Source organism: Lethenteron reissneri, chromosome 36, assembly GCF_015708825.2.
Source record: "Lethenteron reissneri isolate LAM-NWPU_2019-01 chromosome 36, ASM1570882v1, whole genome shotgun sequence".
NCBI lineage: Eukaryota > Metazoa > Chordata > Hyperoartia > Petromyzontiformes > Petromyzontidae > Lethenteron > Lethenteron reissneri.
The window spans coordinates 10,738,869-10,801,068 of NC_083814.1; the positions used below are offsets into that span (position 1 = coordinate 10,738,869).

The 62,200-nt window shown below is 47.1% G+C and overlaps 1 protein-coding gene and 1 pseudogene across 1 annotated transcript; both read right to left on the reverse strand.

Annotated features, from left to right (window-relative positions):
- Nucleotides 1–5,280: 5,280 nt before the first annotated feature.
- Nucleotides 5,281–27,345, reverse strand: LOC133351127 (mannan-binding lectin serine protease 1-like; annotated as a pseudogene).
- Nucleotides 27,346–30,423: 3,078 nt separating this feature from the next.
- On the reverse strand, nt 30,424–47,391 carry LOC133351126 (mannan-binding lectin serine protease 1-like). The gene is given in 14 exon segments (XM_061566094.1): nt 30,424–33,920; nt 33,922–34,212; nt 34,214–34,473; nt 35,591–35,665; nt 36,212–36,337; nt 37,156–37,216; nt 37,218–37,244; nt 38,064–38,182; nt 39,897–40,044; nt 41,288–41,487; nt 42,889–43,023; nt 44,975–45,146; nt 46,459–46,708; nt 47,144–47,391. Coding segments are annotated over 14 exon segments (2,172 nt in total). The 5' UTR covers nt 47,164–47,391; the 3' UTR covers nt 30,424–33,632.
- Nucleotides 47,392–62,200: the final 14,809 nt, after the last annotated feature.

Consider the following 62,200-nt stretch of genomic DNA (forward strand, 5'->3'; position numbering starts at 1 on the left):
CAGTCGACGTGGGGAGGACCGGTTCAGATAATCGTCACTGGTGTTGGTGGCGGTGAGCGGGAATCGAACTCGGGTAGCCGGGTTCGTGGCGCAGGGCGCTAACCGTTGCACTACCTCCGATTAGCATGGTTGGCTATGTACGGTGCGAAAGAAGTTCAACATACATAAGCCCCGAAACCGTCCCCACCCCTTCCTTTATTCACAATTCTGACAACCGCCTGTTGATGCTGGTTGTACCCTATTGCTCGATGTGTGTGGAGCACTCTCCAACGTTGCTGAAGCAGTCATAGATTGGCAAGTTCGTTCATCACGTGACAACTTTATTAATTGGCTGCGTCGGGTGGAGGAAGGTGTGAACACACATTACTGGACATCTGTGAAAAATAGCTGCATAGCTCATCGGATCCCTCCTGTATAAATAAAGATTCTGATTTTAATTGAGCGATGCGACCTAAAAATAAATTATGAATCATATCTTTTTTGTGTCTCTTGTTCACCTTTCTTCATCAAGCGTTCACCTCTGAAAATGTGCCAAATACACATCTTCTGCATTTTCTGGATTGTTTTCTGTGCTTAATTCCATCCGGCACAGCACAGAGCACTGTTCCGAGAATTATTGTGCCACGCCGTATCAAAGCTCGCAAAAATTTGTTCTCACGAAATATAACAAAAAAATTGCCTTCGTCGGATCACAGGAATATTGGGTACAATAATATATTTGTATCGGTGTAACTTGTATTCTAGTGGTAGTGCTTTACGCCGGGAATACCTACTCCAAGTCAGCGTGGCAGCAGCATTCCCAACAATACAAGTCAAGAGCGAGACATCAAGCCCACGATTGCTCGAACCAGATTTCTCACCGCCTGAACATCGGGACCGCTGGTCATTCCCTGTTTATGTCCTGCCAGTTTTTTTTTTACATTTATTTTACGTCTGCATGTTTTTTTGTCGTTCAAAAATGGGACTAACAATATCTCGAAGTCATCAAGGTGGAGGTCAAAACAGCCGCAAGAAGTCACGCGGAAAAGTGCTCAACTGTACATAATAGATACTCGTTAGCGAGATAAACAGGAGAGAGAAGAAAGAGATCTGGAGACAAGAGATATAGGTCATATGTAGAGATGTTATGAAGTTTCGATGCCATGTAACATGATAATTCTGTACACGTGAAATACGATAACAAGTGGTTCGCGAGCACACGGTATTGTGACCCGTTAGCAAACGTTTTGTAAGGACCCTGTATTTTAGAATATGATTATGCATTTCATAAACGAATGGGGGCACATGTTCGGTGTGAGAATCAAGATGTAAATACGGCCGAAGCTGCTGATGTTACCCAACGGTTGATAATGTCACCCAATGGCTGCTGATGCCACCGAACAGCTGATGATGCCACCCAACGGCTGCTGATGCCACCCAACAGCTGATGATGCCACCCAACAGCTGATGATGCCACCCAACAGCTGCTGATGCCACCCAACAGCTGATGATGCCACCCAACAGCTGATGATGCTACCCAACAGCTGATGATGCTACCCAACAGCTGATGATGCCACCCAACAGCTGATGATGCCACCCAACGGCTGCTAATGCCACCCAACGGCTCACCAACGCTTTCAACCTTCTGCCAGATCGTGAAGCTGCTCCACAGTAGACACGGTAGACACGCGATCTCCACGATCTGCCCTCAGATTATCTCACGAACTGGTCTTAAGGTCGCCGCTTGAGTCCATCGGCGATCTCTGGGCCCTCTGGGCCTTCAGGGTGTCCGGGTTCGGTTGGGATCTTGAACTTCTTCCGTCTTATGACATTTCTCTTTAAAAAAATATTTTCTATTGAAACTCTAAACAACTTCTCAAACGTTTTATTTTTGTTATTTTACCGGGTAAAACCCCCTGAGCTATATTGCTCTTTTTCAGAAGCGATCTGAACACAAATGATAGCTCAACGACATGGCTTATCATATGTAGATGTATAGCAGCCAAATACTCCAAACGCATGTTTCTGAATTTGGAGGGGAAAACCGGAGGACCCGGAGAAAAAATCCACACGGCCACGGGGAGAGAGACACGCAAACTCTAAATATACAACAGGCATCAAGGTTGGGATCGAAAGCACGACCTCCTGCATACCAGGCGAGGGAGTTAACATCTCGCCACCGTGGCGCCCCATTCTTAACCAACCCACCCAAACTCATTGAGATGTTATGAATGGCGCTTTATAATCTGTAATTATCATTATTATTGGCCGTCCCGCTGTTCTCAGATCCGGCAAAACCTGTTTGGCATTAAACATGTCTGAAAATATATATTGTATACGTCCCAATCGGAATCTTTAATTATCCTGGAGAAATCCGATGAGCATTGAATCTGTTTCGCAAATATTCAGGAGGGGCGGGTCAGAAAGATACAATAAGCAATGGAAAAAAAACAACAACCAATACTTAGATTCTCACGACCAATATTACGATTCATAACCGATTGTTTTAATTGAGTTAGGTCGTGTCAAAAGAAACGATAACCAATCAACTCGCATTCAACTGCGATTATCAATTCAGACCACGTGTGTCGACGTGCCGATGACGTCACGGCACAACCTGATGATGCTGGGTGTAATCTCGAGCGAAACGTCGGTCTCCGTTTCAACATTGCGAGATTATACTCCAACAACACAGGTGGTGGTTGCTGTTGAAGGAGAAATAATAATGTTGGCACGTCTGATTCACGTGCCACTTTTATTGAGTTGGCTGTGTCGGGGTGGAGGAGGGTTTAACGACACACAATCTACACCAACTAAACCAAACTTTGCCCCTTCGAGGTCAGGACATCCGAGACATTTATAAAATCTTGAAATATCGACTAAAACGTATCCGTTTAAAATGGCTCTTTTTCTTTAGTTATTTTCACAGTATTTTTCACTTCTTTCCTTGGTTGATGTTCGACGATTTCCGCCTTTTGGTGCATAGCGCCCTGATAACGATCGTCAAAGCTGCCAATCCACACCGGTTATCTACCCCATATTCTTGTACATGGAAATTGAGTTTTCAGGTCCATATAGCATACAGCCGTTTCAATACGGGCAATAACAAAACCGTCTATTTGTTTGTGTTTCTCCCTCGTGATGGGACGTTGTAGGATGAACGCGTTGAGATTTATCAGGACAATAAAGGCCTGAATTGGTCTGTAATAAGGCAGGCACTGGTAAGGGGTTGACAGGTATGGATTGTTTAAGGGCGCTTTATACATTTTAACTATTATTAAAAACACTTACCTGCCGTTTTCGCCTCCAGACTTCTGACCTTCATGACGTCTCGCCATGTGTCCAGATAAATCCCGGAGGCGTCTTATGCCATTTGCGTCGACTTGCTACAGCCCTCAACGCTGAGTGTCGCGAGAGAAGGCCTCACACGTGAATTTCTACGACCGTTGCATCGGTTCAAATGTCATGACGCACAGACGTTTTCCAGTGCCGGATTATCCTAGTAGCAAAAGTAGCTACATATGCTACGGCCCTCGCAAGCTATCAATTCCGGTTCAGTGATTCTGCACTTGCTCTATTACTACAGTACTATACTGCCTTAAACATTTATGAACGACTGGGTGTTTAGCGATGTGTCGTATTATCTGGCTGTATAGCAAATGAAAAAAAAATTACATTACTGTGCAAGTTAAACATTTGTTTTTTTTTTATTTTACGTGTGTGTGCGTGTGTGTTTTTAGGGCCCCTTTATAACATATGCTACAGGTACCGCACTAGCTCAATCCGGCACTGCGTTTCCACCGTAACAATTTTGTTGCCTTCACATCCGTTGCTTTTTTTTGTACACGAAGCGAAAAGTTCGGTCGTTTGCTGTTGTTGCGTTTGCTTCAAACTCTTTGGTCACGCAACGCAAAAGCATCGTTGAATGTAGACGCTTACCAACATTGCACGCAGGCACGGGGGGCGGTGGGTAGGGGATGTATATGCTGCTGTGCTTTAATTAAATCCTTTATATTAAGTTCACTTGCTTGCTTGCGCGCTTACGACCGTGCCAATCTTTCGGTCGTTTTTAACCCACTTCCCGTGATCCAATCGAGCTGACATTTTGCACACAGACTCGTTGTGCGTGACAATTTATTTTCGTGAAATTTTTTTCCCAAAATTTTACACTTTTTAGGAATTTTTTTTCAATATTTAATTACCAATTGCTTAATGCTGGCAGACAATCATCTGACCCATAGGTGGCAGCCATCTCAAGCCAGAGGACGAGAGGACTCTAGCCGCCACGCATATAAAGGATTTATAGTGAAAAACTTTGTTTTTACGGGTTAAATTTTTTTTTTAATCACATCGAGTCACAATCCCCCCCGTCACAGATGTTCTTCACTCGTGCCATGAATTTTCGAGTCACCCGCGTTTCGTGCGTACAACATCACAGTACGGAATCACGTCGGTGCTATATAATAATAATAAAACAAAAGATGAACGAGATGAGAAATTGCGGGATTAGACATTGGTCATGGCGTATCCAAATCAATCTGATAACATAACTACTGCGTGGAGCTTCGACAGTGACGACTCTTCAGGCACTGGTGAGAATACATGCTTGTTTCCTGGCCTTTAATATCGCTCACCGGGCATACAGAGCCCTCTAGAGGACACGGCCAACAGTGTTCCCACGCACCTTGCATTAAATACTCGGGCTACAGCAAAACACCAGTTGGTACCACCCGAGTTGGCGACACCTTTATCGTAAACAAAGTTGTTTAAAACATTTGTATCGACTTCTGGATTATCAACGTCTTTACATGCCCTGCCAGTCATAGGGTGGGGGGGGGGGGGTAACTCTAAATCCACGAACAGGGTCAACGTGTTAACTCGACATGCTGGTCGGTCCATGTTGGTGAAGGAAGGCCCCAGTACCATTGTAGCTATTCCACGCACGCCACGGGGTTCGTAGAACAGTGCACGAACTGCTGCGCCACCGCTCCACCGCTCGGTCCCCAGTGATGTGAACCGGACCGGCGTGGTGAAGTAAGGTCGAAAAACCCCCCTTGAATTTCGATTTAAAGCTTTCGTGACTGCAGGGATTCATATTCTTGGTTCTTTCGGTAAAGTCACGTAGAAGGGAAAAAAATATAATATAATGAAATTCTCACGACGTTTCGGCCACAACGCAAGCAGCCGTCCTCAGGTTTTCTTCACAGCCGTCCTCAGGTTTTCTTCACATGAGGACGGCTGTTTGCGTTGTGGCCGAAACGTCGTGAGAATTTCATAGTTTTATTTTTATTATTTCCCTTCTACGTGACTTTACCGAAAGAACCAAGAATACGAACCCCCCTTGACTTGACGTGGCACGTGGAGACCATCCAGCAGTGGGTTGACACATGGCTGTAGATAATGTATGTAATTTGTAGAATTGGGTTGGGACCATTAATGCAACAATTGTGTGCGCCATTTGGGCTTTTCGACTCTTCCACTTGAGGTGACACCAATAAGTTGGAAGCATCTTGGTGTCTCCTTGATGAGGCTGGTTGTAATTACCGGCGAAACGTCGTACTCGAATTGTTAACGTGGGTTTACTTTCTAACACGCCGGTGTGCTGAACTCGTAAATCATTTGCACGTTTTGTTTACGTGACAAACCTTACTAATTAGCCGTGTCGGGTGGAGTGGCGGGTTTAACGACGCGTTTATATTTACGTGATCTAGCCCAATACACCTCTTGTGAAGTGGAAGCATGTTTTGCCAATAATGATTTGTCGTAAATTTTCCCCAAACTTGATTTCATCTGGTGCTATCGGCATCGTGTCACGAGATAAAGTATCAAGTTGGAACTCTCGTAGAGCAGTGGACCGCCCAGTTGCGTGGGGAACGACCCGTGGAAGTGCGTTTCACGTAACTACTTCTGAGATCCCTTCAAGTACGTATGTTGAACTTCTTTTGCACCATACGTAGCCAAACGTGCTAATCGGAGGTGCGGGGAAGGGGAAATAAACTAAACAAAAAAAAGTAGTTCTAAAAAAATGAGTTTTCAATCTATATTTTTTAAAGTGACTTTCTATCCACATTCACTGCTATGGAGAGGTATTTATTGAATGACAAGCAAATCAATATTTGTTTAATTCCGAGAGCTTGTATGATTTGAAACACCAACTTTCACAAGGGTTGTCTTTGTGTACACAGCCATTGGTGATTAAGACGTGACACTCAACTCACTGCACTTGAGAATTCAGTTTAATCACAGGTGGCTGCCTGGGTTTGAACCCACGACCTTAGAAGTGCCAGGTCAGTGCATTGACCCCAGAGTCACGCGGTCACCCCCAACCAAGAATTCACACTTTGCGTTAACACGTTGACCCTGTTCGCGCATTTAATATTAATCTTGAATCACCAGAGGCCAACACGAAAGGATTTCAAGGTTTTTAAATCCTTTATATTAAGTTCACTTGCTTGCTTGCTTGCGTGCTTGCTTGCTTGCTTACGACCGTGCAAATCTTTCGGTCGTTTTTTAACCCACTTTCCGTGATCCAATCGAGCTGACATTTTGCACACAGACTCGTTGTGCGTGACAATTTATTTTCGTGAGAATTTTTTTTCCAAAATTTTCCACTTCTTAGGGAAAAAAAAAATCACATTTAATTTAAAATATCAATGTGATAAAAATGAAACTCTTACTCAAGAAAATCAGAAATTAATAATAAAATAAAACCGATGCCACGCATATAAAGGATTTATAGTGAAAAACTTTGTTTTCACGGGTTAATTTTTTTTCTCTCTCTCTCTTTGCTGCTTCTCAATCCTGGGGTGAACGTGACGGGTGTTGATGAATTGGTTAATCTTCTTGGTTCTTTCGGTAAAGTCACGTAGAAGGGAAGTAATAAACTAAAATAATAAAACATAATAAAACGATTCTCACTGAGAATTGTTTTATTATGTTTTATTTTTATTACTTCCCTTCTACGTGACTTTACCGAAAGAACCAAGAAGATGAATCCCTGCAGTCACGAAAGCTTTAAATCGGAATTGGTTAATGGTGTCACCATCGACGACATGATCAGCCGGTGGTGTTATTTGCCTGAGCCTCGACTATTTGTTAACTCAGCCTAAAACAAACAGCAGCATGCGGTGAAGTGGCACCGTCAGCATTGGGCGATTCAAAGTTGGAAAGGCTTTCGTGGTGTGATTCACACCCCGGCGCCATTTTGTATTGTGCCAGCCTTAATGTTGTCGGACATTAACGATAGTATTCACCTCGGCGGTATATGAAGGTTAAAAGCGCATCTTATAGTTTCATTAAAAAAGTCAGTTTGTTTAAGGGGGTGCTCAAACTAAAATCAATTTCGCCTGTAATTTATCCAGGCTGTAGTTGTACATTCAATCATGTATTGTTGGCCATCTCAGAGTGCATCCAGTCAAGGTACTTGTCCACACGGGTGTAGACGCCGTACTGGTCGGCTTTGGCACACGAAATACCCCAGGACACGAGACCCATCAAGTACCACAACTTACCCTCGACAACAATTGTGAACGGACCTCCACTGTCCCCCTGGCATGCATCTTTACCACCTTGGGGGTAACCAGCGCAGAACATATTCCCTGTGACTATTGTATTATGTGAGTAAAATTGAACCGACTTGTCATGGTTAGTCTCCATGCAGGTATTGTCTTCCACAATGGGTAGTTCAACATACTTTAAACCTTGTGATGTGGTACTACCAATTTGAGCCTTTGTGTGACCCCATCCTGAAACAAACCCCACGTTATGCGGCACCAGTTTGGGAACCACTCCGCCTTCTGTGACCTTTGGGAGACAAATTGGCCTCACAGTGTCTGTCATGCTCACAGGATCGCCAGCCAGCCGGAGCAATGCAATGTCATTGTCGAAAAAGGTTTCATTGGGCTTGTAGCCAGGGTGTATAATTCTCTTGTCCACTGTACGCGTTTCAGTTGAACCCCTGATGTTGGGTAGTTTTTGGTTTAGAGCCCCTAAAGTGATAAATATTTCATGTGGAAGGAAGTCTTCCACGACATGAGCTGCTGTTATAATCCACCTGGTCATTAAGCAGGGAGCCACCACCCTGCAGTCCGCCACGATGTGAAAACTTCCTGATCAGAGCCTGCCAGGGTAAGTTGCCGGATCGTGCAGGGTAGCCGCCCACAATACGCGCCACTTGTTCTATCGGGTGCTTGGGCTCACCGCACACTGCACACAGGAACACGTGAGCAGGGCAATTATATGCCCGTTTTTTTAAAATATGTATGCACTTAACCACCCACGTCTGCATGTGTCCATGCTGCTTAAGTTCAGCCAAAGTCATTTTAGCAATTTTATTAACACTCGATCTGCTTGGATTCCCACAAATAGAAAATAAGTGACGGACAACAAAGGTGAAATAAGTGGCACATTAAGACGGCTGGATGGCTGACGTCTGTGCTTTGATTCACACGTGTAAGAATGGATGATATTTGATACATTTCCTTTTTGAACCCATGTTGATATCATTGAAACCAGGATGAATTTGCCATACGGCTATTATCTGCAAACTATTCGTGGACAATAGGAGGCCGTCGGAGAAAGTAGGAAGGAAACCACCCATGGCTAATCACCCATGGCTAATCACCCATGGCTAATCACCCATGGCTAATCACCCATGGCTACTCACCCATGGCTAATCACCCATGGCTAATCACTCATGGCTAATCACCCATGGCTAATCACCCATGGCTACTCACCCATGGCTAATCACCCATGGCTAATCACCCATGGCTAATCGACAGAGAGTAAGCGGAGTTTGTGTGGAACCTATGGCAGCCATGGAGGAGCAACCAGGGGGTGGCGTCGCAGACAGGAGGAGTTCTTATACTGGTAGGAACCACCTGGTTCCACCAGGTCACAGGGGATTATTGTGTCCGTCCGTCGTGCATCCAAAAATGGGAGGGGTGGGGCTGGGTGGAGAGGAGAGGGTGGGAGGGGCTGGGTGGGGAGGGTGGGGAGGGGCTGGGTGAGGAGGGGAGGGTGGGGAGGGGCTGGGTGGGGAGAGTGAGGCTGGGTGGGGGGTGGGAGGGGTGGGGCTGGGTGGGGAGGGGAGGGGCTGGTCACCCCGTGGTGCCCTTATAAAACTCAACGTTTAACCTACTCACACCGGCTTGTGCCCGCCCTCACAGTCGGGCATATTTGCGGAATACACCACGCCGCCGTTGACCCTGGCCATTGATCGAGCAACCAACGTTCCTACCAGTTCCCTCCCCAGGAATGTGTTTAAGGAAGCAGGTTCACATATCGAACTGTTGAAACCGAGGACACAGTGAGGCGCATAGAAAGACAAAGGTCACCCATATAGCCTCGACCGACTGTTGGGGCAAGTGCTGTTAGTGAGCACCTATGAAGGCCGGCACGGCACACGAGGGGGTGGGTAGCCAGCACCACACCCGACCATCTTTGCCTCTTCAGTGGCGATGTTTACATGCCGCACCAGGTTACTAATTTGAGGCTGAGTCAACCTAGGGGGAGGCCCAGGCCCGGTTCAAATAATCGTCACTGGTGTTGGCCGTGAGCAGGAACCAAACTCAGGTCGCCAGGTTCGTAGCCCTCGGGCCCCCTCTCCCCCCACACACGTACCTGGTTCACAGGATTGGGATCTTCTCCCTGTCGACAGGGTTCGCCCAGTGTCCACTCTCATTGCAGGTGAAGACACCTGGAGAAACACGAAGAACGAGCGGGACAACAGCCAAGCAAACCAAAACTTTAATACTGGTAGGAACCTCCTGGCTACACCAGCCCACAGGGGATTATCGTGTCCGTCCGTCGTATAGGGAGGGGCTGGGTGGGGAGGGAGGGGCTGGATGGGGAGAGGAGGGTGGGGAGGGGCTGGGTGAAGAGGGTGGGGAGGGTGGGGAGGGGAGGGTGGGGAGGGGCTGGGTGGGGAGGGGCTGGGTGGGGAGGGTGGGGTGGGGAAGGTGGAGCTGGGTGGGGGGTGGGAGGGGTGGGGCTGGGTGGGGAGGGGCTGGTCACCCCGTGGTGCCCTTATAAAACTCAACGTTTAACCTACTCACGCCGGCTTGTGCCCGCCCTCACAGTCGGGCATATTTGCGGGACACATTCGGTTTTCATGGTTTTGGTGAACAAGTTTTCCCAGCCATCGGAGCCCCCTTGGGACTAAGTGATGCAGGAATTATTGGGGGATACGATCTCTGCCAGCAGCCTTGCATTTCTTCATTGCAGCCAGACCCTCCCTCACTTCCTCTGTGCTTATGGCGGTGGTGTCTTGTGAAGAAATCGAGGCCAATGTCTGGTGATGTAATTGGCGATGGAGCTCTCGTTTTGGAGACTATAGAGTTACGTAGCACCGAGGCCTCCTAGTAGGCCCCAGGCATGGCGGCTGGAGTGTGTGAAGTCCAGGGCCTTCAACGGGCTCAATTCACAGCTGGCATCCGGCTCATTTTAAAAACTCCTTTCGACCCTGTGGGCTGCCCCACTGGTTGTCCTGTCGAGGCAGTCTCTTTTTCCAGCAGGGAGTGGATTCTTTCCAGAAGTCTCAGGGGGATGCTCTTATTTGCGGCTGCAGTAAGGAGGCCAACACAACGGTGATAGCAAACCGGTGTGGCGGGAATTTGATTCGCCACTCTCTTCTAGAACCTCCTCATAGTAGTCCCAGTCAGCTCACTCGCTAGGAGCACAACATCGTGCGTTAAAAAATCGATTCTGTTGCGCATTTGTGCTCAGATCCCTTCCACCACTGCAGGGAGGGAAATAAAAAAAACCTCGAGAGAGAGAGCTCAAGACAGCCCCTCTCGAAGGAATTCTGTTCTACCTCGTCACATTCGATAGACGTCCTGGAGGAGGTTGGAGTGGCCACAATTCACCCTTCCTTTGTCAAATGCCCGCTGATGTGAAACTGCTCATATACGAGGCACACGTCTGATTAGCCTCGGCACCCCCAATAAGCACGGTTGGTTACGTACGGTGGCGAACGAAGTTCAACATACGTAAATGTATTCATCTGTTTTTATTTTATTGAATGTGCACAACCTGCCATGGCATACGTAATTAATGAACACGGGCATTAACGAGGAGGACTGAAAGTGTGCAAAGGATGGAAAAGCTACAAGTTAAAATCGTGGGAATAATACTCTTAGTTTTTTTTCGGTAAAGTCACGTAGGTAAAAAATGAAATTAAAATTAATAAAAATGAAATAATAAAAAATCACGACGTTTCGGAGGCAACACAAGTCTCCGTCATCAGGTGGGACCGTCACAGCCAGATTTTCTGTATCAAGTGACGCAGGGATTCCAAGATGCAAGTTCTTAAATACAAGTTAAGGGGGAGGAGAGGGGGGAAGGAGCTTATCAGAATGTGGTAGCCAATAAATGGAACGTATCGGGAGGGGGGGGAGGGCTAAAAGAGAGCACGAGGTGCACGTAGGCGTGGACGTGCTTGTGCGCAAGTCCCTGTTGGTGCGCATGATAACGTATTGGGAATAAGTACGGAGATGTGTGCAGGCTTGGAATTTCTCAAAGACATAGACAGAGGAGCAGCGTGGATTGTGGAATGTGCGCAGGTTGACTGCATCACATTGGATCTTAATTTGAAGCTTTCGTGACTGCATGCTAATTTTTCCTCTGCCCCCTCCCTCTCTCCGACCCCCCCCCCCTCTCTCTATTTAAGGCCCCGTCACAGAGACGATCTCTCTCTTTGTGCCGATGCGTATCCTCTCTCTGTGTATCTTTGTGATATCTGTCTGCTTATATGTCTGTCTATAGTTTTGCTGGTTAGATTTTTGTTGCTATTTCTTTCTTTTATACCTGATGATTGCTTGTGTTGCAATCGAAACGTCGTAGTATGCTATTATTTAATTTATTACTTTATCTTTATACGTGACTTTACCGAATGAACCAAAGTGCATCACAAGAAATGTAAGTGGGCTTGGGCAGGACATGTTGCTAGTAACGACAAAGGGCGTCCGCCTTAATTACGGTCGGGTAGCAACAAAAATCGGTGAACACTAATTTCACGCGTTAGGGCCAAGTACTCACCGTTCGTGGGTGTTGTGAAGCGATAAGCATCTGAACACTCAAATGTGACCTTTTCGTTGTATGTTGTAGTCGGGAAGAACGGGTCAGTGAAGCCATGTGCGAGCAACGGAGGAAAACCGCAATCCACAACTGCCAGAGACAAGACACCAGCAATGATTTCGATGGAAACTTCACCAACTGTCACATTCAACAACCACTGCCTTATTACGTTAATACATAAAATAACAACCGGCGTTCGCCACAAGTGACGGTGCTGTCACCACGGCACTTTTGCCATGCTAAGGTGCACTTTGAGGCCACGTGACGTGTCGAAGGCCCGCTGGCAGGAGGTCACGGAACAGACTCAGGTGCCATGGGGTTGACTGAGATGACTGGCAGTTCCACCAACTGTGCTCCCCACTGTGCCACCTCACAGACAGGCACAGGGCTATTTGAGCTATGGGGAAAGAGAAGGTAGAAAACTTATAGCTGGACTAAAAACAACTGGTATGTGAAGATGTTTAGAAAAATACTTCTGGTATGTTAACAGTTGAAATGATTCAATATTTAGTCACAACGTTTCATAATATTACTAGCAAACGATTCGTAGATTTGAAATATTATATAAATTAGACATCGTAAGTAAGTTCAGCCGTTTGACATTCCACAATCCTCATGACTGATGCATGATATTAAGAAACTTGCGCATTGTTTGAACTGCGGCACTGGGAGATCTAATCTTAATTTTATTGACCATAGCGCGTCAATCACGACGCTGAACAGAAAATTAGAAACAAGGTACAGAAAAAAGCAGTGAGATGAGTAGGTGCAAAAGGATGGTAGTAACATGAATGTGATGAGGTGTGAAATAAACGACGATGAAAGTGGTTAATGATGAGTGAGCGAGTGTGATGAATGGGTAGGGAACTTGGAAAGAGGGATGATGGTGCAAATGATGGGAAAGGGAGGGGGGAAGGGAAGTTTGGGTAAGCTAGGAAAAACAATAAGTGAGTTTCTACACTATGGGGACCTCATTTGCCAGTAAAAATATGATAATTGGTTCTTTACCCTTCTATCTGGCAACAAAACTGACACCTTTTTGCAAGGAGTCATGTTTGCATAGACCGCAATACCTGCAGTCATAATACAAACAAAAGAACATAACTCTGATAATGTGCACTGTCCTTGAAGTTGATTGGTCCACACCCGAGACAGCTTTCCTTCGAGCCTAGTCTCATATGGGTTGGACCAGATGACGCCAAAAGGCGCACAACTCAAGGACAATGCACCATCAGAGTTATGTTCTTTTGTTTGTATTATGACTGCAGGTTTGTATTATGACTGCAGGTATTGCGGTCTATGCAAACATGACTCCTTGCAAAAAGGTGTCAGTTTTGTTGCCAGATAGAAGGGTAAAGAACCAATTATAATAAGTGAGTTTTGAGAAAAAAAAAATTAGTCAGTGAAGCTGATTGTTTGACATGCAGGGGAAAGACGTCGGCCGGACACATTCTGTGATGTTCAGCACGAGGGGAATGGAGCAGTTAGCTTTACTTTTACACGAGGGAGGCATGCGGTCCCACGTCCCGTTATTTAGACAAGTCATCCGCAGTGAATCGGCCTCTTTTCCATTTTCACTCTGTAACAAACCCACCCCCCCACCACCAACATCATCGCTGTCTTCAGCAGCAGCAGCAGCAGCAGCCACATCACAATTACGATTATTATAATTCTCAGCAACATGAGTAACAACAACAACAGCAACGTCGTCAATGCGTCCAGATGAATCAGGATTATAAAATATCGGCAGCAGAATACAGAAAATGATTGCACACGTCTCCACACAGACCTTAATCTATTCCAGTACGAGTGAGCATCGAGTTTGTCATTGTACACATTTTTTTTATGATGCTTCTTTAATCCAGCAAGGTCTCACTGAGTCTCAAGACTCTATATGAAGAGGGTTTTGGCAATTTTTTTTGCAGTAGGGAGTGCAAATGTTGTTGCTGTGCGTAATCCCTACGGAGCTTTTTGCAGGACTTTTTTTGCAGTTACATTGCATGCTTTTATCTTAGCTTTCTGGGCGGTGATCATTTCGTGTTATCTTCTGCATCGAAGAATGTGGTCGTGACCATCGTATAGGTTGTACACATGCACAAATACACAAAGCTGTTCCATTTATATAACCATCCAATTATGCTACCGATTATATATATTTCAATACTTAATTTATCGGATGACACGAAAATAGTTGAGGGGGAAAAAAACCTTTTACCTCTGTTCCCCTGTGTGCCGCTGGACGGGAGGTAATGGGCACGTCTTAGTTACTTCATTGGCATCATCAGCAGCATCACGTGGGGTGTGGCCTCTTGGGAGGTTTCCCACCTTCGGGATGCAGGATGTCCGAGCGACCAACATTTATAAAAAGCGGGCCCCAGTAATCGACCACCACGAAAGAAAAAGTCGCCGATTACAACTTTGAGCCGACTAATCGACTTGAATCGACCGGCCATCCCAGCGTCGCGCGAAGTCGCTCTCGCCCACCTGGATGAGTTTGTAGCCGATTTCGCACGAGAACACAACCCCGTCCTTGAAGTGGTAAGTGAGTTGCTTTGGCTCGAAGTCACCATTTGTCAGCGCGTTCACGCTGGGACAGGTGATGCCTGTGAAGCCACAAATGACGCACAGCAAAAACACACATTTTGACCGCATTCGAATGCGCACACGGCACTGAACGTGAAAACTGAAAAGCGAAACACAGACCGAGGGGTCCGTGGGACGGCTACTACTAGTGTGTGGTTGCCTGATTAGTTACGGCCAGGGATAGGGCTCAAGAACAGTTACAACAAACGGGGACACACTCCATTGCAATAAGAATATGTCACAATACCAAAAGAGAGGACAACGACATGTGAACGCGTTGTCTCGAGTGGTGGATGATTCCGCAACTGACGAAAACAAAACTTGGAATTTTAATGTCTCGGGAAGACACACAGCTTTCCCAGGGACAGCAGTTACCTAAAAAAACGGGGCGATCCTGGGAAAACCGGGAAAGGTGACAACGCTAGATTTGTTTGCTCCTCTGACCCCCACACTGCTTGCGTCTCCTATCCATTGCAATGCGTGGCCTTTCAGTTATTTGAGTTGGTTTGATATCTGGTATTCATAGCAGCGATTGGGAACCCATGGCCGGACGGACTAACTACACCCCACAACTTAATCTCACATGGCCTAGACCCACATGAGGGCCCACCACTTGGGAGTGGCCCATAAGCGATGTACAGCGTTATGCATCACCGCACTTTTGCCACACTCCGCCTTCTTCCTACGGCTGATGCTGATGTAGACGGGAGAGTAAAAACATCTCTTAAATTTTGCCACTCTAATCGGGTGCTAGAGGATAATCTTTTTTTTGGCGTGGCAGAAGTTACTACTTTCAGCACACGTAGTTTCGCTTCTGTCACGCGATGACGTCACCTGTTTAGTTTGTTGTCCTTCCCGCACACCTACGATTAGCACGGTTGGCCACGTACGGTGCGAAAGAAGTTCAACATACACATAGTACATGGGCAGGGAAGCACGCGTTGCATGTGATGTTATGGCGTTGGCCACATTTGTTTAACCCATGATCGTTGGTTTATCATCAGCAAGTTTTGTACGTAAAACTATAAACTATTTCAACTATAAATATTTGTATTATTTTACCATTTAAGGCCCACAAAGCTATATAGATTTTTTTTCAGAAGCCACTTCATTGAGCTATAATGTGCATCCAGGTCGCTTCTGAAAAAGAGCTGTATAGCTCAGTGGGCAATACCTGGTAAATTAAACATAGTAAAAAAAAAAGATAAATCCGGTACACATATCAATAATACCGTACCACGTTCTTTCTCCCATGAGACAAAATTGCATTCCCCATTTACAAACGGAAATAATAAGTCACGTGACTTTACCGAAAGAACCAAATAGTATGGATTCCTGCAGTCACGAAAGTTTCAAATCAAGATCGAAATAATAATCATGCTATGTCTGCACTCATCTTCTTGGTTCTTTCGGTAAAGTCACGTAGAATGGAAATAATAAAATAATAAAAATAAAACATTATAAAATAATTCTCACGACGTTTCGGCCACAACGCAAGCAGCCGTCGGTGAAGAACAGGTCTGTCGGAAAGACAGCGTCTGAATGGACAGTCCTGTTCTTCACCTGAGGATGGCTGCTTGCGTTGTGGCCGAAACGTCGTGAGAATTATTTTATTATGTTTTATTTTTATTATTTTATTATATCCCTTCTACGTGACTTTACCGAAAAAACCAAGAAGATGAATCTCTGCAGTCACGAAAGCTTTAAATCGAAAAATGTCTGCACTCCTTTATATTGCTGTGGGCGTTCTGACCCTCGGAGGTGTAGTGAATCCTCCAGCCCGTGTTGTCCCCAGACTTGTCGCTGGTGAAGACGATCTCGGCAACGGAGCTCTTGGTCTCGATGGGGTCGGGCAAGGACCTCCCACACAGAGGTCCCCACTGCCGGCCGCCCGACCGAATCTGATGGGAGCGCGCGAGCACACGCGAAACGGACACTGCACGGGTTTTCAGTTTCATGTATTAGGTATAGCCCTGTGAGCCATTCGGCTCTTAAATCGGGTGCAACCTGCAACAAACAAAAAACTAAAACATGAACAAGAAAACATCTTAAAGTGACTATGCGCAAACAGAAAAATCCAGGAAAAAACTGCAAAGTGTTCCAGAAAAAAGCACCGTACACCAACGATGTGCAAAAATCCCAGTGGGATGCAAGTAAAACAACAACAACAACAACCACAAGACAACTTAGATTAAATCCATCATTCTAACTCCGTACTACAACAAACAAGCATGGCCAGGAGAGCCACGAGGGTTTTGCTTCTCGTTGCCACCACTGGCGGTGCAACTGCACAGGTCGTAGAGGGTCCAGGCGACCGGGCTTTTTAATTTGGCGCTACGGTGGCTATGAGATGTTAACTACCTCGCCTGGTATTCAGGAGGTCGTAGGTTCGATCCCGACCCTGATGCCTGCTGTGTATTTGGAGTTTGCGGTGTCTCTCTCATCATCATCAATGTGGCTATGAGATGTTAACTACCTCGCCTGGTATTCAGGAGGTCGTGGGTTCTATACCGACCCTGATGCCTGCTGTGTATTTGGAGTTTGCGGTGTCTCTCTCTCATCATCATCACGGTGGCTATGAGATGTTAACTACCTCGCCTGGTATTCAGGAGGTCGTGGGTTCGATCCCGACCCTGATGCCTGCTGTGTATTTGGAGTTTGCGTGTCTCTCTCATCATCACAGTGGCTATGAGATGTTAACTACCTCGCCTGGTATTCAGGAGGTCGTGGGTTCTATACCGACCCTGATGCCTGCTGTGTATTTGGAGTTTGCGGTGTCTCTCTCTCATCATCATCACGGTGGCTAGGAGATGTTAACTACCTCGCCTGGTATTCAGGAGGTCGTGGGTTCGATCCCGACCCTGATGCCTGCTGTGTATTTGGAGTTTGCGGTGTCTCTCTCTCATCATCATCACGGTGGCTATGAGATGTTAACTACCTCGCCTGGTATTCAGGAGGTCGTGGGTTCGATCCCGACCCTGATGCCTGCTGTGTATTTGGAGTTTGCGGTGCCTCTCTCATCATCACGGTGGCTATGAGATGTTAACTACCTCGCCTGGTATTCAGGAGGTCGTGGGTTCTATACCGACCCTGATGCCTGCTGTGTATTTGGAGTTTGCGGTGTCTCTCTCTCATCATCATCACGGTGGCTATGAGATGTTAACTACCTCGCCTGGTATTCAGGAGGTCGTGGGTTCGATCCCGACCCTGATGCCTGCTGTGTATTTGGAGTTTGCGGTGTCTCTCTCATCATCATGGTGGCTATGATATGTTAACTACCTCGCCTGGTATTCAGGAGGTCGTGGGTTCTATACCGACCCTGATGCCTGCTGTATATTTGGAGGTTTGCATGTTCTCCTCGTGATCCACGTGGATTTTTGTCCGGATCCTCCGGTTTTCCCCTCCACATTCAGAAACATGCCTTTAGAGTATTCGGCTGCTATGCATTTCCACGTGATAAGCCACTTTGTTGAGTTATCATTTGTGGCCAGTTCGCTTCTTAAAAAGAGCCACATAGATCAGTGGGCCTTATCTGGTAAAATAAAAGTAGTTTAAAAAAAAAGTTTCAGTACATAGCTTGTAGTAATACACGCAGTTATGCTATAACTTTAACTTCCAACTTACCGATATGATTCATCATACGTTACACTTTTGTATTAGAACCATTGTAAAGCTGTATATATATTTTTGGAGAGGGCGCTCAGATACAAGGCCCTAGGCTGCAGCTCCCAAAGTCCCTTCATGAATCTGGCCCTAACCATGTCAATGCCAGGCGAAAACAAATTGTGACCATACGTCACCATCCTGGTCAAAGTTTTCAAGGATGCACATCCGACAAAGGGAGCACATCACTTATTTACGTACTGAAATTATACTATTTTATTGCTATGCCCAGGGACCAAATCTCTTGGAATGTGCCCAATCTCATCAGATCACACGGAGGCTAAAGCGAAGCAGTCTGCTCAGCTTCCCCTACCCCTCCCCACGTTACGTTTTAACATCCGGCCAAACATATGGAAGAGTAGGCCGAAAATATCTTCAAGCAAGGCTCTGTAGAGCTTCTGCTTGTGGAGGCTTGTTCCGCTAGAATTGGCCTGAGCAATACATTTGCAGGGCTGCACTTTTACCTTTGTTGTTGTCACCACTACTTACCGTCAGGCTGTCGTACGGGCAGGTGTTGACTTCGGGGTGAATCTCCACGTCGAAGGTGTCCCGGAAGTTGAGGGTCAACAAGTAGCCCTCCTCCAGACGCAGCGTGAACTTGCACTGCAAGGCCCTGGGGTAGGGCCTGGGGTACTCGGGGCTTGTCACCTCGCCTCGTCGCTCGGTGAACTCCTGGTCGCTGCACTCCACTGGCGGACGAGGGACACCATAAGTTCTGGAGTTTGGCAACGTGAGCCTTCAAGAAAGCCACGATCCACGAAAAAAAAGCAGATGGATGTTATGTTTTAGAGTATGTGCGAATCTAGGCCAGGGTTTACACACCAAGTGTTTGCCACAAATGAACCACAATACGTTTCTGATCTCGTAAAGGAGCATGAACCATCAAGCGAACTCCGGTCATCCTCACAGCGGCTTTTGGCTAGCCATTGAATGAAGACGATCACCGTATCGCGAGGTTTCAAATGCGCTTCTGCGGCTGTCTGGAACGCTCTTCCTTCCGATATTAGGAAGACGCTGGAGCTATGCACTTTTAAATCTAGATTCATTTCTTTAAAACTGCTTTTGTGTTTAGTTTGTTGTCCTTTCCTTGCACCTCCGATTAGCGCGGTTGACTACGTACGGTGCGAAAGAATATATACAGGTTTCTTGAACGATATGTTTCGATGGGCCACATCATAGCATTTGTCGTGTGCTGGCAGGCCACGTTACGTAACATGTTGTGGAAGGGACATGTTATAACGTCTCTACGTGTGACTACTAATTTATACATTTTTGTTGTCTCCAGGCCTCTTGTTTATCTCCCATCACACTCATCTGCATCTCTTCATGGCTAGCCATATTTATCAACAGGCCATGGACGTGGCATACCACTACCCCACTCCAATAATTACTTTATTTGGATATTCAGGGGCAAAATGTATGGCAGTTACATTAGCGGTAATGTCACTATTTACATGGGCATGCTTCTAGAAGTGACTCGAACAAATGTTTCATTCTTCAACAAAACTAGTGTTGGATTGTATGTGAAACAGAGCCAAGGTATTTCTATAATAACAAAATAAAAAAAAAACTCAATACCGTTTATTATTGGTGGAAAATGTCCCTAGTGTGGCCCCTTTCAGCTCTGGTCTGTCAGCATGGTAACCAGAATAACGCAGTGTGATCACTGCCATGGCGGTGTGGCCCATCTTCCCACATTCAAACACACACAACAACAACAACCGCCGTTCACTACTAAATGGCAGCGATGTTACTACATTGCTTGTGCCAGGCTAGGCTCGCTGACAGGTCACGGGACAGTTGCTTGGCAGTTTACTGCCCCGAGTGAAGGAGCCAGAAAGAACAAAGACACACACACACAAAGATCCCCCGTATAGCTTTAACATTGTTTAGGGGCAAGTGCTGTTAGTGAGCACCTATGAAGGCCGGAACGGTAGACGACGGGATGGGTGACCAGCACCACGCCCGACCGCCTTTGTCTCCCCAGTGGCGATGTTTACACACCGCACCAGGTACTCATTTGAGGCCGAGTCGACCTAGGGGAGTCTCCGGACCAGTTCAAATAATCATCACCGGTGTTGGCAGTGAGCGGGAATCGAACTCGGGTCGCCGGGTTCGATAGCGCAGCGTAGCGCTAACCGTTACACTACACGGAGACTAAGGCACACACACACGCACGCGCACCTGTGCAGGTGCGATCATCCTTGTCCAGTTGGTACCCATAGCGGCAGGAGCAGTGAAACCCGCCGGGGTAGTTGTAGCAGTTGTGCTGGCACGCCTGCTCATTGCCGCCGGCGTCTCCCTCGACGCACTCGTCGATGTCTGCGGGGCGATGCAGGAGGAGAGAAACGACAACCGAGAGCAGAAGCCAGAGGTCGCAAACGGGTTTTGATTCCGTACCCGGCCGTACCCGTACCCAGCCGGGTACGGGTAGGGTATCGGGTACCTGATTGCGACTTCTGATTGCGACTTCTGGGATGAAGCCATGTTGCAGGCGCGGGTGGGTTGATTCTAGGAACTTGAATTGTGAGAAGAGACAAGACGTTGAGAAATGAGTGACAAACAGTTACTCACCAGTGACTCACGGCCTACCCGTACCCGGCCGCACCAGGGTTGCAAACTTGGTGCCCGTACCCGGCCGGGTAGCCGGGTATCGGGTAGAGTTCGGGTATCGGGTACCCGGTTGCGACCTCTGGCAGAAGCCGCTCGCTCCCCCCCCTCCCCCCGTTCTTGTCGATCCACCGCTGGATGAGGGACCTCCCCACGCCCGTGCGCGTTGCGGGGGTTATTTTGACCATACTTCACCACGGCCGCTCGGTGCCGGTCGACGATGGCGGCTCGCATCGGCAATGGAGCATAGCAGTACGGTACAACAATGGATTTTTTTTGGTGCACCGCCCCGCAAGCCCCGTGTCGCGATGCATTTTGCGCGCGCGCACACGATTCGTTTGCTCACCCTGAGCGCGATCGATGCTCCGAGGCTTTGCTTAGCTTTGAGTTCTGCCGAGATCGGGCGCTTATCCTCGGGCGGCAGTGTGCGCACCCCTGCAATGCAGCAGCGTCCGAGCAGTGCCGGATTAAGCTAGTGCGGGGCTTGTAGCATGATGTTATAAAGGGGCTCTAAATCTAAAAAAAGCCATAAATATTAAACACACACATTTTTTTACTTGCATAGTAAAGTAATTGTATTTTTTCATTTGCTATACAGCCAGATAATACGACAAAATCGCTAACTTTAAACACCCAGTCGTTCAGAAAAGTCGAAGGCGGTATAGTACTATAGTAATAGAGCAAGTGCAGACTCACTGAACCGGAATTGATCGCTTGAAAGCGTTTAGGGCCGGGCCTTGAAAGTGCGGGTCCCATAGCATATGTAGCTACTTTTGCTACTACGATTATAATCCGGCACTGCGTTGGGAGGCGAGGGTTGGTGGTTCGCACAGATGTCGCGAAATACCATTTCCCTGCCCCCCACCCTGCCCCCCGCGGACGCCGCTCTGGCCCACCAGGAGAGGGCAACACAGCAAACAAACACAAAATTTGACTCCCACCTCTTCCGTCTGTATGGCCACGCGTGGGTTGTCTCAGTTTCCTCGCACAACTCTGGCTGTCACCTGATGAGGCCGGTTGCAATCGCCGGCGAAACGTCACGCTCGAATTGTAAAAGTCGTGGGTTTGCTCTCCAACACACCGGGGTGTGCTAAACTCGTAACTAATTGGCATGTTTTCTTTACGTGACATACTCTTACTAATTGGGTGGTGGCGGGTTTAACGACACGTTTATATTTATGCGATCTAATCCCCCCCAAAAAAACGCTTATGGATTCCTTTCACATGTTTGGCCGATAACATCTTAATATATAGAGGCCTGCAGAGCTTGAGCATTCATTGGCGCCGGCTCACCACCTTGGCTGCCTTCCCGCTTACTCTGAGGCTTTCTCCCCATGCCTTGCCTGTCTCTCTCTTTGAGAGCGAGCGTCGTAAACCGTGCAGCGCCCTTGCATGGTTCAAATTTACTCAACCGGGCGCGACGCTGGCCATACCCACGGCGGTGAAGTACGCCTTGAACCCTGTGAAGCGCTCCTCGTTGGAAAAGTCGGTCCTGAGGGTGACGTTGATGCTGTTGCCAGAAGCCGCGATGAGCTGGTTGCCCGGCATGTGTTCCCCGTCCATGCTCTCTTGGCCGCAGAAATTGTCCAGTGATTCGTTACCGGCTGAGACCTGCATCCGCACCGAGAGTTACATCATCGGATCGTGCTCATGACACACAAGGTGCTTGCTGCAAATGAACCACAAATACCTTGCTGGTCTCGTCGAGGAACATAAAGCGTCGCGCGAACTCCGCTCTTTCTCGCAGTAGTGGCTTTTGGCTGGCCATCAAACAAAGACGGTGGTCAGCACATCGCGAGCATTCAGATGCGCTTCTGCGGCCGTCTGGAACGCTCTTCCTTCGATATTAGGAAGCCACTGGAGCTATGCAGTTTTAAATCTAGATTGAAAACTAATTTCTTTAGAACTGATTTTTGTGTTTAGTTTGTTGTCCTTTCCCCCACACGGTTGGCTATGTAAGGTGTGAGAGAAGTTCAACATACATCATAGATAGGAATGCCCAGCAAGAATTTCGCAGAGGCTGTTCGTACGTGATACACTGAGAAATGCCGCCGTAGTGTGGTGAGCACGCTGGTCCGACAAATGCGATCTTCCTACGTGGCAGTTGGAACTGTGCAAATTTTATGACCTCAGCAAATGTGGAATGCCATGCATGTGGCACGATACCATAGTGATGTAATGGTTATATATTTTAAAATATATATTTTTATTTTACCCAGTAAGGCCCACTGAGCTATACGGCTCTTTTTCAGAAGTGACCCAGCCACAAATGATAGCTCAACGAAGTGGCTCATCGTGTGGAAACGTATAGCAGGGAACTACTCTAAACGCACGTTGATGCTAAATGTGGAGGGAAAACCCGGAGGACCCAGAGAAAAATCTACGCGACCACAGGAGAGAGAGACACCGCACACTCCACTCTGGGATTGCAATCCGGGCGAGTTTCTTAAATGCCCTCTTTCCTTCGTCTGCCCGGCAGCATAAATGGATGCACCACAGCCCATCGGCGGGTCACGTGTAGTGGAGAATCGTGTGGGTACTCACATCTCTTCCAAAATATCTGGCCAGTGTGGAAGAGTCGGCCAAAATGTTCTCTAAATTGTCTCGAGATCTCCCTTCCAAATGCAGGGCAGCACATTTACCCACCCTTTTAGATTGCAGTATGCAAATCCAGGAAAATTGAGGCCAAACGCCTCTGGCAATCAACGTCTGGTAGCTCACAGATCGTCAAGAGTTCTGTCTGGACTTTCTGACAACAGGTTGGGCACGTCACAAAGATTTAGCTGCTGATCAATATTTGCTGTACACCGGCTCAAAGCGCCACAGCCCGCGCCGTGCACCACCGCGCTCGTCACAAACCTCCCCCCCCAAAAAAAAGAACAACCCGCGGACGCGATTGACCTCTGACCTTGACGTAGTCATACTGACACTTGACGGACGTCTCCAGGTCGAAGTGCGCGAACTGCAGGCGCGCGCGGTACCCGGACGGCACAGAGATGCGCCACGTGTGGAGAGCCTGGTCGGGGTAGGGCCCTGGGTAGCCCGGAGACTCGATCGACCCGTGCAGACCGCAGACGTTGTGTACCTCCCCGAGCTCCTCCTCGCCGTTGTCCCCAGAGGGTGTGCACTGTGGCAGCAGCAGTAGCAGGGGCAGCAGCAGCAGTCGCAGCTGGTGCATGCTGGGAGGCGAAGAAGCGGAAATGAAAGGACAGTTTAGGGTCCTGAAAACGCCCCGTGGTTGGCAAAATCCGTGGTTGCAAAGACCAAAGGCTTACGGGAAAATAGGGGGTTACGTTCTGCGGCCGTGGTTAACACTCGCATCGGTAGCCTAACTACGCACCCTATGCATTCAGTCAACTTGAGAAATATGTACAGTACAGGGTTATTCCCATTGCTATACATAATAATATATTAGTAGTAACAATCCAGTGAAAGCTGGCTCATACCGACTTAAAATTATCCACTCTTCCCATAATCCGCACCCCTAAACTCGATCCACGAATATTCATGCTGTGCGCATGACGATGCTGCATAAAATACACGTGCTCACCCACCGGACTGGCAGTGGTAGAGATATGTATCGTATTATCCGCGCTTAATCTGCAATAGGGACACAAAGGTGCGGACGATGTGCAGAAACTTCCGACTGTGAAAACCCAACACGAGACGTACAATAACCTGAATAATACAAATTAATAAAAGTACAAATAAATAAGCACATTTTGGTATTTGTGCCTTTTGTAAGAGCACAAGGTTATCGCTAAAGATGCCACGTTTAACAGACGAGTATAGTCTGCCAGTGGGGGGGGGGGGAGGAATATTGCGATGTGATTTTACCTGATTAAGTAATTTGCAGGTCAATAATCAAGTTAGAAAAATTTGAACAGTGAATGCCGGCACATATGGCCTACCCCCTGTTCTAATAATGTCACTGAATCTTTAATGTCCACTGCGCGACAGCAGGTGCGAGGTTTTTGTTCAACGTATTTGGGATGCTTGGAATGTTCTTGAAATGTTTTTGCATGCGCGGAGGATAATCTGGAGTATACTGACAAAACTCACGCATGCACGGGCGATAACACCCACAGATCCGCGAAAATATGTAACGTGAGCCCGTTTGCTGCGCTGACATATCATGGCATTGCGTAGACGATCGTTTTTTTAAGTTCAACAAATGCAGAGCATCGTGTGCACTGGCAAATAACAGCTGCAAGTTTCACTTTGAAAATGAAAGAAATTCAAATACTTTATGATAATGATACATTGCATGTGTAAGGACAGTACGGGGCCTAGTGGTCGTAAATAATATTTGAAGCGACAGGGACAGGCAGGGTCATGTAAGGATGGTACGGTTCTAGTGGTCCTGAATAGTAATTGAAGCGACAGGGACAGGCAGGGTCAAATGAGGCGAGAGAGAGTGTTCGGGGAAAAGGGGCGTGGCTGAGTCGAGGGGCGTGACTGAGCCGGAGGGGGAGATTAAACGAAGTGCGGAGCGGGGCTCAGGGCTGACGTGGGGAATCGAAGTTAGGACCGTCGATTGCTGTCGTCATCTTGGAGTGGATCGTCCTCATCGTCTGGGAGCGGGTCGCCTTATCGTCTTGGAAGACTCGGGGGAGATTATATATAATCGCCGTAGCTGCTACTCCATCGGCTCCTATATAGTCAGCCAGCTATATAGGTGAACGTCGTGTCGCAGTTACATGAAGTCACCCACTGTGCATCGTCAACTCGCGTCTACCCGTTAACATGCCATCGAGTGGGGCGGACCGCAATAAACAAATATATATACTTGAACAAGACAGTGTCTACATTACATGTGCGTGAAGTATTTGTTTTACAAAGCACTCTTGGCCAGTGATTCTCAACATTTGTTGGCGACTGTTTGCCCCTCGTGTGACCAAACACAGTTCTGAGAAATAAATGTATGAATAACGAACGTCAATAATGTAATCATACTGAGCACGATGAATGTGACAGTCTGAGGCACATGGTATAAATCACCTCGCCACCCCCTGGGACACTGGCACGTACCCCTAGGGGTCCACGAAACACTGCTCTGGGCGGTGTACATCAGATTAAATGGTTAGCCAATTGGCCAAGGGTTAGGAAAAACTCAGAAGTATCGCAGCTAATTGAGAGAACAGAGGCGCTTGGAGGCAGCGGCGCGACAGAATCAATCATCAGTCAACCAGCCTTCCTTTGTTGCACGGAAAAAAGCCCCCGTGTAGCCAGTTACCCAGCTAGCTTGCAAGGGAGATCCGTGGTGCCATCAGCACAGAACGAGGACGACAACGTCAGAGTGATCCGTACGGAGGAACCATCGGAGCGTTACAACGGAAGGCACGGTCACTAATTGTGCTTGTGTAGAGAAGTGTACAGTCGTAGATTAGACGTGAATGGATACACAATTAATGTTACCATCAATCAGCCATTATCAATCCACTGCTGGATTGATGCATCATAAAGCGGCGATGTTATATGATGTTACGTATTCTGTACAATAATACGTTTTCATTAATTAACATTTTTTTATATTCATATTCAACTCGTCAAAATACACAACAGGACATGTGATTCCAAGAATGGCCTCATCCTGTGTACCTACAAACCCTGACCATCATCGCTGTCCACCAACCCTGACCATCATCGGTGTCCATGGAGGAGCATCATACTCGACCTCAAGGGATCCTAGATGATACACAACCACCGTCACCTACTCACATTCAATTTAAACGTGTGCGACATATGCAATGTTAACATTTTACAGATGACACTGGGCGACTTACTCTGATGTGATACCAACTGCACGGTACATTAATTGCCATATATGCACTCGTGTGAAATTCCTGGCCATAATACATTTAAAATGATTAAAGCGAATTCTTAGAAAGCGCCAATGTTAAGGCGCTGGGAGGAGGAGTACCCACCCTCGACTGGACATCCGTGGAAAAGAGCTTCATAGCTCATCGGATTCCTCCAGCATACATATTCTGACTCTGGGTGGACAGCTCAAGAAGATGCGGTGGCCGCCGCGCGCATAAGTGGCGCCAAGAAGGAGTGGAGACAGACGTGGAGAAGAAGCAGCGGAGAACTAAACTCGGGGGGCAGCGATATCACCGAGGCAGCAACAGTTCAAGTTCATTTATTAGGTATAGCCCTGTGAGCCATTCGGCTCTTGAATCGGGTGCAACCGCAACAAACAGTCCCCCCCCCTGTCCCCAAAAGACCCCCAGGGGATTGACGAAGACCTGCGCGTAGGCGATTGGGAAGAACTCACAACGGCCACATGTTCCTTGCCGCCGGTACGGTCCTCTCTGCCGCTCCGATGGGATATTTTCTTGTCCCGGCTCCCCGTACGCTGCCCTCGCAGAGTGCGGGAGCAGTTTCGCCCCCAGCACCAGGAGATGGTACCCGGAGCGCACTGAAACATGCGGCACTGACCTACTGATTAACCTACAGCAAACACTCAGAATCCACAGTGCCCTAGCGATATAAACACAAGCCACCTCAGATGGGGACATACACACACACACACAAACAAGGCCACCAGGCTACTGATAGTGGAACTTGAACTCATAAATGTAAAATTTTAATATGTTAACCATTTTTTAAATAATATTAATGACAAAAAGAAATGCATAGAGCGTGGACAGAAAGGTGAATGTGTTTGTTATTATTACTAAATAAATACTAAATAAACATTTCACATTCCACCAAGGGAAGTGTGTTGTCATAGTCTGCAAAGGCTAGGCATAATGGGCTTTGATATTATTGAGTCTTTTCCAGAATCGGATTGATTGTATGTATGTTGAACTTCTTTCGCACCGTATGTCGCTAATCGGAGGTGCGGGGAAAGACAACAAACTAAACACACAAACAAATTGATCTTCTTGGTTCTTTCGGTAAAGTCACGTAGAAGGGAAGTAATAAAATAATAAAAATAAAACATAATAAAATAATTCTCACGACGTTTCGGCCACAACGCAAGCAGCCGTCCTCAGGTGAAAACCAGGTCCGTCGAGGCGACAGAGTCTGAATGAAACAGCACACGAGCTTGGAGCATATATATAAGCTGGGCGCATTGACAAAGGAATTTGCATATCAAGATGAATTTAGCATATTCATGGGAAATGCAGGAATGTGATTGGTACTGCATATGCATGTGCATTATGCAGGATTAACAGCATCAAAGGGAGCTACAGTTGCTGCTGCTGCTGCAGTTGCTGCTGCTGCTGCAGTTGCTGCTGCTGCAGTTGCTGCTGCTGCTGCAGTTGCTGCTGCTGCTGTAGTTTCTGCTGCTGCTGTTGCTGCTACTGCTGCTGTAGTTGCTGCTGCTGCTGCTGCAGTTGCTGCTGCTGCTGCAGTTGCTGCCTTATCCATTTTTAATATAACACTATGTATTATTCTACCCACCTTAATGTGTATCACACTGCTATATATTTACTATACAATTACGACACCATACATTACTCTGCACACTGCACCATGCCAGTGAGTGGAACGCGGTCTGAAAGTCACCGTAAACGTGAACACAATCAGTTAAGATCCGAAATGGTTTATTACGTCCTTCCAATGATTGCTAAGCCAGAATCCATCTTCTCGGTTAAAATTGTCTCTGTGTTTGTATATGTGGATCGCCTCATGAACGAATCTCTCATGATAGCCAGATGGCTTGCAGAGAACCTCTGTCTTGGAGAAGTCAATGTCATGTGAGCCCACTGAGTTGTAACAGTGATCTGCCACGGCTGAGGTGTTTGTCCTACCGTGTTTCAATTTGTGAAACAAATTGATGGTAGATAAACCTTTCCTAAAGCCGATTTCTTCATAGAATTGGTTGGCCTCTACATTTCTCAATATTTTTTTATTTCCAATGACCCCTTTGAACCATTTACAGACCTTCCCATAGATCTCTCCCTTACACGAGTCACAGTGAGCTCCTGCGTTAACTGCCGTCGAACGTGGCGCTGTTTTGGACATTCGTTTGCTCGTTCATTCGAAACAACCAGCGTCACTGTCGGGGAAAGGTTCCCTGGCAGGCTCCGAATGGCTAGTGCGAGTGGCCAGCGATCGGACGGGCGAGCGGGTGGGCGGCACTTGAACTGCGTCCAGTGGCAGAGATAACGAGCGCAGAGAGTCCGAGACCTCCCAGATCGATGCTAACTTAGCAAACACGAATCTCAACTGCCGTCCGTCGATAGCGCCGTATTCCGGAAAATGACGACGCTAAATTGGCGACGTTCCGGCTCGTGGCCCTGGCTGTTCAGGGATTTTGTTGGTGATGTTTAGACCACACTCGCCGATGTGAGCGTAGGCTTCTCCATCGTACATCGTGATGCCTCACGATTTGACGATCGTCGCAATATTTACCGTAGCTTGTTTAGTAACTGCGATTGGCATTATTTATTGTATAGGTTTGTACGCTTTGCTGTAAACAAAAAAGTAAAGACTTGTTTGAGAGTTCTTCAAAATGCAGTTCGCTCAGAGTAAATCTGCCTCGAGTCTTTATGATCGTTACGATATATGAAATTTATAACGCAGATGCTGCCCATCACACTAGAGGCATAGAGAGAGAGAGACACAGAGAGTCGAAATAACAGCTGACATAGGCATTTTGGAATGGAAACATCAGTCAGTTAAGACTTTACCTGCTTAATAACGTCCTTCCAATGATTGCTCAGTTTGCACCCATCCTCTCGGTTGAAGTTGTGTCTGTGTTGATACATCTGGATGGCTTCATGAACAAATCTCTGAAGGTAGCCGGTAGGTTTGCAGAGTACCTCCGTCTTGGAAAAATCAATTTCGTGTGAGCCTACAGCGTTAAAACAATAATCAGCAACGTCAGAGGTATTGGTCCTACCGTGTTTCAGATCTGCCTTGTGTTCACGGACGCGGTCCGAGACATGTCGTTTCGTTTCCCCAATGTAACTGCTGCCGCAACCACAGCTCAGTTTGTAGACACCAGGGTATTGCATGTGAGGAATCACATCTTTTACAGATGAGAGTAAATTACGGATTTTGTGTACTGTATTGAAACGAACCTGGATCTTGTGTTTGTTTAGGATTTCGGAAAACTTTTTTTTATGGACGCTTGTGTTGTGCCCGAAACGTCGTGATTTATTTTATTTTATACCTACGTGACTTTACCAAAAGAACCAAAGAGTATGGATTCCTGCAGTCATGAAAACTTCAAATCATGATTGCCTGATGATGCTGGTTGTGATTATCCGCGAAAACATCCGTAATCAATTGTTGGATGTTTTTGGATCCCTCTCCAACATTGCCGCAGGTGCTACTGAAGCAGTCATAAATTGGCTTGATTGTTCATCACGTGACAACTTTATTAATTGGCTGTGTCAGGTGGTAGAGGATGTACGACACAACATTTGACTCACGCGATCTGACCCAAAATTCAATTGTGATTCATCGTAATATTGTTCGCGAAAGCCTACACGTGTAAAAAAAAAATAAGTTCTTGACTTTATTATTTCGTAATATTTTGTCATGACGGACCATTTCACGAGGTAAAATGAGTAACAATAATAATCGCGATGTTGTGCTTGTTTACATCGTACATGTATTGCAGTGTCGCCACGTCACGTGACCCGGACTTGCCACTTACGCACCACGCGCATGCTATTTAAAATGTGCATGATGGCCATTCGCTTTTCCGAAAGCTATTTGCTCGCTTCCCGCTGTTTTGCTAAATTTCTGCAAACTTCTCCTCCCCCCCCACCACCACTCCAATCCCACGTACACAAATGTGCGCGTCATCTGCAAAAAGTGCCACTTGCATTCATCACCAACACGTAATTCACTTTGAGACGAAATGAAAATCAACAATCATCCACTCGACGGCAAGAAAGCCTGGGCATAACAACACAAACAATTCACGCAAAAGCACGAACAAAGGGCAAATATAAGAAATTGAAATTGCTAAATTTCAAGTTATTATGGCCATACTTCAGGCTTTAAAAGCTATTCGCCTACCAGGGAATGCGTGCACAGGCGTACGCAATTTCCCCCTAAACTGCCCGTGAACATATGTATACCGTTAAGCTGACGTGGTGCAATGCTTAGCATACTGGACATGCAATCCATAGGTTGTCAAGTTTGATTTCCCGGCCTGGCAGCGGGAATAGATCCTTGAATCATCACCGCCTCTGTCCAACAAGCAGCCGAATGAGCACGCCACAGTTAGTCGACCAGGAGGTGGAGTGTGGGCACGCCCGCCTCTTTTAAGACACGTAGCCAGTATATAACAATATGGTTGTATCCTTGCTGGCAATAAAACAGTTGTGTCAAGATGTTTAAACACCAAACAGGAATCCTTAATCAAGGAATCCTGTCTGCATTCACCACACATACTTGTGGTGAACATGCAAACAAATAAAAAATGCTCTGATAATAAATTGATGCATTGTCTTTGAAACTGATTGGTCCACACCAGAGACAGCTTTGACAATGCATCATATAGAATAATCAGAGATTTTTTTTATTTGTTTGCATGTTCACAACAATTACTATGTGTGGTTAATGCAGACAGGATTCCTTGGATAAGGATTCTGTTTGGTGTTTGACATCTTGACACAACTGTTTCATTGCCAGCAACGGTAAAACCTATTGTTATATTTGAATAAATACTGGCATGGGAGAGGGGGCCTTCCAGAGCAGTGGTTCTCAACCGAGGGAGGTAGGCGTGAGGTGATTAATGAACGTACGAAATAATATCGTGCGTGAGAGTCATTGGTGAAAAATCTGTCAATATAAAATAACTACGATACATTTTAAATCCATACGTTAACCTGGTGGATCGTAAACAACGCGGGTTTCTGAGATCAATCAGCGAGCGTGATAGAATTACTTCACGCGTGCAGAGCTTCCGTTGAAATTTATATTTTGTTTATTTTGATTCACTTGCAGTTACTCAGCTAATTAGGATACCTGACGAAATGAAAAAAAAAATTGGTAAAAAAAAAAATCCGCGTTCATTTATTCGTACATTTATTTCTCAGAACCATGTTGGGTCACTCGATTGAAACAACATTCAACAAGGGGGGAGGGGGAAGGGTGTAACAGCAGTAGCAACAACAATGTCGAGAACTACAACAATCTTCTTGGTTCTTTCGGTAAAGTCACGTAGGAAGAATGAAATAAAATAATAAAAATAAAACGTAATAAAATATTTTATTATGTTTTATTTTTATTACCGAAAGAACCAAGAAGGTGAATCCCTGCAGTCACGAAAGCTTTAAATCGAAATTTAACTACAACAATGTTGAGAACTACTGCTGCTCCAGAACCAGCAGTGGTGTGAGGAGGTAATCGCAGGGCAGCACCTTTACATTTTCATCTCTCTCTCACACCTTTTAGTGGTTGTTTTATTTATGACTGCTCACTGCGAATTGCTGCTGGTAGCTACGGAATGGCTTTAAACCCGCGGCGTGTCCAGTAGTTGCACGGGCATTAGATCGGCCAGAACATTTATGACACTGCAAAAAATATGGGAGTGGTGGCACACTGGTTAGTACACCGCACGCAATAAACCCCCGAAAGCCAGACACAAGTTTGGCCACGGCTGATGCGAGCAGCCGATTGCTTTCTGAACTGTTCCTAGCCCCCGCCCTCCCTTAACTTAACCAGACACTGACGAGTGTGGCGAAGTATGGTCAAACAACTGTCATGGCTGACAGGCCGAGGTGGGGGTGGGGAGACTTCATCCAGCAAGCAATTTGACATCACCAAACGCACGTTATTACTACGGCTGAGTGCAGCACCGAACGGCACAATGTAAGCCCCTTGCTGTCGTATCGTGGAACAGCGTTCGCCGAGGAAGAAGAAGAAAACAAAACAAAAAAAACATCGCGCGCACGCATGGACGGCGCACGAACGCTTTCCAAACACGCACTTGTCAACGGAATGATTTTATTTTCGACGTCAAACTTTAGCGCTCAGGAGGCCTTCATGCGCGTGGGCTGCGAGGAGACTACGCGGGTTCGGATACCGGCTCTGCTGCTATGTGGCAAGGGTCGCCCTAGGCTGGCAGAGGCCACGGTTGGTGAAGGCGCTGGGGGTGCTGGGGGGGGGGGCATCCGACTCACGTTTGACCTTGCAAGGCAATAAAGAATTCCCGCTCGTGCGCCGGAGATGAATTGCGACATCGCCGGACCGTGATGATGGATGACGTGGGGGATGTCTTAATCCAGCAGTGGATGAGTGATGGCCAATTATTGATGCTTGAATTCACAGTTATTGATTCTTAATTTTGGAGCTTTCGTGACTGCAGGAATTATTCTTTGATTCTTTCGTAAAGTGATATACACAGTTATTGACTTACACGTTTCGCACTTTTTCGATTGCAAAGCATTCTGGGACAACTTAATAATAACAATGACAATTTGTAAGGCACCGTACCATGGCGCGCCATCGCGAGATGGGAAGTGCTGTATCAGCAGCGATAATTATCATCCTCATGAATAATACACGTGTCAGAGACACAACGCTGATCTTCACGCAACAGCGGGAAGATCGTGATGCACATGAATGATGAAAGCGCGGAGAGGTGCGTGCTGTGAATTAAACCGAGACGCAGAAAGAGCAACGCGTGGATCGGGAAACACACATGCCCGCGTGGAATAATCAAATTCCACGTATCACTCCGCAAATGCACGGGACGTAATTAACACGACGACACTGACAAACGCGCGTCGTGATCGTGGGGCCCGCTAGTAGTCCGACTTCACGGCGTTCTTCTCCATCTCGTCGCGCAGCCAGTCCAGGTACTTGTCGACGCGGGTGTAGACGCCGTAGAAGCCAGGCTTGGCGCATCCCATTCCCCAGGACACCACGCCGACCGTGAACCACTTGTTGTCCTGGACGACGACGATGGGTCCGCCGCTGTCGCCCTGGCAAGAGTCCTTGCCGCCCTCGGAATACCCGGCGCAGAACATGTTCTCCGTGACCGTCGAGTTCGCGTTGAGCTCCGCGATCCACTTGCCGGCGTTGGCCCTCTCAGCACTCGGCCTGCGGCACGACGGGCAGGTCGACGTACTGCAGGGTGTCCGCCAACCTCGCGCCGAGGGTGCCCGCCGTGCGACCCCAGCCCGACACGAAGGCCACGTCGTTGGGCGAAAGCTTGGGGTTCACCCTGCCGCCCTCGACCGTCGGGAGGCAAATCGGCCTCACGCTGTCCGTCATGGTCACGGCGTCGCCGGCCAGCCGGATGAGCGCTATGTCGTTGTCATAGCCCGTCGATAATGGATCGTAGCCAGGGTGGCTGATTATCTTGTCCACGGTATACTGCTGCTGTTGATCCCAACGGGTTGTCTTTGAGCGACACCCTCTTCATGGACCCCAGGATGACGGTGGTTTCGTTGGCGGCGTAGTCCGCCACGACGTGCGCCGCCGTGAGCACCCAGCGGTCCCCGAGCAGCGCGCCGCCGCCGCCGAGCATCCTTCCCGACATGAACTTCACGAGCACCTGCCACGGGAAGTTCCCCGGTCTCGCAGAGCGGCCGCCGACGATGCGCAACAACTCCATTATCACGTGCTTGGGCTCCCCGCACACTGCAACACACGTAACGTGGGTCAGCGGAAAAGGAGGCCCTCCCGACCGCTCCAGGTGAGGAGTGACTCGGACGGCGACACCCTTTTACCATGATAAAGATCTAACCCCCCCCCCAAAAAAAACCCTCCTTTATTATAATATTGGTCGCGAAAGTGACTTTACCGAAAGAACCAAGAATATGAATCACTGCAGTTACAAACGCTTTAAATCCTTTTTTGTGTTGCATTTCTCCGTTCCTTGCATTGCCCAGTGTGGCGAAGTACAACCAAATAACACTACAACTACTCCCACAGCACGAGAAAGCCCTCATAGAGCAATGCAGCGACTATAGAGCCGTACATATATGGTGAACGTCTTTTGCACCGTACGTAGCCAACCGCGCTAATCGTAGGTGCATGATTGATGGTAGGAACTGACACTACATGATAATACTGGTAGGAACCTCCTGGTTACACCAGCCCACAGGGGATTATTGTGTCCGTCCGTCGTGCAGGGAGGGGCTGGGTGGGGAGGGTGGGGCTGGGTGGGGAGGGGCTGGCTGGGGCTGGGTGGAGAGGCTGCGGAGGGGCTGGGTGGGGAGGGTGGGGAGGGGCTGGGTGGGGAGGGTGGGGCTGGGTGGGGGGTGGGAGGGGTGGGGCTGGGTGGGGAAGGGCTGGTCACCCCGTGGTGCCCTTATAAAACTCAACGTTTAACATACTCACGCTGGCTTGTGCCCGCCGTCACAGTCGGGCATATTTGCGGAATACACCACGCCGCCGTTGACCCTGGCCATTGACCGAGCAACCCAACGTTACTACCAGCTCCCTCCACAGGAATGTGTTTCTCTTCTTCTCCCTACCACTGTCACGTTATCCGATTTAGTCGAGCGATTGAACCGACAATCGTTACAGCAATGATTTCACATAATCAGACAATGCGGACATGTGCAGCGTCGGCATGTCCACAATAAAAAATAACGTCGTGGTTTTTTTTTTATTATCCAGCAACATCGTCCATGCGAAATGCGTCCTACCGATCGCTGTGGAACCACAGACCTGAGCCGGATGATAGCTGCCAGGCGCTGAGGATCTGGCGCCTGTGCATGTTGACATGCTCTGTTGATGTAAATGCACCCACCGGGTTCACACTTTGGGACTTTCTCTCCACTGCGAGGGTCGGTCCAGTGCCCACTCTCGTTACAGGTGAACACACCTGGAGAAGAAAAAACATTTTCACGGTGATCAGAATATTTATTGATACTGGAGAAATCCGGTGAGCTATAAAGCTCTTTTTCACAGATGTCCAGTAGGGGCACGGGGTCAGATTGTTACAACAACAACCAATACAAAAACACGATGGGAGTGCAAAATATAGCTAAAGTAAACAAATCACTTAATAAATATATACAAATCAAACAAGTTTTTTTTATCTTTCCAGGTAACGCCCACTGAGTTGTTAACGTCTTCTTTCAGAAGCGACCTGACCACAAATGATAGCTCAAAGAAGTGGCTTATCACGTGGAAATTCATCGCAGCCAAATACTCTCAGCGCTTTTTTCTAAATGTGGAGGGAAAAACCCGGAGGACCCGGAGAAAAATCCACGCGACCACGGGGAGAGAGACGCACAAACTCAAAATATACAGCAGTCGTCAGGGTTAGAATCGAACCCCCGACCTCCTGTATACGAGGCGAGGGAGTTAACATCTCGCCACAACAACAACAACAACACAACGTATTGAAACAAACATACACCCTCACCGTTCATTTCCGTGGTAAAGTGATAGGCATCGATGCATCCGCAATCTGTTTCACTCTTGTAGGTGGTGACGTCTGGCGAATCGCAAAAGCCTTTGTTGGGCTGGGCCGGTTTCCCGCAGTCGACAACTGGAATGGAAACACGGCCACAGATGAATATCCCCGTCGGCAGAGGGCAGTACTTGTACAGCAAAACGTCAAACGCTTCTGCCTTCACAGCAACAAACGCCGTTTGCGCCATCAAGTGGCGGTGATGTCGCCACGGCCCTCGTGCCAGGCTCGGTGCACCTGGAGGCCACGTGAAGTGTCAAAGGGCCCCCGCTGGCAGGAGGTCACGGAACAGACCCAATATTTTTGGCATGCCAGAAGTTATTACTTTTGGCACACGACGTCGCTTCTGTCACGTGATGACGTCTGATGAGCACGGTTGGCTACGTACAGTGCGAAAGAAGTTCAACATGCACACAGTACATGCATGGGGAGGCAAGAACACATTTCACGTAACCTCATCGCCTTGGCCAAAAAGGCTTACGCATGATCGTTGGTTTATTGGCAGGTTTTGTATATATGTAGAACTTCTTTCGCACCGTACGTAGCCAGCCGTGCTAATCAGAGGAGCGGAGTGAGCCGACATCAATAATTGCCCAAGCTTTTATATATATATAAACACATTTCAGCCAATTCATGGGTGTCAACACATGTGGGAAGAAACCAGAAAAACCACTAATGTGTGAGAGAGGGCAACACTCTATCCCATACAGAAGGGACAGATGGGCCATCTCCTGGCAAGCCAGGGTATGACACCTCAACGCCCGTGGAAAGGGAGTTTCACAACATTCGTGTGAGCTACCAACCCTTTCCTCCAGAGCGCTCAAATACTGGCGTAGCCACCACCTCCACCACTACAGTTTGAAAACCTTCGCGGATCGTGTGATTGTGAAGCTTACTGCGACAAGTGGGGGGCTCCCTGCTCCACGTGCCGTCTTTCTGACATTCCACTTGCAAAGTCCGCTGGCACCTCCTTGCCATCTTCCTGCTGCACAAATTCGTCGTCGTCAGCCGCAGCAGCATCGTAAAGAAGCTAGTTCATTATCACAAACCGTGAAGGTGCAGCCCTGCAATCGCTTGCGCACGTCACTGCTGGGCAGCACGAGAGAGGCCCTCGAGAGAACACCACGAGAGGGCACGTGACCTTACGGTTACACGCCGGCACAGACGTCTTGGAAGAGGCGTGAATCACCCACGATTTACCCCGCCAGAAAACCAACACCCGTCATTCGCCACTAAGTAGCGGTGATGTCACCACGGCGCCTGTGCCAGGCCAGGTGCACTTTGAGGCCACGTGAAGTGTCAAAGGCTCGCTGACGGGAGGTCACGGGACAGACCCAGGTGCCATGGGCTGACTGACTGAGATGACCGGCAGATGCACAGCAGCTGTGCTCCCCTACTGTGCCAACTCGCTGTATTTTAGCTGCCCGGCGCTTCGCTCGTTATTGTGAGCGTCGCCGCTCTACATTTCCATGCGATAAGCCACTTCATTGAGCTATCATTTGTGGCCAAGTCGCTTCTGAATAAAAGCACTATAGCTCAGTGGCCTTACTTGGTAAAATAACTAAAAATAGTTTTTTAGTTTTAGCAGTGGCATGAGCAAGTAATTGCAGGGCTGCTGCACCTTTACCTTACGTGCCGAATGGCATTCGCCGCATCGGATGTGCAAGCCGGTGCCTCTTGCCACGATTTAACATTCGATGGGAGGTACATTTAATATGTGGGTCAGAGAACCGGATAGTGGACACGTGGATAACGGCTGTCGGGAGAAACGCGGCAAATAAAATTGCTCCCCCCACCCCTTTACCTGGATCAGCCTGTAGCCGATGTCGCATGAGAACACCACCCTGTCCTTGAAGGAGTAAGTGGCCTGCACTGGTTCGATGGAGCCATGCACTGGTGCCGTCACATGAGAGCACGGAAGACCTGGGAGACACAAACAAAGGCAAAGACCCCCCCCCCAGTATAGCCTTAACAGACTGTCGGGGCAAGTGCTGTTAGCGAGCACCTATGAAGGCCGGAACGACACACAAGGGGGTGGGTGGTCCGTACCACGACTCGGCCGCCTTTGTCTCCCCAGTGGCAATATTTTTGGCACATCGGACTAGGTGCTCAATTGAGGCTGAGTCGACCTAGGAGAGGCCCAGGACCGGTTCAGATAATCGTCACTGGTGTCGGCCCGTGAGCAGGAATCGAACTCGGGTCGTCAGGAACGTGGCACAGCGCGCTAACCGCTACACCACCGCTCCCCACGGGGAGACACACGCACGCACAGCGATTGATGGACTGAAAGAGGGGCTATGGTCACCAGAGCTGATTTATCCTTAGGGGCCGTCCATAAATGACGTTACGCGATTTTGGACGATTTTTGACCGCCCCCCCCCTCGTCACACGGCGTCACAAAAAGTCAGACCCCCCCCCTCAAATATGACGTCACAAAGCTCTGCCCCCCCCCCCCCCGCCGCGTAAAAAATATAAAACATGCTTCAAATCGCTTTCAACTATTGTCATTGTAGTGCGTATTTAATGTGGCGCTGCACTCTGATGTTGTAGAAAACATTTATTAAAAAGTATATTTAATTAAGTAGAACGTGTTGTCTGTATTTATTTAAAGTTGCGCATTTTGATGTGACGTCACATTTCTCAACCCCCCCCCCTCGTCACACATCGTCACAAATGTCTGACCCCCCCCCCCCCAGGTGCGTGACGTCATTTATGAACGGCCCCTTAGAGGCTTGGTCACTTATATGCCGTGAAATGCTGTGCGCATTATAAGTCACATCATTGTTGTTTTTTTATACAATAATTTAGCTAATCGAGTATTCTATCGACTATTGGTTCGATTACTCGACTAATCGGAAAAACACGGAAATGCAGTCGTGCATCGATATATCTCTTTATCTAAATCAGCTCAATCCTCCCGTAAGTCACGTGACTTCCGTGTGGCCAACCGCACTCTCCCGGCCGCCCACTCTGAAAACAGACTCCGCTCCTCCGTGCAAGCGTCACGGCTCCTGATGCCGCCTCTTTCTCCCCTCTCCTCGTTTCTCCATGACCCTTCGCTCCCGTTTCTCCGTCCCCTCTTCTCCTATTTCCCAACGGGTCTCTTCTCTCGTCCCTTTCGCATCTTTCTCTTTCCACTGCATTGCATTGCTGACTCTACTCCCCTTCCCCGTGGCGTGGCCGCAGGTTAACAAACAAAATAAATCATGGGACCTCCTTTGCCAGTACCAAAATTTACTAATAGGGTTTTTCCCCTTTTTCTGGCAACAAAACTGACACCTTTTGCAAGGAATCATGCTTACATTAACCACAATACTTGCAGTCAAATGCAAACAAAAAACAATACTCTGATTATTTATGCATTGTCCTTGAAACTGATTGGTCCACACCAGAGACAGCTTTCTTTAGAGCCTAGTCTCATATGGTGTTCGACCAGATGACGCCAAAAGGCGCACAGATCAAAGACAACGCATTATCAGAGTAATGAGAGCTCGGGGTGAGCAGCTACATCATCCTTGCAAAAGGTGTCACTTTTGTTGCCAGAAAAAAGGGGGAAAACCCTATTAGTAAACAAAATTAAGTTGCCAAGTGTTGCCAATAACGTCTTTGCACCGTGGCAATGCGAACAGCCGCGCACTCTTAGCAGTGTAGTGTAAGTTCCAGCCCTTGTTCTGTCCAGACGTGTCGCTGCGAAAGACGACCTCGACCTCGAAGCCCCTGGTCTCGATGGGGTCGGGCAGGGTCGTCCCACATAGCGGCCCCCACTCCTCGCCGCCCGAGCGAATCTGTCAGGAAGCACGTTAACAAGCACAGACAAAGGCAACGCTTCCACTGTATAGCCTCCGGATACTGTTGGGGCAAGTGACCATGTCTGACCACGTCCGTCCAGTGCTCGCCGATCTGCATTGGCTTCCGGTTGCCGAACGAATACATTGTATGGTCGCACTTATTACACACACAGAGTGCTTGCCACAAATGAACCACAATACCTTACTGACCTCGTCATGAAGCATAAATCATCACGTGAACTCCGGTCATCCTGACAGCGGCGGCATTTGACTAGCCGCCGAACAAAGACGGTCACCGCATCGCGTGCTTTCAGATGCGCTTAAGTGGCTGTCTGGAACGCTCTTCTTCGGATATTAGGAAGCCACTGGAGCTATGCACTTTTAAATCTAGATTGAACACGCACTTCTTGCGAAACGCTTTTTGCCGTTTAGTTTGTTGTTTTTTCCCCGCACCTCCGATTAGCACGGTTGGCTCCGTACGGTGCAAAAGAAGTTCAACATGCGTACATACAAGAGCTACAAACGAGCATGGCGTACGAAGGGGAGATGTGGCCATAAACTCCCCCCCTACCCGGCCACCTTTGTACGTCCCAGTGCTGATATTTTAACATCGCATCAGGTATATATTCAAGGCTCGTGTCAGCCAAGGGGAGACTCAAGGTCAGCTCCAGGTCAGTATCGCGATCTCACGATCGACGGATGGGAACTTCTGGCACGGCGGTTGGAAACGACGGTGCACAAATCCCCGTGCCCCTCTCCACTCCGCATCGTGGGTGGGGTAACACCGCGGTCACTCCGTCAGCGGGTCACGTGCGTGGCGGGGTCAATAGAAAGTATTCCCACCCCGTTTTTAAAACGTTTGGCCAAGATACTGTATTTCTAGTCGAGGGACTTCCGACGTATGCATGTATGCTAAACTTTTTTCGCACCGTATGTAGCCAACTGCAATAATCGGAGGTGCTGGAGAAGTAAGAACATTTGATATTGCGCATTCTTATGAGTCCAGTCCATCACGAATGCGCATTGAGCACGCGTACACGCGGGTACAGCAGAAGGACAACGAACTAAACACAATAAGCAGTTTCAAATAAACGAGTTTTCAATCTAGACGATTTTAAAGTGCGATGCTTCCTAATATCGGACGAAAGAGCGTTCCAGACGGCCACAGGAGCGCGTCCGACGCGGTGGCCCGTCATCATTGAATAAATCGCAGCGGTGCGCGTTTAACCTTTTGACCTACCGTCAGGCTGTCGTAGGGGCAGGTGTCGATCTCATTGTGGGTCTCCACGTCGAAGGGCTCCTGGAAGGCGAGGCTGAACACGAAGCCCTCCTCCAGACGCAGCGTGAACTTGCACTGCAAGGCCCTGGGGTAGGGCCTGGGGAAGTCGGGGCTTGACAACTCGCCCTGCCGCTCTGTGAACACGTGGTTGCTGCACTCCACTGTGGGATGGGGTGGGTCGGGGGGGGGAGACGTGCAGATTGCCACACTTGCAGTCGTGGGCAAGGTCGGACTAACGCGGGGGGCTATAGGGGTTGCAGTCTTGGATTTGGAACACCCTCTCTCAGAAGAATTAAAGTCTAACGCTGGTGAGACAACGCCATAAAACACATTCCTGCGGAGGGAGCTGGTAGGAACGTTGGGTTGCTCGGTCAATGGCCAGGGTCAACGGCGGCGTGGTGTATTCCGCAAATATGCCCGACTGTGAGGGCGGGCACAAGCTAGCGTGAGTAGGTTAAACGTTGAGTTTTATAAGGGCACCACGGGGTGACCAGCCCCTCCCCACCCAGCCCCACCCCTTCTACCCCCCACCCAGCCCCACCCTCTCCACCCAACCCCTCCCGGCACGACGGACGGACGGACACAATAATCCCCTGTGGGCTGGTGTAACCAGGAGGTCCCTACCAGTAGAAGGTTGTCTCTGGTGTTAGTTTGCATGTTCACCAGAAGTACCGTGTGTGGTTACTGCAGACTCGAGTCCTTGAAAAATGTATCTATTTGGTGTTTGAACATCTTAACGCCTCCTGTTTTATTGCCATGAAGGGTAAAACCTATTCTAATTTTTTTTATTTGATGCCAGTGTTTAAATAAATGAAATTATCCGATGACTCCCGACTTTTGAGGCCACCCTGTGCAATTGGCGACATCAGCCATACGAAACAAGAAGAAAGAGAAGCGAACGTTCCTTCTGCATAACACATGAAGGGCCATTGCTCGAAATGTTACCGATCATATATCTACGTTTTTTTTAAGGCCACGGCGTTACTGACGAATGGTGTTAGACCGGCACGGCACACAAGGTGGCCAGCACTACGCCCCGCCGCATGTCTCCCTAGCTGCGATGTTTACCCACCGCACCAGGTACAAATTTTGAGGTTGAGTCGACCTAGGGGAGGCCCAGGACCAGTTAGACTATCCGACACTCAGTTTAACACGTAGGCTTTCGCGACCAATGTTATTCATAATCAACGTTTTTGGGTTTAGATCGCGTTTATTTATAAATGTGTCGTAACCCTCCACCACCCGACACGGCCAATCAGTAAAAAAGTGTCACGTTGACAAAGACAAATAGTTCACTGCTTTAGCCCACCGGTGTGTTGAAGCCACAACATTTACAATTTGAGTACGACGTTTCGCTGGTAATTGCAACCAGCATCATCGGGCAATTCGCCAGAATGGCGTCATCGGGCGAATTGCCTGATGATGGTCGTAAGCGGGGATCGAACCCAGTCCGTGGTGAGATGCGCCATTCGTGGTTCGTTTCGTGAACCCCCGTGTAGCCTTAACAGACTGTGTGGGACATTTACATCACCGCATTGGGCCATCGCACTCGCAGCCGGCACCTGTGCAGGAGCGATTGTCGTCTGCCAGAACGTAGCCGTACTGGCAGGAGCACTGGTAACCACCGGGGTAGTTGAAGCAGTTGTGGTCGCACGCCAGCTCGTCGACGCGAGCGTATTCCTCGCACTCATCGATGTCTGGGGAGAGCGGTGGGGGGGGAGGCAGAGCTCAAGGCAAGAGTACACCAGACGTAGTGGCGTGCGAATATGCTTAGTCAGCTACACAGGGGGCTTCAGAAAAATGTTTTAACGCTTTTGAGAATTTGCAACAATGCCATGAGAAGTGTGGCTCTGAAGACCACCTGGAGAAGATTCCAGGCATGCGTTGACAATGATGGCGAACAAGTGGAAACTCTTTTACTTTTTGAAGCTATTAACATTACATTTGTTATCATACTTTTAGTTCTTTCGGTAAAGTCACGTAAGTACAAAAATGAAATTAAAATTAATAAAAAATAAAATATTCTTATTTTATTTTTCATTATCACGTAGGTAAAAAATGAAATTAAAATTAAGAAAAAATAAAATAAGAACATTTTATTTTTTTTATAAATTTTCATTTAATTTTTTTACCTACGTGACTTTACCGAAAGAACTAAGAGTACGAATCCTTGCAGTCACGAAAGCTTCAAATCTAGAATTTGTTATGTTATTGTGAATTAGCCGTTCTTTTTGCATTAAAAACGATCGTCCCATGTAAGTGTTAATATTTTTTTTGAAACACCCTGTCTATTAGTCAGCCAGACTCAGAGCCAGGCCTAGAAACTTCCCAAGGCGGCGTTGGTGGTCGTGGTCCCAAAATTCCAATCTTATTTAAACAGGGCCCTACATAATTTTTTTTATTTTAAACATTGAAGTTTTTTTTTGTCCCTTGGTGACCATCAATAAAATACCAATTTTGGTGGGTGGCGAATCCAACGCCAGAATCGCCACTGGTCAGACTCGTGCCCTACAGGTTCAGGAGACGCAGAGTTGGCACGAGACATTAAAATACGGGGGTATGCTTCCTATCAAACGTGACAATCTGCAAAATACACAACCCGGTTATTAACACGTCATGATAACGCAAACAAGACAAATGTGCAACACAATCCTTTAGACAACGGATATTCGAGGAAGAAATCGTGAGATAACCTTCAGCAATTGTTTCCACCTGCGTGCCATAGAGTTGTGGTGTCATGCTTTGAAAACACCGTCGTGCTTGGATTGGAAACAGCGCTGGAAGGGAGGGGTGACGGACGGTGGCTGAGACTAACACCGGAGTGGCAGTCACGAGGGAAGGACTACAGAGATGGAGCGGTCGTAGTCAGCTCGTGTGCAGGAAGCCGCATGGACCGCTACCTCACGGGACCATTGAGGGATGGTAAGGGCCTTCATCCGGCAGTGGATTTGCCATGGCTGATGATGACGAGTATGAATATTGGCAATTTTAAATAACAAAACATTTTTCAGTTATCATCACTCCTCAAACCTGAGTCAAGAGCCCTCTCGCCCTGAGAGTCACCACCTCCGAGCTACAAACGACTGAGACATACCATGGAAAGAAGACGAAGATACCCACGATACCATAAGAGGGGAGGATCACGTGTTATTGCATTGCTTTGAGTGGTGCATTATTGCGCAACTGACAAGCCACGGGATTTCTCATGCCCTGGTGAAGGCTTACAGGGTAAAACACAGACCAGGGCCATGCGGCAAGCCTCGTCGCACCTCCACACCAAAACGAACACGGGAAAAAATTAACCCGTAAAACCAAAGTTTTTAACTATAAATCCTTTATATGCGTGGCGGTTAGAGTCCTCTCGTCCTCTGGCTTGAGATGGCTGCCACCTATGGGTTAGATGATTGTCTGACAGCATTAAGCAATTGGTAATTAAATATTTTAAAAAATTTCCCTAAACAATGTAAAATTTTGGAACAAAAATTTTCACGAAAATTAATTGTCTGTGTGGAAAATGTCAGCTCGATTGGATCACGGGAAGTGTGTTAAAAAACGACTGAAAGATTTGCATGGTCGTAAGCAAGCAAGCACGCAAGCAAGCAAACTTAATATTAAGGATTTAATAAAAAGGAGTGGCGCCGGCCGTACCCACGGCGGTGAAGTAGACCTCGAAGCCCGTGTAGCGCTCGTCGTTGGAGAAGTCCGACACGAAGGTGATGTCGACCACGTTCCCCGGGGTCACCATGGGCTCGGCCTTGGGTGCTGTGTTCCCGTTTTGTCGCCCGCAGAACTGGCCCAGGATCTCATTGGTCACCTCCACCTGCGCGCGCGGCGAGCAACCGGCATGGCCTCGTCACGTCACGGCCACCGGAATTGACAATAAATAAAATAAGTAATATTTAGAAATACTTTTTTTAAAACACGCTTTAATGAAATGTACCGTACGAGTAATGGCAGAAGTCCACAAATCCAGGAAGTAGCCCCGAAGCTTGCCATAACGTAAGGGACCGTGGCCAATTACAGCCAACGTCAGTTGAGTGTGGACAATTAGGCCCAAGCCGAAACATAACATATAAAAAAGATGGTTAAATATTTGTTTAAATGATAGAATATAGTTTTGTCATCAGTATGACATAAGTATACCAAGTTTGCAGTCGATACCACAATGGGAAGTAGGTTAAAATTGAGTTACAAGATTTGAGGATACGACAACAACAAGACAGCATGAGTTAATAAAAATCGTCCAAAAACATTGTTTAAAAATATATATTGTTTTCATGATAGAATATAGTATTGTCATCAGTAAGACATACATATACGAAGTTTGCAGTCGATACCACATTGGGAAGTGGGTTAAAATTGAGTTACAAGATTTGAGGATACGACAACAACAACAACGACAACAACAGACAGAGTGAGTTAAATAAAAGCGTGTAAAATAATAAAAAAAACGTCTCAATGCAGGGCCACGGAACTTGATCGATCGTCGGCGACAGTCCTGGCTGCCCCGGCGTCTGCCGGGTTGAAACATCTCATCTCGTTCCGAGCGAGAGATGTCTCAGCCATCGGCGGAGGCCTCTCCCTCACTTCTACACCCAGTTTCCCCTTTGCATGGTTTACCCATACCCACCCCCCCCACGTAAGATTATAAGTTGTATTTCCCAATTCACAATTCACCTACATCCCCAATGTCCTTATCATTTTACGTATATAAGGCTCTTGCTGGGGTAATTTCAAACTCGATCCGTCACACGGTTGTTCAAAGTTTCTCTCAGTTGACCACTACACCATACATAGTACCCCACGTACCATGGCGTAATATGACCCACAAGGTCATTCATGAGGCCTTCAAACCATACGTGCGTGTGTTGAAGTTCTTTCGCACCGTACGTAGCCAACTATGCTGATTCGGAGGTGCGGGGGAAGGACAACAAACTAATCACAACAACGTAGTGGTCCATCTTCACGGAGCTAATGTAAAAATGCAACAACAACGACAACAAAAACAACTCCACCAAGGGTTCTGTTTGTAAATTACATCCCGCATCATTCGTAATCGGCCGCCTGCCGTCGACAATGCCACCTCAACTCGCCCGCCCTCCGCGAACCTGCCGACCCCCGTGACCTCTGACCTTGATGTAGTCGTACTCGCAGCCAAACGACGTCTCCACGTCGAAAAACGTGAAGTGCAGGCGCACGCGGTATCCGGACGGCACGGAGATGCGCCACGTCTGCCGGGCCTCGTTCGGGTACGGCTTCGGGTAGCCGGACGACCTCAGCGAGCCATGCATTGCGGACAGGTGATGTTCCTCCACGACCGACGGTGCGCATGGCACCAGCAGCGTGGACAGCAGCAGCAGCAGCAGCAGAAGCAGCTGGGGCCTGCTGGGCAATACGAAGTTTGAGACGGACCGATTTCGTCGATACAGGAAGGGTTGACCCCCCCCCCCCCCCCCCGTAGTTTGTGGGATCGCTGTGCGATCGATGATGAAACGAATTCCCTGCTTTTTTTAATTACGTCACGGTGATCTTTGAGGTCCACTGCAAAGTATTTACCGGGGCGGCCGCTGAGCTCGAACCTAAACGCCTCTTAAACAAGCGCCAATAGCGCTACCATGCGGCCATTCTCACAGGTAGGTGGATGCCTGATAGCCAAAATAGCGCCAGGCATGCTAAAGAGCGCTGATTCCGAGAATCGGCTGAACGAAACACACACTGCAAGACGGCTACAACTCAGTTCACGATGAAAACCCGTTAAGCGCTCTGATACAATCGCCACGTTCTCGTGTACTTGCCGAGCGTCGATAACGAACTCACGGTGAGGTGGACACCCCCATGCCCTTCCTCTGCTCTCTCAAGTCGCTTTCTGACGGGACGAGTTGGGTTTTCTCTGCCGCTTGCTCGCTCCTCACAAGGGGAAACACCTCGGCCTCAGCACCAGGTCGAGAAAGACAGCGACGGAGAGAGCCCCCCAGAGCTCTCTAACCCCATCCGCGAGCCAACATAATGGATAACCACGGCAAACACGTCCAACGCGGCACCCGATATAGATATCCACTGGTCAACAACCGTGGTATACACAAGGCCGAGGAGAGATATGGAGAGCGTAGCCGTGCATTCTTTTAGATATTGTCTGCGCATTTAATATGTTAACCATTGACGCCAAGATTTTTTGGAATCGTGTGTTTTTGGAGCAGCTAAAAAACCCGAAACAAAAATCAACTGCACTCAATGTATAGCACAGATTAAAGTATAGTGCTGATTGTTTGAACGGGGGAGTTATAAAGCGGTAGCACGGATATGTCCTCATAATTACAGACAAGCTAAATATGCTACATTGAAGAACACCGCTGGCAGATGTTAGTTTTGTTTCTATATGTAGATGCAGAATTGAATAACATTGTCTGATGTCTTTTGGCTTCTGGGTAATGTCGTCTTTTCCACAGACCAATCCCAGACCTAAATGGCAGTCGGCCTCAGTGAAACAAACCTTTGCGGTACATTGCAATGTGACGCCGGTTCCAGATAACAGCACAAATCAATTTCTGCCACCCCAACACGGGATTAACTTTACGCCGTAACAACCCACAAGTACGACAGAGAGATGTTTATATGGCACACCTGCAACAACAACAAAACGTACGCAGTGGTATGAATAGCGTACAGATGTTGACTAGTATCCAACATCGCTGTTTGCTATGATGGATACCCGAGTCTGTGGTGGTACATTGGATGACTACGGTGGTGGTACATCACACAAAATAATCACGACTCAAAACCGGTTTCAACATTTAGTGTCTCATTTCTCAAGCCTCTTTCCACCCAGTAGAATAAAATTGGTTCACCACAGGTAGCCGATCGGCAGGTACGATTATGGTGGGGTAAAGTGTGGGTACTCACTAAAACGTCTGGCCAACGTGGAACAGTAGGATAACATACACTCTTTTGAGTGGCACTCCGACGGATGCCCTTCCACCAACAGTGGCATGAGAAGCAATTGCATGGCTGCACCTTTACCGTTCATAGTTTAAGCTGTAATTGGTCACCAGCAGGGCCAGTTACAAGTCAGCGGATGTCTACGGTGGTGGTACATCACACAAAATAATCACGACTCGGTTTCAACATTCAGTGTGTCATCAGGCACGGGCAGGCTTGTCTGAATGTCGAAGCATGGTCCTGAGTGTCGCTTAGTGTTGAGCTAATGCGGCTGCAATTATGCAGTCTCAGAAGGCCGCACGGCAGATGGGGGATGCGTATAAAAAATATGATTTTCTCTACGCGGAGACAGATGCGTTACTGTGTGCTGAGAAGTGACCTTTTTATCGAGCCTGTGCGGTGCCTCTGTTGGCCAGAGCGAGTTAGGGAGGCATTTTTTTGTAGATTAGTTTCTCGTTGAGGAAAGTTCAGCGATTTCCCGAAACAGCCGACGCCGCCGCCGATTTCGGTAAAAAAACCCCCAAAATAGCTGAACCCATCGGGAACGCGACGCGGGGAGTCAAGTGCGCGGCGTGTTTGCGTTGTGCGATAACGCGCCCCTCGGGGAGACGTGCGCTGGGATTCAGTGCCGGATTATCCGAGTAGCACAAGTAGCAACAACACGTGTAGTAGTACAGAAGTCCACGTGCAGGGGAAAGGGGAGGCTACTACACGTGTGGTAGCTACTACACGTGTAGTAGCTACAACACGTGTGGTAGCTACTACACGTGTGGTAGCTACTACACGTGTTGTAGCTACTACACGTGTGGTAGCTACTACATGTGTTGTAGCTACTACACGTGTAGTAGCTACAGCACGCGTAGTAGCTACAACACGTGTAGTAGCTACACATGTAGCTACAACACGTGTAGTAGCTACAACACGTGTAGTAGCTACCACACGTGTAGTAGCTACCACACGTGTAGTAGCTACAACACGTGCAGTAGCTACAACACATGTAGTAGCTACACATGTAGTAGCTACACATGTAGTAGCTACACATGTAGTAGCCTCCCCTTTCCCCTGCACGTGGACTTCTGAGTCGCTATACAAAGCGATAACAGAAGCAGAGGCGAGTTTCAAGATTAAACCCACTCCTGAATTGAAACTTCCCCCTCCTATCAAGATAGCTGTATCCTTGTTCTAAAACGGAGATTGAAAACACAGAATGACACGATAAACTGGACACACGTTTTCACATCGACCAAGTTGTATCTGCTTTAATGATTAAAAATGTCACTTTAAATTCCACAGATCAGCATGATCAAATCTTATACGTAAATAGGTTTCGAATTTCTGACAAAAATCGGCGCGACACAGAGACAAGAGCAGGGGAAAGGGGAGGTACATGTCTGATATTTATTCAAGAGCGGTTGTTCAATTAAGTGACCGGCACTGACCAAAGTAATTTGAAGTATCCACCACAGACCAAGGGATAATATAACACCATTGTTCTTCTTGGTTATTTCGGTAAAGTCACGTAGAAGGGAAATAATTAAATAATAAAACATAATACAATAATTCTCACGACGTTTCGGCCACAACGCAAGCAGCCGTCCTCAGGTGAAGAACAGGTCTGTCGGAAAGACAGCATTTCAGACGCATTTCAGACGCTGTCTTTCCGACAGACCTGGTCTTCACCTGAGGACGGCTGCTTGCGTTGTGGCCGAAACGTCGTGAGAATTATTTAATTATGTTTTATTTTTATTATTTTATTATTTCCCTTTTACGTGACTTTACCGAAAGAACCAAGAAGATGAATCCCTGCAGTCACGAAAGCTTTAAATCGAAATTTAACGCCATTGTTGTTGTAACGTTCTGACCTGCCACCTACTGGACATGCGTGAAAAAGAGCTTTACAACTCATCGGATTTCTCTAGTATAAATAAAGAATAAAAAATCAGATTTTTTTTTTGCTGTACAGTACTCTAAGAATGCTGCTGCATGCTGGAGTGGATCCAGTCGAGGAAGCTGGCCACACTCGTGTACACCCCATAGTGGTTCTCCCGGCCGCACGCCACGCTCCAGGGCACGATCCCCACCACGAACCACGCGATGTCCCCTCCCCGTAGGTCGGAGACGACGAACCCCGCGTCCCTGCCGCCCTCGGCGCTCCCGGCACACAACATCCTGTCCGTGACCTCCGTGAACGCCCGCAGCTCCTCGCTCCACCTTCCCGTCGTTCGCCTCTCGGCAGACGGCCCCGTCCGCGACGGCCAATTCCACGAACCGCAGCTCGTTCGAGGTCCTCCCCGACGATTTCACGCGGCCCCAGCCGGTCACGAAACCCACCAGCCCGGGCGAGAGCTCCGGGAGGCAAGCGGCTCTCACCGCGTCGGTCGTGGGCTATGACATCTAATGTTGCCGGGGAGACTCACAGAATTTCCTGGGCAGCAGCTGCCGCCTGGGAACACCAGGACAGGTGGAAACCCTTGCCATGACACCCGGCTCAACGGTGATTGTCTGTTAAATGTCTAGTTCATGCCACGAGCGTAAGAAATTTCCATCGCTGGCATCAGCCCAGCCAATGAGGGATTGGCAACACCCATTGCCCCATAGAGCACTGTGGGCATTTGTAAATCCTTTATATTAAGTTCACTTGCTTGCTTGCTTACGACCGTGCAAATCTTTCGGTCGTTTTTTAACCCACTTCCCGTTGATTCAATCGAGCTGACATTTTGCACACAGACTCGTTGTGCGTGACAATTAATTTTCGTGAAAAATATTTTCCAAAATTTTACACTTTTTAGGACAAAAATATTATATTTAATTACCAATTGCTTAATGGTGCAATGCAATCATCTAACCCATAGGTGGCAGCCATCTCAAGCCAGAGGACGAGAGGACTCTAGCCGCCACGCATATAAAGGATTTATAGTGAAAAACTTTGTTTTTACGGGTTATTTTTTTCTGCTCTGTTCATCACGAATGTCAGGGGTGGCGGCACTTCACCAGGTTGACACGCTGGGATCGTTTCTCGTGCATCCAGCGTCCATTCTCAGGGCAAGTGAACACAACTGGTGTCAGCAAGATCGTAGGTGGGAGAGAGTGAGACAGGGGAGAGTGAATAACTCAAGCACAACTGTTTGCTTTGAGTTATTCGAATCTAGTTTAATGCGAGTGCCACTCATATTGCTCACCCTGAACGACTGTTGACTCTCCACTTAAACTCGTGACCTTTTATTGTCAGTCGCACACTCTGCTTCTGATCCACCTGGTTGAACAAAGGTTTTTTTTTAACAAAATCATTCAATTTAAATCGATCACTGTTACTTTTGTAATGACTGTAATTCACCTGCCAGCGATGTGATGCTTCACACACTGGACATTCAAACCGGCTCGCTTCGATTCTGTGGCACGGCCGTAGAAATAATGGGGCAAGTCTCCTCAATTCCCCAGTCTCTTTCCACCCAGTGGTATAAAATTGGTTCACCATAGGTAGCCGATCGGTAGGTACGAGTATGGTGGGGTAAAGTGTGGGTACTCACTAAAACGTCTGGCCAAAGTGGAACAGTAGGATAACATACACTCTTTTGAGTGGCACTCCGACGGATGCCCTTCCACCTAACAGTGGCATGAGAAGCAATTGCATGGCTGCACCTTTACCGTTCATAGTTTAAGCTGTAATTGGTCACCAGCAGGGCCAGTAACAAGTCAGCGGATGACTACGGATTGAAGCAAAAAAACAAATGAGCCCTCAATTGCAATGTTAATGCAAAGAGAAACACTAACGTGCCAACCGACTGATCTATGGAGGATACATGCTTTTATGTAACGAGTAAAGCAGGGAAAAAAATAGTATTCTAACATGTCACATTTACGTTGATTTATAGTTTTTAATTTTAATCCAATGTTTAATTCCAGGGAAATACATTTTCTAAAAAAAGTATATATACACCAGCAAAATGTCTGCATTAGCTGCCAACTTGATATATCTGGCAATGCATTGCAATTATACGGTTCGATTTATCTGCATTAACATAAATTACTAAACCAATTCGTCAGCGGGCGTCCGCGTTTACGAGCGGTGCGCCCGCGGTCCAGACACCACGTTCTGCGGGGTCCCATACGGTTACGCATTCAGTCATCACAAACGCATTTCTAATTTGGTTCCTTTTCGCTTACACGTGAAAACCTCGTTTTTAGCCACCTGCTCACGCATACAGACACCCACCAGCAACAAAGCAAACTTCATACGAGGCAAGCACCTCCTGCAGAACTCGAGCAATGTTAACCGGTATAATATACAAAGACTCATCTACTTACGAACATTCGACTTACGAACTTCCAGAGATACGAACAAATCTGTCCGTATGTCCAGATGCCTGTTCGGATCGAGAGCCGGAAGTTCAACCGCCGCGCAATAGATGGCGTTGGTGGCATCTACATCTAGAGAACGTGAAGAACCAGTACATCTAGAGATTACACAACTTTCAAAGCCATTCCCCGTATTTAGTACATGCCATACAATGTTTGGAATCGACTTCCGAAAATATCTCTGGAACCTAACTCGTTCGTAGAGTCCCTATACATCGTATGATTTCAACTTGTAACGTGCTGTACAGTATTCGCTTGCTGTCGTTGAGAGAGAGGGAACGATTTAGATGCACCTCCGATTAGCACGGTTGGCTACGCTACGGTGCGAAAGAAGTTCGACGTACATACATACAGAGCCAGGGGTGGGAACGTCCGGCCCGCAGACCGTATGAAGTCCGCGAAATCATTTGGTGTGGTCCTGCCAAGGCAACCGCAGGCGGGACTCGAAATTCAATAAATCTAGGAGCAAACCTGGAAAAGCAGTTGCGAGTAGTAGCAACATCATCAATACCAGCCAACACCACACGCCTCACCAAAGAGAAGCAGTTCCAGCCATCGCATTAGGGGTGAGTTAATTAAATGTTTGACCGAATATAACAGGCTATTTTTTTAAGTTGATAATTCTGTATGGCCCGCGAATGATGTTATACATATCCAAATGGCCCTTGGCAGATAAAAGGTTCCCCACCCCTGATGCAGACGAACCAGAGAAAGCATGAAGGCAGCCACACGGTGAGCCAGCACCAACAATGAATCGAGCTCTGCGGTCTTCTATATATTAAGGTTGTTTCTAGCAAATTAAAGAGTGTTTACACGTGTGGAAGGAAACTGGAGCTTCCGGAGAGAAAAAAGTGTGGGAAGGAGCAATACTGTTTCTCACTTTTCCCGCTTTGTTTGTGCTGTTGTTATTTTTTCGTCTCCGTTATACTGCTCCGCTTGCTGCATCAGCCTAAATGTCCCAATTGCGTGTCATTTGAACGCACACGGTTACGCTTACATGAGTTAATGTACTGTACGTATCGCCCGTAAACGTCGCCTGCTATAATCTTTTTAATTTTAAGGCCACGGTGATATTGATGAACGCATTGAGTTATTTTTTATATATATCGTGAGCCTTTAGAATGAGTACGAATTGTCAGATGCATGTTTACAAGCGAAGAGGGATATTGCGGTGAGGAGCAGCTGTGAAAGATGGATGTTTAAGGCCTTTAGACAAATGGATAAATGTCTGTGGATTAAAAAAAATCAATCATTTTGTGTCAAAAAAACCTGGATTTCAAAAATATATTGAAATGAAACAAATGATCTCCCATTCAGACACCGAATATAAAAAGCACATTTGAAACGATCTTTTTCAGCCGAGTAGAAAGAAAAAAAGTCGCACAAAATGATAACCCTGAGCTTCATCATCATCAGCTATGATTTATCCGCTGATGGATAAAGGCCTCCCCAAACCATCTTTCACAATCCCGAGATGGAATAATCCACCGAGCCACCTCCTTACAAGCTGGGTTTGGTCACTCCATCTCCTCGGCAAAATGTCCCGTGGGATGTGTTCCATTCCTTGGCTGCTCGGTTATTCAATTTGGATCATACAAAGCGATCATTGCCCCCGACTGGCAGACTAATACCTCAGGCAACCCTTGCACACGAGACTCCATCCTGGTCTCTTGAGCTCTCACCTGGTAAAATAAAATGAAACTTGATACTTGAAACTTTCTATCTCAGCATTCTTATTAAACAATCTGCCCTGTTATCGCTTCTCGCCGTGCCTTGTCCTCCCCAAGCCCGCTCAGCTCTCTTCACGGTTTAATGTCCATAGCCTGCATGTGCTCTCTAATCCACGTTTTCGTCTTTCTGTCACTCGATGTAATTTCGAGCATGCATTACCACCTCACCATGCTTCTTCTCTTGGGCCTTTTTAGTTTTCTTCCGTATATATGTCAATGACCACCCTTCAAGAAGTACGCACCGATATTAGCCCATCACTCTAAAGGTCACAATTCCAAATGTCTCTGAAATCCAACCGTTTAGTGCGAGAAGCAAAACGTCTGAACTGGTAGCACTGAAGAGGCGAGGGCTTGTATCCAGCCGTACGTCTGCACTGTGGAACGCGTCTGCTCCAAGTGCCGTCTCTCTTGCAGGACAGATGAACTGAAAGCCGACTCAGCGAAATATGTGTGACCTCCTGCTCACACACGTGACACAGCACACATCCATACAGGTAAGCGCCATCGCTGATCCTAACTTAGCTGGGCCTAAGACACATTTATTTACTATTTTTTTGCCAGATAAGGGCCGACTTGAGCTATATAGCTCTTTTTCTGTAGCGACCTGGCCACGAATGATAGCTCGCCCAAGTGGCTTATCGTGTGTAAATTTAGAGCAGCCAACTACTCTAAAAGCATGATTCTAAATGTGGAGGAAAAAAAACTGGAGGACACAGAGAAAAATCCACACAACCACAGGGAGAAAGACATGCAAACTCCAAATATACAGGTACCAGGGATGGGATCAAACCCACGACCTCCTATATACCAGGCGTGGGGGAGGGGATTTAAGAAACTCACACCTGGATTTCACCTGCTGGGCCAGGCCATTAAATCGAACCAGTGACCTCGTGCGCTGACCGTTACACCACCCGGGTGTTTTGAGAAAACCGAAATTCCATTTTGATCGCAAGTTTAAACGGCCGCACTGTTGTTGATATATACGTCAAGACGATGAAATTGTCCTGTGAACAATGCCACCATGTACCTATTAAATAACAGGAGTTAAGCAACGGGCATTATAGGCATGACCCTGACCTGGAGGGCATGGCCTAACCCTGGACAGCGGGAAAAACATTTTCTCGCGTTGGCATTGAGGAATCCTCACCTCCTCCATCACCGTCTGGTACGCTGCTGCCACTGCCAAGGACAAGAGCAGACTGCAGCGTATCATCCGCACTGCTGAGAAGGTGATTGGCTGTAATCTACCAACCCTTGAGGAGCTGCACACTTTGAGGACCCTGAGGCGAGCGAGGAAGATTGCGGACGATTCCTCGCACCCTGGATACTCTCTGTTCCAGCTACTCCCCTCCGGCAGAAGGCTGCGGTCCATCAAGACCAAAACCTCACGTCATAAAAACAGTTTTTTCCCATCTGCTGTTGGCCTCCTCAACAAGGCCAAGGGCTTAAAATGACTTTTACACTTAGAATGACTGTTACACTTACTATGACATTTTATCTACATAATTACACCTTTCCATACTTACAACGTGTAATCTTATTTGTATTTTTGTATTTTAAGATTGTTTAATACGGCTAATTAACATTTTACATTTCGCATTTTATAAGGTCTACTTATTCATAATTTTAAAGATTTAGCCCTTTAGTATTACTTATACTTTGTAACGTTAGCATAGTTAGAGTGTATACCTTTTATATAAGTTAAGATTCCTACTTGTTCAATGTAGGCACCGTCCCGCCATAGTGAATTCCTTGTTTGTGCAAACTTACATGGCGATTAAAACCATTTCTGATTCTGATTCTGATCCCAATGGTGCCAAATGGCAACATGGCCCCCGACTGCGAAAAACCTGGTCGGACCTTTCTGATATTCAGCCAGGCTTTCTGGATAATGATAAAAATGCAACACAAACACGGATGATACAACACTGGGACAGGCCATGCAGCTGCCCAATGGTTCCAGTTGATGTCCCTGGGCAGCGTTCTTCATTGGAAGGCCCACGGGTCACTGGAGGCCCCTGGTGGCCTTTAGCATGGCACCCTGACGTGCGGCCTTCCGACAATTCAGAAAATGTGAAAACACAACCCCTTGCAGGCGGTGTGGCGGCCCTCGCACTGATGGTGTCTTATCGGCAGAAGTGGCCCTCCTCTGAAAATGAGTGAAGAACACCATCCCAAAGTGACCGACGCTGCTGCCCACAGCTGTTAGGCTCTACCCACGGCAGTGTAGTGTCCCTTAAATCCCACGAGTCGTTCCATGGCGGTAGGAGTGGAAGGTCTAAGCGATTTGAATTCCAGGAGCCAGAATTGGTACAAATTCGGCGGTTTGATCGGTGCCTGAGATCGCGGGTCATCTGAAGAAGGTAAGAGTTTTGTTTCCTGCCTTGACCTGCGGTCAGTGGGAAAACACACGGTGTAGACATCATCACAGTCGCCAAATGGGGAGCGGTGGCGCAGGGGTTAGGTCTACTCAGCCTTAATGAGTGCCTGGTGCGATGAATAAACATCAGCACCGGAGAAACAAGGTGGGTGGGCATCGTTCAGGTCCCACCACTCCCTCGTGTACCATCCTGGCCTCCATAAATGCTTGCTAACAGCACTTGCCCTAACAGTCTGGTAAACGCTATATCTGGTCTCACACACACACACCTATCAGATCATAATTTGTATAACACACTTGCTGAGCAAAGGCACAGCACGTCAATTAGCACAATCAAAGTTATAACAGATAAGACTTAACACGGTTTACAAGACAAACCGCTCACTTTAAAATGCCGGGTACAAAAAGTGTTCATTATAGTCCTGAGAATATGGTGATCACTGCTGCCGTTATCACCACCTTTGTCACGTGTTTTATATTTTTTTTTCGTCGACAGCCCACGCGCACTTTCCTTTCGCCCGTGCGACGCGTTTCTCATCATTTTACAGAAAGTGTTCGGGATTGGTGGTAATCTTTTCCACGGCCATATATCAACTGTGAGCACCGAGTGTGCATAGATTTATTGACATATCCATTCGAATCAATAATTATGCTCACAATGTGGACATCAAACCATTCAGAGAAGCGATTACAATGTATGCAAGCTGTATGGAAATTATATACTCACATTACCTTCAGATTATAATGAAATGAATGAGTGCGGAACAAAACGGTCGATGCAAATGAGAAACCACAAACGTGACCAAGCTAATTGATTACTGAATCATATCGTAATCCCAAATTGTGACAACTCAATTGCGTTTATCAGACTCGTCACACATCAACGAATCGTTGCACAAAAGGCCATTGCCATGATGCTGACCAATGAATGGGGCAGTGTTTCACCTACAAATGGGCATGAATTAAAACTTTCTTGTCAGAATTTGCTTTCTTACTACCTAAAAAAATGCAGGAACAAAATTTAGTTTCCAACGGCAGAATTCAAATAGGACAGCCGACAATTAATCTGCTGCGCTGGCACATCAGGTAATCACAACCAACTCACAGCACTCACTTCCCTCTACAAACGTTCCAATGATTCTATTGTTGTCATTTCCCTTGTTTACCCAGGAGGGCCTCACTGACCCTCACGACTATTTCACGAGGGTCCTTCCAAGGTTTAACAGTGTTGTGGGGCGATGATTGCCATGTGTAATCCCAATTGGGTCATTGCGGCTGACACTAAATTTTAGTTTGATAGCAAATTTGAACCACGATGCGGGCTCACAATAGGCTAATCTCACGAATGCTGTCGCGGGATCTTTAACGTTCAATGTGAAGCGTATGTCGCGTACTTTGGTTGTTGCACACCGCAGTATTAATCAGGGCGGCTGCTTTGAATCGAACCGTGAATTACTGCGACAAGTGGGGTGAATGCAATGCATTACCACTTTACCGCCCCAAGCTAGGACAAACGCCGATATTCAACGTTCAGCGAATTATTTGGTGTTGCTGCTTGGTTGGCAGTCGTGCACAAGCACAGTTAAAACACAACAACATTCGTGAAGAACACTGCCTTAAAATTTAAAACTAACAATAGGTGATGTTCTGGACAACGGCCCCTAATCCACAGATGTACAGTAATTCACAGATGTCCAGTAGTGCAACATCTAGCTCTATCAAACAAAACCAGCTTTGTCGTTCTCATTATAGACTTAATTCTTGTCATAAAAAAAACATATTCAGGCGTTTTATTTTCTTTATTAATGTTGCAGCCTTTATTCTTCAGTTCTACGTTACGTTTCGGCAATAATATAACGACGAGTTTGCCTCTGTACAATTCCCATCCACCTATTGTCACACAAGCTATGACCCGCGAACGTGAATGTGCACGTGCCATTTGAAGGCCTTTGTATGATGCGGGTGTTCATAACTCACAGCAACGGGGCCGCTTTCTCATGTCTCCCGTCACGGTTCTCCCAGTCGCTCTGATGGAGTTTGTTTATCCTTTGCTGCCTAACTCTAAGTGCAGGGGCAGGGTTGCCTTTGCAACAGGAGATTGAACCACAGGGCTATCTTAACCTCTGGGCTGACCCACTGACGAACCAAAGCAAACACTCGCCATCCTCACAGCACTGGAAATGGAGCAAGTTAACATCGGTGCAAACAAAACCAGAGATTCAGAGGAACGTGGGATCAGTTTGGTCACGATTGGACCACGTTGGCCCGCGACGCTTTGTGTCGATACGTTGAGTATTTTACTCAAAGGACAGCAACACGTGCCTCTTGACACCTCTTGTCCAAATGAAAATCACCTGGTGATACAATAATCATAACATTGTACGGCCCCATTTTGTCAATCGACGTTTGGAAAAATTCCTCTTCGTCGTGCCACATCGGTCATATGGATTGACAGCAATTCACCAAAATAATAATAATAATGATTGCTTATTTACCCAGGAAAGTCATAGTGAGTAGGAAGACTGGTTTTCAGGAGGGTCCTGCTACTTTGGACTGTGCTTGGCATTGCGGGTTAGTTCGTGACCAGTTCTGATGTTACTCGGCACTCACGGTTAGGAATTCAACTCGGGTCGCCAGGTTCTTAGTGCAGTGTACCGTAACCCTTACTCCGCCAACTCCACCGCACTGCCTTCAGGGCAATGCCTGGTAATGTTCCAATGAAAGACGAGTCTTATGAAGCTGAATATTTACAGGTAAAGTTTGGTGAGATACGCAGAGTCAGATGGCGAGACAAATAACTGAGCGTACCCCGCCGCGTCACTGTATTGTTCCGTGTACTCAGCCGCTCAGGTTAAGAAGTAGTTTGGCAGTTTAACACGTAGGCTTTCGCGACCAATGTTATTCATAATCAACGTTTTTGGGTTTAGATCGCGTTATTTATAATGCACAATGCGAATTGCCCGATGATTCTGGATGCAATTACCAGCGAAACGTCGTACTCAAATTGTAAATGTTGTGGCTTCAACACACCGGTGGGCTAAAGCAGTGAACTATGTCTTTTGTCAACGTGACACTTTTTTACTGATTGGCCGTGTCGGGTGGTGGAGGGTTACGACACATTTATAAATAACGCGATCTAAACCCAAAAACGTTGATTATGAAGTAGTTTGGCGTTGACCGCTCAGAAGCCGCGTTATAACGGCGCACATACAGCGCCATAACGGCGTGCGTTCGGCGTTATAACAGCGCGCATGCCGCGTTTTAACGACGCGCATGCCGTGTGATAATGGTGCGTGTGCCACGGTATGCAAAAAGTGTTCCCTACAGGATATCCACGATTGTTCTACATCTGCGAGACTTCTGTTCACTAGCCAGAAGCTACATAAAACATGTAAACCAAGTCTGAACACGTTAAAGATGTGAGTTAGTCCCACTGGTAAGTGCACCCCACGTACCTAAATAATAATAAATTGGGTAGACAAGTGACGAAATAAGTTATCATTTTTTTGTTTATTCCGAAGTAGAGATTCTGTACAGCACTTGATCAGGGATCATATATATACATATCTGTATTTCGATCTTCGTTCACACAATGTAAAAAAAAGACATGTTGCCAACAGGAATCTCCCAGGCCTCTCGTTTTGGCTTTCGGGAATTAAAATCACTAACAGGTAGATTTTACGAAATCACAACTAAGATGATTATATACTGTAGATAAATGTTAAGTTAATGCAAGTCAATCAATAAATAAAACTGTATTCCTATTGCACTATTCGTACAAAAATGCAATGCATAGTGCTTAACAGGCATGCCCTATAAAAGTGAAATTGTGGGCAAAATAAAATCACGATGTAACAGATTTCTCGCAAAAGGCACGATAATAAATAAAACGTTAAGAGAATTATATTTAAAAGCCAAAAAAAACCGCTTTATTTATAAATTTTAAAAGCGTTTAATGATTCTGTGTTCCTCTCCACCACGAAACAGCGGCACCAAATGGTGGTTCCTGGGAAGTGATTAGAGCAGAGCAAGTGGACACGTGACCCGCACGGGGTTATTCCAGTAATGTGGACATCTGAACTAGGACAATCAACGATTGGAATCAATTTAAATCAATTTCAAGGACAGTGCATACATTATCAGAGATATGTGTTTTTTTTGCATTCCAACCGCAGGTATTGTGGTCAATGCAAACATGACTCCTTGTAAAAAAAAGGTGTCAGTTTTGTTGCCAGATAAAAGGGTAAAAAACCAATTATCATATTTTGCTACTGGCAAATGAGGTTCCTTATTAACTATTTGATTATTTAAATTTACTAAGGTCACCTTTTATTTATTCCATGAAAGAGCATTTTGCTTCTCCATGGGAGAATGGAGAAGCATCAATTTTGTAAATTTGTTGAATGATTGTTATTAAACACTTTGATTTGAATGATTCTACCAGGGCTTTTCATTCTGTTGAATAAATATGTGATTGTTATAATTGTACTCTGTATTTTGCTTCGTTCTACTACAAAGTTTCAACTATTTTTTTATAGTTATAATTATTTTAAATATTTTATAATTATAAGATAATTTTAATATCATTTTCTGAACATCTGCAGTCTTAGTAAGATGTTGAATATTTTCAAGTGAATTTTATGCTAAACTTTAGCTTTCCAACACCTTTTTAATACGTGTTTTCTCCTACAACATCAGAGTGCAGCGCCGCATTAAATACGCACTAAAATGACAAATAGTTTAAAGTGATTTGAAGCATGTTTATTTTCAAAATGGAAATATGGTTTTGGGGGGGGGGGCAGAGCTTTGTGACGTCATATTTGAGTGGGTCTGACTTTTTGTGACGCCGTGTGACGAGGGGGGGAGGGGGGGTCAAAAATCGGCTAAAATCGCGTGACGTCATTTATGGACGGCCCCTATAACACATGGCAATTCTCCAGTACAGCGTCGATTCAGGCAAGCTTGACCTGCCGAAGAGACACTGTGTTGAAACTGGTTCAGCGTTTTTCTCGTCTTCTTGGTTCTTTCGGTAAAGTCACGTAGAAGGGAAGTAATAAAATAATAAAAATAAAACATAAAATAATTATCACGACGTTTCGGCTACAACGCAACCTGAAGACGGCTGCTTGCGTTGTAGCCGAAACGTCGTGAGAATTATTTTATTTTATTATGTTTTATTTTTATTATTTTATTACTTCCCTTCTACGTGACTTTACCGAAAGAACCAAGAAGATGCATCCCTGCAGTCACGAAAGCTTTAAATCGTTTTGCTCGTGTTTGCAAATCAACGCAAGCCTCAATTAAACACTCCCAGAAAGGGGGCATTGGGGGCTGATGGGTGGTATACACATTATTACAAACATTATTTTATCTGGAGGAGATACGTACGCGAAGGGGTCACGTTGTCCCCTTGTCTGTTTTGCTGGGGTGGGTGGAAAACATGGGACGAGGGTTTCCCGTTAAAGACTTGCG